This window comes from Mercenaria mercenaria, chromosome 2 (assembly GCF_021730395.1).
Source record: "Mercenaria mercenaria strain notata chromosome 2, MADL_Memer_1, whole genome shotgun sequence".
NCBI lineage: Eukaryota > Metazoa > Mollusca > Bivalvia > Venerida > Veneridae > Mercenaria > Mercenaria mercenaria.
This window is the reverse complement of record NC_069362.1, coordinates 35,639,669-35,711,757: the sequence shown is the minus strand read 5'-3', so window position 1 is coordinate 35,711,757 and position 72,089 is coordinate 35,639,669. Positions and strand designations below refer to the sequence as shown.

The following is a 72,089-nucleotide window of genomic DNA, read 5'->3' as shown; positions in this document are numbered from 1 at the left end:
AAGATCTCCTATGACCTTTTACCCCTAGGTGAGACCTTGACCTTTGAGACAGGGACCCGGGGTTTGCAGGTGACACTCTGTCTCTTTGAGGCATGCCAAATAAAAAAAGATTGTTCAATGCATGGCAAAGTTATAGCACTGACAAGCTTTAACATGACCTTTGACCCCTAAGTGTGACCTTTACCTTTCAGGCAGGGGTCTGGGAGTTGCGTGACACTCCATCTCATTGAAGTAAACATTTATGCCACATGAAACAAAAAGATTGCTTTATGCATGGCAAAGTTACAGCCCGGACAAACTTTAAATTGAACTTTGACCCCTAAGTGTGACATTGACTTTTTTAAGACAGGGGTTTGCGCATGACACTCCCGTCTCATGGAGGTGAAAATTTATGCCAAATAAAAACAAGATTGCTCCATACTTATCAAAGTTATGGCCCTTGCAAGCTCTAAAATGAATTTTGACCCCTAATTGTGACCTTGACCTGAGATAGGAAACTGTGGTTTGTGCACGACACTCTGTCTCATTGAGCTAAACATTCTTGCGAAATATAAACAAGAACTCTCATTGCATATCTAAGCCATCAAATCCGGACGGACAGACCCTCGCACTAACAAACATACACAGAACAGGTATTTGTATGACCACAAGCAGGCTTGACAAAAATGTGACTTCGTTTTCATGTTCAACCAATTTCTTTCATTTTTATTACATTTGGGAAAAGCTGAAAGACTTTCTTTCTTGTCAAAAACATGTTTGCCTTTCGGGGATGCATTAAAATATACTCAGTGTCCCAAAAATATCTACTTGGTATAAATTAGTAAGCAAATAAAAAGTTATCTTAAAGTTTTCACAAAATAATCATTATTACAGCCTAATTTTGCCTTTGACAATAATGCATGATTACAAATAAAGTAATCTGAAAAATGCAGGATTAATGATTAAGTCTGATTAGTGAGAAATATTAATCAATTATTAATCATTAAGATTAATTTTGATGATTGACCCAACATGTAGTGGTGTAAAATTTATGCAACAGATGAAAAAATATGTAAACGTTTTTGGCTTTCATGCACTTTCTTTCTCTTTTGCAGTACACATTTCAATTCTGGGTAATAATTATCTAATTTAAACGCAGAACTACAATGCTATTTTGGTTCATTTACATGGCCTGAGTGAGTGAAAGGAGGTATGGTGAATGTATTAAAGCTGTGAAATAAACTTACTTTTGGCCAGTGTAAGCCTTGTAAAAAGATTTAGTAAGTATCTCCTATAAAACGTGCATATAAACAAAATGTTATCTCCATCACTTAAACAGAATGATGTAACCCCAAAGACACTATTCAAATCCACAATAACTTATCTAATATTTTACATTTTACTGCGGGCACATCATTCTGTCTTTTTTGCTACAGCTTCTAATGTATTCAAATGGTGTTAAAATACGAAGATAGAAAATAAGATTATATTCATATTGTTCAACGTGAATTTGTGTCTAAAAAGACACTTTGTTTTCTGGTCACACATGACACAAGATATATCTAACATCAACAACATTTAATATATGTTATTTATTTTAATCATCTGTTGCCATGACAACTTAACACAATTAACCCTTACCATGCTAAATTTCTATAATGAACTGGTTCAACTTTCAATTTTGATAGTACCGTTAACTTTTAAAAGGATGCTTACCAAAAGATACTGACTGAATGGCGAATAGTTCAGATCGTGCAGGCTGATTATGATCTACACAGGTCACAAAGGCAAAATCAGTCCAGTCCAGCATAATAAAGGTTAAATAATAAAAAGCCTTCTGCCTACCACTGATGCTGTTTACTGCACTGAGCAATGTTCAGTTATTTTGTCTAGTAGTATAATATACTTTCGAATGACTACAAAGATTCATTTTGAATTTCTTATCAATTCTGGAATGTTCAAAGACTTTACCGGTATTATAATTAAACAAAACATCCAAGACTGAGTGGGCAACCATTCCACTGTACATGACACTTACCTTTCACCATTCACTAGTGTTTCTTGTGGTGCAAAGGTCAGTTTGTGGTAATGTTACCAAACGCCTGCTGAAGGAGAAGCACTAGGCGTCAAGCTGATTTCCTGTCAAAGAACAAGAGGACCATGATGGTCCTGAATCGCTCACCTGTTCCCACATGACCCAGTTTTGAGTATGACATCGTTTTTTCTGTTATTTCACATAGTGACCTAGTTTTTGAGCTCATGTGACCCAGTTTTGAACTTGACCTAGATATTATCAAGATAAAAATTCTGACCAATTTTCATGAAGATCTATTGAAAAATTTGGTCTCTAGAGAGGTCACAAGGTTTTTCTATTACTTGACCTATTGACCTAGTTTATACCTACTGGCCTAGTTTTTGACCCTACGTGACCCAGTTTCGAAACTGACCTAGATATCATCAAGGTGAACATTCAGATCAATTTTCATGAAGATCCATTGAAAAATATGGCCTCTAGAGAGGTCAAAATATTTTTCTAATTTTAGACCTACTGACCTAGTTTTTGACTGCAGCTGACCAAGTTTCAAACCTGACCTAGATATGATCAAGATGAACATTCAGACCAATTTTCATACAGATCCCATGAAAATTATGGCCTCTAGAGAGGTCACAAGGTTTTCCTATTTTTAGACCTACTGGCCTAGTTTTTGATGGCACGTGACCCAGTTTCAAACTTGTCCTAGATATCATCAAGGTGAACATTCTGACCAATTTTCATGAAGATCCATTCACAAGTATGGCCTCTAAAGAGGTCACAAGGTTTTTCTATTTTAAGACCTACTGACCTAGTTTTTCATCGCAGTTGACACAGTTTCAAACTTGACCTATATATCATCAAGGTAAACATTCAGACCAACTTTCATACAGATCCCATGAAAAATATGGCCTCTAGAGAGGTAACAACGTTTTTTCATTATTTGACCTACTGACCTACTTTTTGATGGCACGTGACCCACTTTCAAACTTGACCTAGATATCATCAAGATGAACATTCTGACCAATTTTTATGGAGATCCATTCACAAGTATGGCCTCTAGAGAGGTCACAACGTTTTTCTATTTTTAGACCTACTGACCTAGTTTTTGACCGCACATGACCCTGTTTCGAACTTGACCTAGATATCATCAAGATGAACATTCAGACCAACTTTCATACAGATACCATGAAAAATATGGCCTCTAGGGAGGTCACAAGGTTTTTCTATTATTTGACCTACTGACCTAGTTTATCAGGGCAGGTGACCCACTTTCGAACTTGACCTAGATATCATCAAGATGAACATTCTGACCAATTTTCATGAAGATCTCATGAAATATATGGCCTCTAGAGAGGTCACAAGGTTTTTCTATTTTTAAACCTACTTACCTAGTTTTTAACCGCACGTGACCCAGTTTCGAACTTGTCCTAGATATCATCAAGATGAACATTCAGACCAACTTTCATACAGATCTCATGAAAAATATGGCCTCTAGAGAGGTCAAAAGGTTTTTCTATTATTTCACCTACTGACCTAGTTTTTGATGCCACGTGACCCAGTTTCGAACTTGACCTAGATATCATCAAGGTGAACATTCTGACCAATTTTCGTGAAGATCTTGTGAAATATATGGCCTCTAGAGAGGTCACAATGTTTTTCTATATTTAGACCTACTGACCTAGTTTTTGACCGCATGTGACCCAGTTTCAAACTTGGTCTAGATATCATCAAGGGGAACATTCTGAACAATTTTCATAAAGATCCCATGGAAAACGTGACCTCTAGAGTGGTCACAATCAAAAGTTTACGCACGGACGGACTGACGGACGGACGACGGACGCTGCGCGATCACAAAAGCTCACCTTGTCACTTTGTGACAGGTGAGCTAAAAATGGGAGAACCATACTATGATATAACTATCACTGAATCAGAAATAATTACTGTAAAAAAAGGAAATATAATTATGTTTCTCATGTGACAGAGAATAACAGACTTGGTAGTTTGTAGATATTATACCAATTTGATGTAAAAGTTATACACAATGTGCAAGCATACAGAGAAAAAACAAACTGTATTTATTTACAAGTATCATAATGAAGCTGTGTGAACAGTGGAACTAGTAGATCAAAAATAAAAACTGTTAAACACATACCGTTATTAGACATGTTATCCCTCAATTATTTACTATTAGATAGTTTTATTTATAAGTTAAAAAATAATTTTGCAGCTTGGAGATTAATTTTCGGACAGATTAATTTTCATCTTCTCCCCATATTTACTCCTTTATATATAGTTATGTTTTATAAAAAAAATCTTCAGAAGATCTCAAACATAGAAGTATAAAGCATAAAGTTTTAACACACTAAACTTTGTATGTTGAACAACTGAAATTGACAAATCTCTAGCCTTAATCTATCAGCTTATCAAGATAGCTTATTTGTGCCGTGCCATGAGAAAACCAACATAGTGAGTCTGCGACCAGCATGGATCCAGACCAGCCTGCACATGCGCACAGTCTGGTCAGGATCCATGCTGTTTGCTTTCAAGGCCTATTGCAATTATAGAAACTGTTAGCAGCATGGATCCTGACCAGACTGTGTGCATGCGCAGGCTGGTTTGGATCCATGCTGGTTGCAAATGCACTATCTTGGTTTTCTCATGGTGCAGCTCATTTACTAACTGGTTTTATAGTTGCCATACCCCTAACAGGATCCAGTAGTCTGTGGGTACAAACACTTGTATGATAAAGGTCAGACATTAGGCAATATGTACGACAAGGGATTTGGTGCTTGGATAAATGAGAAATACCAATTTACTAAGAACAAAAAAGCTATCATTTTTACCACATGTCACAAAGAGTTATGGGTTTTGGCATGCTTCCTCTTCTAATGATGATAAAGATGAGTACAAAGTTAAGGCTATCCAGACAACTAAAATTGGTCCTAAATAGAAATGTTAACTGAGGCTGACAATACCGCCATTTAAAACAAGAGCTGTTGAAAGACAGCAATGCTGGACTATTCAACAGCCTTGTAAACTGAATGAATATAAAAGTCGAAAAAGGGGCATAATTTTGTAAAATTGCAAAATAGGAGCCTGGACAATGCATATCAGCTCATGACAATGGACAATTGTGTGAAGTTTCATTCATTCCCATTAGTGAGTACTGAGAAACCAGCTTACGTACAAAAACTCAATCAAAAACTGCTAAGTCAAAAAAAGGGCATTATTTTGTAAAAATGTAAAGTAAAGTTATGGAACCTGTGCACTGCATGTCAGATCATGACAATGAACAAGTGTGTGAAATATCAAACCATTCCCATTAGTGGGTACTGAGATACTAGCTCACATATAAAACCTTAACTAAAAAATTTTAAGTCGAAAAAGGGGCTAAATTGTTAAAAAGCAAAATAGAGTTATGGAACCTGTGCAATGTAAGTGAATATGAGTGTGAAGTTTCAATTCCCACAATAATAGGACGATAACTTTGTTTTACTTGTTGCTGCACTATAGTAGTCAAAACTTTGAAGGACCAAAATAATGGAGGATGAATCTCAGTACATGGTCACATAGTTATTGGTTTTATCGCTTGCGCATATTGGTGTGTATGGCGTGTATACACACGGTAAACTTTAACCGTATACAGTACAAACATAGGTTTAAATCACCAGAAAATTCGTAATTTTGGATATTATTTGATAATTTTTACATAAATCAATGAGGAATTGAATCGTCAGCAGCGATGAAAAAAATTTCATCAGTAATTGCTTCAACTGTTTTGGTCTTTCATGCGTTTGACACGAGTGGGGATATTGACTATATGAAAAAATTATCTCAATATTTTCTAGGATCCAATCAAATTAGTTGGACTAGATAAAACATCAGATCATAAAATAATTAAGTCATCCCGATAAGCCAAATGAGTAAGGCCAACCCCTATAGGGCCTCAGTCAAGCTGTTTCGATGTGACTTTATAGGGGATGAAAATCCCCGAGACGGTAACGTCCGTATATAATTATTCGTCTTTGTTGTCTGCATATACTGAGGCAATTTTTTCGATGTTTTCCGGTTCCGGTTTATATACACACCGCAGACTGGTTGTCTGCATGAACATCCAAGCACCCCGATCAGTCATAGAAGTTCGTAAACCGCGCTAACATGATTATTTTACTTCTTTTTCGTAATGAAAACTGTACATGCAAATGAAAAGCACTTTTAAAACAGTAAAGAAGTGTAAAGGCCGTCAAGTTTCTGCGTGGAGTGCAAACAAACAAAAAAAATCCTAAAGCCAGTGCGAGAATGCTGAATGACGTCACCGTCACGGCTTCCCGTAATTTTGCACAGTATGATATTCGCTGTAAGAGGTATGATGCCACTAACTGTAAACTACAGTTTAGAACGAAGTTTCACTTTCTTGATCGTTGAATATTTCTTACTAAGCGGATATATAAAAGATAAATCCCCATGCTAGGCGGTGCCTTAATTCATATTAAATAATATGCCGAAAGTGCAAAGATCCAGATTAATTATTGCGAATACCAAGTGCAAAATTAACTGAATGCCAAGAAAAAGTGAGCAGACATGGCAAAGGAATTATCACAGGACTCAGGAGTCTGAAATTTTATCAATAAGACCACCGAAGTCTATCTTTACAAAAAATAACCCCTGTATATACTAGCATAATCTATTTTTGCAAAGAGTTCTGGCAAGTTCATACCTTGTAGGTGGTAACTGCACGTGTTGTGTAAGAAATTTTATTCACCAGTCAGTTCTCACGTTTGTTTACATTTTCCACTTCCTGAGTATCGTTCAATTTACACACTTGTGATAATCGCGAAAATAGGTTGAAGGTTAAACACCACTAAATCAAGCTACATTCTTATTTCATACAATCCACTTATTTGATAACGCTTTTTGTAACTTTTCTGGAATACTGGACTTTCAGAGACTTATATTCCGATAAAGGACTATATGCCCTATTCTGTTGTTCATTTCACATGAACACCGAACAAAAGATTCATTTCTTATATTTACATTATATTTCCTTTCCATTTGTAAACAATGTTACATTTTGTTGCATTTAATATTAAAATCTGCTTCCCGGTCATTCTGTTCACCAGACAACAGCTGCGACGTCATCTAAGGAATGTTCTCCCCGACTATACGTGGACATCGTCAAAATAGTGGCCTATTATCTCTATGCAGCTATGAATCCCGGACCTATTCGATTTCCATGTGGGATATGAGGTAAACCAGTGGCAAAAAAATCATAGAGCCATGCAGTGTGACAATTGTGATGTGTGGTCACACATTAAATGTCTGAATATTCAACCAAAAGAATACACTAAACTTGGGCAGTCGGATGATCCATGGTATTGTCCAGGCTGTCTTTCTACCAATCAGGAAGAAACCAACAATGCTACACAGACTATCTGTGATGAAACTACTTCTAGTTCTACCAACTCCCCAAATCCATATATTGTAAATGATCTAAACTTACATGAAAACGACCAAGAGGAATTTAACCTGTGTAATAATTATAAATACTTAAATGATAGTTATTTTCCAGAACCAGATCCGGAGGAGGACTGGCTGAATGAGGCGGAAAAATCAAACGCTGAAGACTCACAAGGTAATAATGAGAGTGACAGTTCATTTAACTCAAGTTCTTCAGAACAAAATAAATATGATATTTTTGATGAATTAAGAAAACTCAGAAATGAAAACAAAAAGAGACCAATTTTTAGCCATCTAAACATCAAAAGTATACGATACAAATTCGATGATTTAAAACAGATTTTGGATGATAAACTGACAGACTTACTCATTATAGCAGAAACAAAAAATGATGAAAGCTTCAACAATAATCTATTTTCTGTAGAAGGCTACAAAATGGAACGGAGAGACAGGACTGCCCACGGAGGAGGGCTTATGTCATTTGTAAGGTCAGACCTACCATTTAAACGTAGGAAAGACTTGGAAAGCAAAGATCTAGAATGTATTTGCTATGAATTATCAATGAACAAAAGGAAGTGGGGAATTTTAGGTCTTTATAAACCACCATCAATGCAAAACCCTTTTTTTGAGCAAGCTATGACAGCTTGTCTTGATAAAATGTGTATCTCTTTTGACCGTCTGATATGTACTGGAGATTTTAATTTTGATTTACTGAAAAAAGAAAGATGCAAAACTCTTTTAAACATTTGTGACAATTTTAATCTGGAAAATATTATAAAAGGTCCAACTTGTATGATGAAAAATCAAGACTGTTGTTTTAACTAATGCCAAAAATTTCTTTTGTAAAACTATCAATTTTAACTGTGGTCTCAGTGACTGTCACAATTTCATAGCTACTTCTTTGAAAGAACATTGGCAATCAGTATCAAAGAAAAAAGTAAATTTCAGAAGTTATAAAAATTTCGATGAAAGCAAATTCAATGAAGAATTATCCCATGTACCTTTCCATGTAGCCCAGGTCTTTGATGATATTGATGATATCTACTGGGCCCATGAACTCATGCTAAAACAAGTCATAGATGAACACGCACCAATTAAAGAAAAAATTCCCAAAAGAAACCCACCCCCTTGTATGAATTCCCAGTATCGTAAAATTATCTACAAGACCCGACAAGCAAAGAATAATTATCTAAAACATAAGTCTAATGAAAACTGGTTACAATACACTAGACTTCGCAATCTTAAAACAAGGTCAAAACGTGAATCTATTACAGTCTACTTCAAAGAAAGATGTGGTGGAGGGCCTAAATCAAAAGACTTCTGGCCCACCATTAAACCTTTCCTATCCCAAAAATCTACACAGAAATCAGATAGTCAAATCATCCTGAAAGATACTGAGAGTAACTCAATGATTTCTGATCAAAATACAGTGTCTGGTAAACTAAATTCTTTCTATATTAACATTGCTAAAAATATTGGCATTGAAAACGAAACGCTAGTAGACAATGAACACCCCAGCATTCATGCCATACACAATAACATTGAAGCTAAAACTTTTAATTTTGCTCATGTTACAGAAAAATGTGTTGGCCACTGCATTAAAAAACTAAATCCCAAAAAGGCAACTGGAGTTGATTCCATCCCCCAAAAAATTATCATAGCAGGACAGCATAGTCTTAAAACACCAATTACTAATTTAGCAAATTTTAGATAAAGGTCAATTCCCTACCAAATTAAAACAAGCCCAGGTTACTCCCATCTATAAGAAAGATGATCCCTTCATTGAAAAGAACTACAGACCTGTAAGTATATTGCCAACTATGTCAAAAATCTATGAAAGAATTATAAGTGACCAACTTAACGAACATTTTAATGAAATCTTCCACCCCTATCTATTTGCTTTTCGGTCAACATATGGATGTCAAACAACCCTACTCAAACTAGTAGAAGATCGGAAAAAGGCCCTAGATGAAAATAAATATGTAGGTGCTATCCTAATGGACCTGTCAAAGGCCTTTGATTGCTTACCTCACAATCTGATAATTCTTAAATTTAAAGCATATGGGTTAACAGAAAATGCAAGTCAAGTAATGCTAAACTATCTCTCAAACAGGTCCCAAAGGGTCAAAATCAACAATTGTACAAGTGAATGGCTTCAAATTATCAAAGGAGTGTCTCAAGGCTCAATACTTGGGCCGCTGGTCTTTAACATTTTCATTAATGATATCTTCTATTTTATAAATAAATCAACTCTGTATAACTATGCAGATGACAATACCCTTTCCTTTAGCCATAAAAATCTTAACACTTTTAAGGAAACTATTGAATCAGAAAGTAAATCCCTTATATACTGGTTCAGTATTAATCAAATGCAAGCAAATCCTGAAAAATTCCAGTCAATCTGTGTAGGCAACAAATCCAACAAAGAGGTCAAATCCTTCTCTATAGGTCATAATGAAATTGTCTGTGAAAATGAGGTTAAACTATTAGGCGTGAAACTTGACTTTCAATTAAATTTTGATCTACAAGTCACAAACTTGTGCAAGAAAGCAGCCAAACAACTAATTGTCCTTCAAAGACTTAGTAAATTCTTAAATGAAAGCACCCGACTATTAATATTCAAATCTTTCATTAGGTCAAACTTCAATTATTGCCCACTTATATGGCATTTCTGTAGTAAGTCAAACACAGAAAAGCTAGAAAAGCTGCAGTACCGGGCCTTAAGGATTGTATTTAATGACTATGAGTCAAGCTATGATACCTTGTTAAAAAAGGTTAACATGACCACTTTACATCTCAACAGGTTACGTATGACTGCAACTGAAACTTTTAAATGTCTACAAAACTTATCCCCACAATATCTACAATCTCTGGTAACTGTTAAATCTTCTAATTATAATTTCAGATATTCAAACATCCTGGAAACGCCTCAAGTAAGGACAACAAGGTATGGCAAGAATTCATTCCGCTTTGAGGCTGCCCGGGTGTGGAACAGTCTGCCAAATGACTTACGTACAATCGATCAGTACAAGGATTTTGCCCGACTGATCAGCACCTGGACAGGCCCAAAATGTAAATGTACCATGTGTGAATAGCATAACACCGCTTCATCTGTTGTCCTGCTTTGCATGTGCTTGCTTTTTCTTTCTTTAAAGTTTTAGTTTACTGCGTATAATTTTTGTTGCAATGTTCTTTCGCATTTGTTTTTATCGTTGCTTTTATGTACATGCCTACTTGAAGACTGCTTCCCTGTTGCCAGTCACTGATGCCCTTTGTGCTTTTTTCTATTTGCCATAGAGAAGCCTATCTGTTGCCAGCTGGACGAGTACACTAGCTGGGCAGATTAGACATTCAAATGTCAGTAAGAGCCAAGTGATCTGGCTTGCAGTAGAAACAGTGTGCTGTTGTTTTGTTGATGTTCTAAACCTGGTTTGTTCATGTTTTTAACTTAGTCATCAATGTGCTTTAAACCTAGTCTTTTATGTGCTTTCTTTTATACTATCTAGCGGAAGGTGCTAAGGGCTACATCAACCTTAGTAAATTTGCTACTAGCATTCACCAAATCTTAAAAAGCCTTTAAATTTCTTTTGCCTTTTAATTGTTTTTAGATATAGCTGCTGACAAGATTAGCACCTTCTATGCAATAAACTCACTATGTAGTGTATTATATGTATGTCATTCCCCTTTTATTTATGTACTTTTTTTACAGGTTTGTGCTTATATGTGCTATGTATGTAAGTTTCTTTTAATTATATAACCATGCCATTCTTAACCGCTGTCATTTAATTTATGTTTTAATATGCCTAACTTTCGCTTATCTTTCCTTTTAGCCGCTTTATTTTTTGATACTTTCTGTTTTCTTTGTTTGTCGGGAAATAGCTCATGAGCTAATGTTTTTTGTTATACTTTATCCAACGTAAAATAAATTTTCTTGTATCTTGTATCTTGTATGTAACTTTCGTGCCTTTCCTTTTGCTGTTCATAGGTAGGAAATGAATGAACGTCATTATTTTAAATGGAAAAGAATTGGGCGAATGTAAATATTATAAAATACCATCATATGTTAAATACCAACATATACGTAAAACCCTCTTTTCTGGGAAAAACAAGTTCTGGGCTCTTAATCAGGTCTATGAGAAGATCCTTTGGAAGTATATAAATCATAACAGGCTGAGTTTGGTTTTATTTAAATTATAACAGTCAGTTTGATATATTTACTGCAACCAACAAACTAGAGCTATCACTAAAGGTGATTAATACTCCAAGACACCGCCTTGATACAGTGTAAGTAAAATGTTGTGATCATGACCTTTGGCCTTCAAATATGACCTAGTCCTTGAACCTAATGACCTGGGCTATGCACTCCGCATGTCTTGATAAGGTTAACAATTGATGCTACTTTTATTAAAATCCTTCCAGTGGTAAAGATATGGAGCAGATGCAAATTTGAGCTATTTGATCACTGACCGCTAAGCGTGACCTTGACCTTGAACCTAGTGACCTGGGTTATGTGCTCTGCATGTTGTCTTATGAGATAAATATTTGATGCTAGTTATATGAAAATCTACAAAATAGTTTAGAATATGTGGAGCGGACACAAAATTGAGCAATCTGATCTTTGACTTTAAAGTGACCTTGACCTTGGACCAAGTGACCTGGGATGTGTGCTTTGCACAGATGGTCAAACCAACAGATGGACAAGCATGACTCCAATACAGCCCCCATATCCTTTGTATCAAGGGGTATTATAATAAAAGATTCCGAGGCGTACTTCGCCTGAACATTTTTGGATTTTATATGCTCCCTGATCGGCTTTGGTTGTGTTGTAGCTAGCTTCTAGGGAATTGGACAATGAGTAGGAACTTTCTGAAAGTGCCTACTGGGGGCTTTGCAAATGGTGATAATTGCCAAACCTAATGCCTGCTCCTAGAATGTCAAGTTTTGGGAGGTACCTGAAATCCCAGTTTTGTTGGAGAGACATATATTTAACCATTACCATGGTTGTTATACACAAGCTATTGATATCAGGATATGACAAACTGTAAAATTTGCACAAAAAAATTATCAATCCCTACATTGGGTTTTCGTTATTCCACTTTTGCTTCAGAAAAATTCTCGCCTGTCAATGTTAAACCCTGATTTTGTCCATGAATCTTGAACAGAAATATATTTCTTAAAGATGCCACTGGGTAAGATGTTCCTCTTATAATCTTATAATTTAGACAATTCTTTAGTATAAGCAACCTTATTTTGCAGGGAAAATTGCAAATTTATGTAAATTCTAAATATAATTTCCTCAAGTCATCAACAGATACACACAATCTCCAAGATACAAGAACTAAATTCAAGAATTATTTACTGATTTTATTTCTGTACAAATACTAGTAATATATAGATCATAATGTTTTTAGCTAAAAATCATAAAGCAGTGTTTTATATGCAGATATAATTAGCAATACATGTATATAAATTATAATCGGATTAATATTTGTGCAGATGCATTGTCCATAAATATTTCATACCTGGATTTCTAACGAAAAAATTAAAATGAAATATTTATAAAGCTTTACATCACTTTTTGTTTGAAAAAGAGATCAACTGGCAATAAGGCCTTGGACTGTTATTTCATTAATGTACTTGCCAGAAATTTGAGTTAGGTATCAAAAATCATTTTAAATACTGTCCTATTGAGAAAATCATTAAGAAATAACAACATAAACAGTAAAACATTAGATTAACATCAATATATGAAGTTCTACCAGTTGTAAAAATTAGGTTAAGAAAGGCAAAAAATGAAATGTTTTGATATGAAGTAGTTGTTAAAGCGCTGTGTAAAACTAGTAAAATCATATACAATATCACTTTATATGTAAATCTTAGACTGTAAAGATAATGATTGTATTTTTGAAGTCACTAGCTTCAAAGGTCCAAACGAAAATCTGTAGAAAAAAATGTTCTAACTCCCATATCTCCAGCAATAAAAGGAAATATCAATTTCTAAAATCACAGATGTGCATTTTTTTACCCAGTATTTTTACAATATAAACATAAATATGTGCATTTGCTATTTTCTGTTTAAATATCTTGTTTAATCATAAAGAAAATACATGTAATAAAACAATGTCCTTAAAATGATAAAAAAAGGCTATCCAACAGGCTGTGTAAAATATGTTTAAGGCGTTTGCAAGTTTCAAACATGGATCCAAAATATAGTAACTTGCCTTGTTAGGGACTTTTCTTCCATTGAGCAAAACAACTGTTTAATGAGCACATATCAGAATGAAATGAGGCAAAAAGGGAAGTAGACAAAGTTCAAATCCTTATCTGTTACTATTTGTGATATACCCAATTTTTATTTTACAATATTTTTATTTTGAAACCATATCTTCTGTGCAGTAGTTCAATATGATATCAGATTTGAGTACAGTGGTTCTTGGTATAATAACCATCTAGGTACCGATATTTCTACAACAGAGTATTTTCTCAAATCAAACAGTGTCTCAAAAATTTTCCCCATTCATTTTATTGTATATTCTGCGGAAATATCCTGTAAAATGTATTTCAACAATAATGACCATAATACAGGAACTAGGTCCATGTAATAAAATATTCTAGCATAAAACTGCTGTTCTGGTCATTGTTAGGGGTGCTTTCATGGGAGGGAAAGTAAACATGTGTTAACAGATTGTGCTCTCACACGCTGTTAAAACACCTTTTTACATATAAGCTTGTTCAGTGGCAAAACGTAAACATAGTACAGCCCCAAAACGGATAATTCAAAAGGAAATGAAGTCAACATGATAAAAGAGCACATTTCATAGAAATTTAATGATGTTGTTGGACAATATATTCATTTATTTAATAGTTTTAATGTTATAACATCTTCAGAATCCCTCTAGGTTCTTTGGTACCCTCACCCACCCCTCGGTATTTTGCAGATGTTATCACACACAAAAAAAACATGTGCTATCCCTACATAATATTTCACTGTCAAAGGAACAACATACTTCTGAAAGATAAAAAGAACTTTAAAAGAAAAGAGCCACAATCTTTTAAAATGACCTCTTATTCCTATTTCTAAATCAAGAAAAAGTAACTCTTTCACATTACATCAGCCATTTTCACGTTACATCAACTGTTGTTTAATGTTTTTTGTATGAACATATGACATGCATAACAATGAAGTAAATACAGTTCACTTGATTATTTGTAACATGCACACAATCATTTTGTTTTTTATCACTAAAGTAAAACACACTTGATAAAAATAATACAAGATAATGAGCTCAGATCAATTCTGGGAATTCACCATTTTATTTTTGACCGGTGATGACAGCAGGTGTGGGTATTTGTCCCAATGCTCTGTTCGATGATCTGTCAGGTTCTACTGTAATATTCTATTATGCAATGGAAAAAATATTTTTCACTGGTTAAACAAGTATGAGCGGAAATTGAAATACAGAAAAATAAAATCAAATAGTCATTAGAATATATCTAATTTCCCACAAAAAAGATTAAGATAGCAAAAACATGCATTGATAATGTAGCAAGCACCTTGCATCACCTGCCTTATAAAATGGTATGTCCCAAATATATCACAGTACACAAGTGTCACAAATACCTGAGGTAGATTGCAGTAGTTGCAAACAATATGAAAATAGAACAGTAACTTTCAACTATCTTAGAAATCTAAAATACAATGTATTTCCTATATGTACACCCCCGATAATGATGACGGAAAACACCAGCTGAGCATCTGTACATACCTGCCTCTCTCTAGGGTACTCACTCTGATAGTATTTACTGCCATTACTTTCATTGGTGTATAAATATATCATTCACAAAACACAGACTTCAGAAAAAATGTTTAAGGTACATCATGAATTTGTCCCAGTTGAATTACAGCCTTACTTGGTTTCTAAGGTAAAGATCAATATGTTGTCAAAGTTGACACAGTACAGGTTTTCATATTGTATACTTGTTGGTATTGGTTTTGTTTTCACTATCACCCCTGAATAATACCACTCCTGAATTCAAAATATTTCTGAATAATGAACAGCATTATGTCCTTAAACATAAGAAACTTGTGTTTAGCGAACATTTACACCATCCATATGGTTGCTAACCATGAAATAGAAAAATAAAACCTTTACAAAAACTACCTAATCTGCAGTAGACAGTAATAAAATAATTTTATGTTAACAGTATATAGAAACAGAAAGATGTTTGCGACAGCTGTCATGGAAATAATGAGAAATGAGCAACAGTAGAAGTTTGTTCTCTTGTTTAACAATATCAGATAAAAACATGTTGGATAAAATATCAATAATGGTTAAATAATCATTAAAAAGTACACCATACATACTGTTATTTCCACTAACGTATACATCTATGTTTACAATATAGTTTATGATACATTCTAACATGACTCGGTTTGATGTCCAGTTAAACAAAGAAGGAATTCAAGCTCTGTATATTCTGCGATAAACAACGGTTGACGCGCGGACTGGTAAGTCAGCATTATGACGTCAATTATGACGTCAAATTGCCGCATGACGTCTGATACATCACTCCTTGGGTAAAAGAAGTCCAGCATAATTTTTATTCAAATATGTCAATGAGCATGTCAGAATGAAAACAATCAATGCCTTCTTGTGATTTATCGTCTAATTTACCACGGTTCATCGTTCAGATGCTTCAGTAACGCCCTCGTGGTTCAATTCCTACGCATCTGAACTCTGAACCGTGGTAAATCAGAAGATAAACCACTCGAAGGCCTTGATTATTTGTTAAATATATTTCATGTATATGCATTCGAAATCCACAATACAGACCAAAACTATCATTCAAAACTACCATCTGTACAGACATCCAATGTGCTCTTAATTCTGTAAAATAGTTAAACTTTGATATAACAGACTTACAATATGTCCATGCAAAATTTTTTTCTCCAAGATTTGAAAGGTCTCACTGTATTATTAGTGTCAGGTTTTATTGTACAATTATTTGCTTTTATGAACAAAGAATCCTGCTTACACATAAAAGTTTATATACATATACACACGCACATGTACACAGAGATCCATCCTGTGACTTGTTTAATATCAAGATCTGTAAAGACACAAACTGAAAAACAAATATTACATTACAATTTTTTGGTAGGATATGCTGGTTAAGAGTGTAAAATTTCAACAACCTTCTGCCATTTATAGTTTCTGTGCCTTATATGTAAAACAGTGGAAAAAAATATGGTATTGTTTCTTCGTTGCTACGAGTAGGTTCTTGATGTCAATATTACTATATACTATCATCCTGTAATTGATAAAACTTTGACACATAGTTTGTGCCATTAATAATCACACATCAGTAAAGTTACTTTTTCAAACATTCTCTTTTCTTAATATAAGAAAATGTATGAACAGATTCAGTTCTTTAGAACACAGCAAAATCCTGACAGAGTTTATATCCTATCACTTTACACTAAAACTTAAGTTGTTCATTTCTTTTTCTGAAGGCCATAAAATAGTATAAAACTTGAGACTGCTTCTGGAAAAAGCACATGTCTTCCCATACTGCTTGTTAAAAAATGGCAGAGTAAATGAATATGCAATATCTGGTCAAAGAGCAAAGATATCCAGAGAGGTAAAAGCAGTACTGTTTGCTCTACAAGTTGATTATGCAAAACTAGCCCTAAAACTGAACCTTCCTATAAAGTTTTGTTGAAATCTCACCAGTAGTCTCAGAGGAGTCTAAACAAACTTTTGTGACATAAGGACAGACAGACAGACAAAGTGAATACACCTCAACATAGTATGGGGGGATAATGAAATATAAAACAATAAAAATTAGATAACAACGCAAATAAAAGAAATCATTTAAGAATTGTCAAATCAAGTAAGTCTATGTAGATGTTTAGTTTCAAAGCAAGTGTATTTTGCATTTTGTCATATGATATACACATTACCTAGTATACACGTTGCCAAGGCAACACCTCATCTAATTGTTCCTCGTCTGTCTCTCAAACACAAGGTACTCCTGAAATGAGAGAAAATGTAACTACAATTTAAAACCCTTCTCTCAGAAAATGTTAACATAAATATCATAACAAAGCATCTGAATCTGTAATAACAAACATAATAACCAATGTGCTTGCAATGTTTAATGAACTTGCACTCACCTATCCTATCTTACAGAAGAAACATTTATGAACAGAGGTCAAGTCTGAACCTGTCCACAAAAACTACTCAGCTTTTATTAAAGTGTGTTCACTTGTCTTCTTACGTGGTCTTTTTGAGCCGCGCCATGAGAAAACCAACATAGTGCGTTTGCCACCAGCATGGATCCAGACCAGCGCAGCATCGGCGCAGTCTGGTCAGGATCCATGCTGTTTGCTTTCAAAGCCTATTGCAATTAGAGAAACCATTAGCGAACAGCATGGATCCTGACCGCAAACGCACTGTTGGTTTTCTCATGGTGCGGCTCATTTCATTACATTTACATTTAGTAAAACTGTTGTACCTCTAATTTCAGTTGTAAAATTAAGATTTTTCTATAAAACCAGTGAGTGCTTGATAAAAACTAAATTCTAGCATAAAGGCAAATCTCTAGACTTGTGTAACTTGACACATATGACAACTGTTCAGTGGATAATGATATGGGTGAAGCTTGCTACAGATTCCTGGAGGTTCCAGGTTCAATTCCAGAAATGCAAAGTTAAAAGATGAATTTGTGACTTTATAACTCCAGCTGATATCAGCTCCTACAACAAGTTAACATAGTATTCAACTCCCTGTAAGTCATGCAGAGCTTTAGAATGCTCAGAAAAATATCTTTGTAAATACCCAAAGTAGAGCTAGTTTGGCAAAAAACTTTATTTCAGAAAACAGTTGCCATGATATTTAAGTATTGATGACCCAAGCTGCATCATTTTTCATTGGAAAAGACTTTTTGTTTTAATTTCAAGCTCATTTTCAAATTTTGAAGTTCTGTTTACAACTCTTTTCTGCTGTTTTTTGCGTAATCAACCATACTGGTTGTACTTGTGAGATAATTATCAGGGCATATACAAGCCTGTTCATAGCTAAATTTTGTCATCTAAATTATTAATTCTGACCATTATGAATGCTTATTCAGTCTGTAAACTTAGTTTGTCCATGCCGGATATTTTTATATTGCATTTAACAGTGGGGGAAGGGAGGGGGAGGGCTAGTTTTGGCCAGAGTTACATGTGCTCTTCTGAGCCTTATTAAAATACAGTCGTGGTAAAAGTCACTACAACTATATAATGTCACAGCAAGTTTCTTTGAAATGTAGTTAAAATACTGGTTAAAGGGAAAGCCTATACATACCACAATGAAGACAGAACCCATCAGTAGGGCCTTACAATCTACTGTCATATTTGCTGGGACTGAAAATAAATAATATTCATTTCTTTAGTTCTACATCTGTTCTACAAGGTTTACATTTTTGATTACAACAAAACAGGTTGATTGCAGCAAACATATATGATAAGTATTTTGAAAGAATGATTTTCATTAAATATTTTTTGCAAGTCATACTCAAAGGAATGACAAGGTAAAACATAAAAAGTAACGTTTATAAATATCTAGCAAAAGGACCAAAGAAGGATCAAAAAGAGATAGACAAACAGACAGACAAACAGATGGATAGGTGTAAGAACAGATGGACAGACAGACAAACAGATGGACAGACAGGCAAACAGATAGACAAATGGATAGATGGAAAGACAGATGGACAAAATTATTTCCACATCCAAAACCTGAATACACAAAGCCGGACCTGCAACTGATGCTCTTATGAAAGTAAATTATTTATCAAGGTAATCTTTAAAGAAAATACATAATTATAAGGCAAAAAGAAAGCACAACATAAAAAGCAAAGGAACCCACTGCACACTGTAAACTGGGCCAATAGTCAGTTATCAGAAAATATAAGGTTTTAATTCAGGATTAACTGGGACAAAACCTGACATTTCATAAATTCAACCTTATCTTAGGAACACATTTCTCAATATCCTTAACACTCTATAGCATGGATTTTACTTTTTATCATTGGGCAACGATAGAAACAAAACTGCTGGCAAGAATATAACAACTTATACAAACAGAAGGATTAATTGCTTGTTTTTGTTCAGTTTACAACATTACAAAGGATTTCAATTCATCTAAATATTCCCAGTCTTGGATATTTAATCACTTTTTGTTGCCACGCAATGAAATCAAACTCATAACAGTCTGCCCTGTTGTTCCAAAGCTTGTACAGACTCAAGAACAGGTTCTAACCAAGACCCAAGTATCATTTGTTTGAAATCTGTTTATCACTGTATTTCATGAGTAAATCAATTATGGAACAGTTATCAATTAACCTATCTAGCTTTTGTGGATGATGTACCAATACTAACTTGTTCATTGCAAATAACATAAGTTCCTTACATGAGTCTGGGGCCAATGATATTCTACTGTCATCTAAGAGATCATTCACCTTACCGGGCGGGGATCCAACATGACACCAGCAGTCCTTTAAACTGCCTAATGTGCTCTCTAACTAGACTCTATCATCACACAAAAATAACATATACTGATTAACCATTATTTTGAAATTATAACTACTCACAAGTCAAGCAGTACTGGTCAGCATTTGTGAAGGATTCTGCACAACATCCCCTCCACTGCTTAGCAATGTTCCCCACACGTGTCTGTAATGACGGGTCCATTATCTACAATAATTCACAAAATGATTTACAACTTTTACAGAAAGAAGTTTGTATAGTTTATGCAACTTTTTCTGAAGTCATTTCCTTTTGATGCAATTTGATTTCTTTCAAAACAAAGTTTACGTGTAAACTTGATGAAGTTAAATAAATAACATAGAACAAAGAGAATATTTATGTGTGTCAGTGTAAAAATACAAATTATGTTAGCAATAATTCCCCACACGTGTTTGTAATGACGGGTCCGTTATCTACAACAATATTCACAAAATGATTTACAACTTTTACAGAAAGAAGTTTGTTTAGGTTTTGCTAACAACCAGAAAATAAGTTATTTATAGTAGCAACAAAGGGAAGTAAGTTTTGTTTTTCTAAATCCACAAATAACTCCTTACCAGGAAGAGATACCTTAAAATACACCTAAAATTTGAAAGTAACATCTATGTTGTACCACAGAAAAGTAGTCTTGATTTTTCCCTACAGTCAATTATAAAAAAGTTACAATATATATAGATATATTATTTATAGTAACAACAAAGGGAAGTTAATCTTAAAAAAAAAAATTCTAAGTCCACTCAAAAATAACGATAGGTCAAAAAACACCTAAAAATTGGATGTAACATGCATGTTGTACTACAGAAAAGTGGTCTCAATTTTTCATTATGGCCAGTAATGAAAACGTTACAATATAAGCTATTTATAGTAACAACCAAGGGAAGTAATTCTAAATTAAGGACCAGGTTCTTGCGCATGACCATTATGTCGGTCAATAGCTATACATAGCTAATGTTGTCTGTATATTAACACCGAGTTTAAATAAAATTTGTATCTTGTATCTTGCATCTTCATTTCAGTTCAGTCTGGTATTACACCGAACTCAAATATTCACGTTTTAAATGGTCTTTAAAGTTTAATGGCGGAGGAAGACAAGAGGTGCCCCTCCGTGCATTGTATCTTCAGAAACGGGCACTTGGGCAACACTACCGGCCTCCCGTAAGCCAGCTGGATGTTTAATGTACCCTCATCCGGTCACACATACGCCTCTCACCGCCCCCGCCCCCCACCCCACATCCACTTCCAAATTGCTTACTTTTTTGCCGGATATATTTCTGTACCTTTCCTTACCACAAACGTATTTGGCGGGGGATACTAATTCGTCGAATTTGCAAAGTTTTCATCCAGGTGTCATGTTATAACGTAAAGTATGTATAGTACAATATTCTTTACACATCATTGAAAGATATCAGAGTATACTAGTCTAGTCCGATTTTGCAGATATCAGCTTATTTAAGAAGTTACAAGCATTTTGTTAGTATTTGGTCCAACATACTTTTTTAACATATTTTGGGTATGCTGAATCCAAAAATATATGTTGAACATCTGGCAAATGCCTCTGAAAGGGTTAAAAATGGGGGCAAAAATGACCACTGTTTTTAACAAAAACTTTTCCATCGATACTATTTTAAAATACAAATCTTATCTTTAAATATGTTTCAACAAATTATTTCATGTTATTAGTATAATTGAGTAAATATTTATCAATAAAATATATCACAAGTTAAAATGTGAACTTTAAGGGGTTCAAAAAGGGGAATTTGAAGACAATTTTTAAAACAAATATCCAGCATCATTTATAGAATAGAAAAATGAGACTAAGTATTAGATCGAAAACTTCCGCTGGAATTTTATGTCAAAAAAGAAAATGATATTTTGATGAAATGGTTTTGCAGTTTTAAAATAGTCATTTAAGAAAAAATAAACAATGGGGAAGTTAAAACTTAATTAACATGACATTGTTTGTAATGAACAGAATACCATGTAGAACGTATTTTATCCTGGTAAGATCCTTTTTTTTTTTAATAATCAACTTTCTAATACCTTAGCATCATAATAATTGATGAAAATTAAGTGTGACAGGGATTAAGATTAAGGCTAATGTGAACTTAATTAGTATAAACAATCCAGGGGCCGTATTCATAAAGCATAATAAGTATAAATTTTGACTTAAGTTGAAGATTTTACTTAAGTTTGTGGTGATTTCAGCTTAAGTCTAAGTAAAAAAACTTAAGTCCTATTCATAAAACAGTTTTAACTTAAGATACGCAAGAAATGACTTAAGTCAGAAAACAAAATGGCATCGTGAGTACGATTAAAGTGGTTTTTTTTCAGATAAAACCTTGTGCATGTTGTATCTGTCTGAAACTAATGTGTGTGTTTTTTTAATGTTTTCGTCCACAATAAAAGCCAAGAATTACTTATTAAGTTGTTTTATGAATAACAAATGTACTTAAGTACAATAAATTTCTTACCTAAGTAATACTTAAGTAAATAATCAATAATCAATTATACTTAAGATGCTTTATGAATACGGCCCCAGGTCTCTATCACAATAACAATCTGAGTCAAATCATGTTTTTTAAAGTCCTTATCTAAACTCTTTGGAGTGTTTTACCTGTTATTTAATGTACATTAACTCTGACAAGAACATACTCTTTCATGATCATTAAGGTTTTAGAGATGTCGAGAATACTTCATGGAATCAGGACTTTTCGAAGTTTTTTTTACAGGTAGGCCAAATCTACATGTATATTTTATTTCTAAACATTTTTAGAAATGCTTCGCTTTATATACTTTGTTTTATTTTAAGATTTGGTGAAATTGTATTTATTTTAACTTTCAGTATCTGCGATAAGTTCATTTATAAGAATTTGTAAATGCTAGCTTTTTATATACTATAATTGCTTGTGAATGATAAGTAATGAATATTATTTTGTTTAATAGATGTTAAAATATTCCAAAGTGAGAATGGACAAGACTTTGCATCTCAAGGGACCATTTCAAGATAGCACAGAAAAGTGCATCATTTGTCAGGAGGCAAAATCTGACAAAACTTTAGACTAAACAGCCTCAAGGCATAACATCTCTAAAAGAGTGTGCTGAATCAAGATTTGTTTAGAGATTTTTTCTAAATATGAAGCCGAAACGTTGGTCTTTTAATAAAAATAGTCAAACTTAACCTGCTTTGGTTGTGTGATTACACTACACTTCGGTGTTTTTATATATATATAAATATGAAGTCATTAGTAGAACTGAAAAAAAAAACAGATGAAAATGACAAAATACGTTGCCATAGAAAGTGTTATTCTAATTTTGTCCACAAAGAACTAATATATACTATTCAGACAAAGTTAAGTTTAATATAGAACAAACATCAGATTAAGCTGCATCCTCATCAAACTTATCATATACTCCTACTAAATTAAGAAATGTGTATGTTCTGTCAAGACAAAAAACAAAACAAAAAAAAACAAAACTTTAACATAACTAGTCAGTGATAGTATTTTAAAGGATGCTAAACATGCCAACACAGTGCGATTATGACTCTCTGGTGTCAACGGAGGGCAAATATCATAAAAATGTTTAAATTCTTTTAGATACAGAGTTCGCAAAACCAAGTCGGACAATTCAAATACAGATCTTGCCATGATCTTTCTTTTACATGAACATGGGTATGCTGCAATGAAATCATAAATACTGCAGCTTTCAGACAGTTGAAACATATACCACATACGTACTGAAGAGACTTCTTCAACAATTCTTTGTCATACGTTTAATTCTAGAATATTATCTTTCAAAGAAGCCTTACAACGTAAACTGAGAAACCAGTTTTAGTTTGTAACTCCACTACATATATCTCCTGATGAAATGAATACACTTCTTGTTCCATATGAGCGTGCTGTGTCAATGCTTAGAGATGCCCATTATAATACTGCTGGTAATAGTGATGAACGGCTGACAATACAGAAATATTCCAGTGACGACTTCTTGACAACTGTATACGTAGCACTTAAATTAAGGTCTAATATGTTCTCTCTGGAAGGACATTCTGGACTGAGTGTGACTGAAAATGTTTCAGTAAATTGTGTTCCGGAGTGTCTTTTCATGTTTCTAAATTCAACATATGGTGGCCAAGAGCTTCAAGATGAAGAATTTGACCATAAAGATCCCGAATCTGATAGGCAAACAAAATTATTAAGTGTAGCACAAGATATTGTTTATGGAGGAATGAGTGGTAAAAAATGGACCCCTAAACACATAGGACTTGCAAGTACATAGCACTAGATGACTAGGTTAAAACATTTAGTTAACCTATTTCATAGCGCAGAACACAGATTGAGCTACAGAGACATACTAATAGTAGACGCATCTTTAGCTGAAAAACAAAACCTGGAATCAATGGATCCTGAAACTGGTCATGTTATTCCGCTGAATTTTATTGAGAATGAGAGATATCGAGACATTTAACACTATTGTTCAGAAGTGTATGCATATATCAGAAAGACTGGGACAGTCACATTCAGTTATAACTGTCGATCAGGCTCTTTACTTTAAGCATGTGGATTTGAAACGGGCAGTGCCCCAGAATGGGTGGTTTGCAAATATCAATGAATTATTTGAAATCTGGTGTAAATTTTTGGCACTTCCAGCAAATAAAATTGATGTAAATTTTTATCAGAAGCTGATCATGCAATCGCCTACAGAAAAGACGTTGGTTGTTGGCATCGGCCTTTAGGATGAAGAAACTGTTGAAAACACTGTCATTGAACTTAATTTGGATGAATTAAAGGCTAAATGCGAGGAAGCTGACACAAGAATCATTCTCCATGCTGTTCACAGCAGTAAACGATCAAATTATGTCACTGTTGTTGTTTCTGCCAGAGATACTGACGTATTTTCTCTTACTTTGCCACTTGCAGGAAATAAATGCAGAAGTATTGATGATGGCTGGAACAGTGGAAAAACGAAAATACATCCAAGTCAACATAGTGTTAAATAAAACCTCAATAAGAGTTGCGTAGAAATCTACTTGCCTTTCATGCATTCTGACTGGCTGTGACATAACATCCAATTTCTGGAGAATCCCTAAAGATCTGTATTTAAAGTGTTTACAGAAAGTGCAAAACTGATAGAAGGTCTTTGATATGAACAACTGTCTAATGAAGTAATGAAGAACTGTGAATATCACATTTGCAAAATGTATGGCCAAGATGCTGTAAGTACTGACAGTGCTAAAAATGTTATGTTTGGCAGGTCTACAAGTCCTGAACACATACCCCCAACCTGTGATACTTGCTCATTTCACATTAGAAGATCTCATTATCAAGTCCTGGTATGGAACCAATCAATTGTTCTCAATTCAGACCTGCCTGTACCTTCCGACATGGGATGGAAAGTGACAGATGACACACTAAAGCCAGTTCTTATTACCTGTGATCCAATTCCTCAAGTTTGTATTGAGTTTATTACTTGCAAGTGTACATCTGGATGTAGGACCCTCAGATGTGAATGTAAATAGACTGGGCTCTTATGCACAGATATAGATAATGTATATATAACAGCATTACCAGCTGTATGAACTCGAGGCAGTAAATTAACATGAAATAAAGCAAATATTGCAATCTATATTATTTTGAAACAAATAATTATATGATAAACAGTTTATATATTTAGCTTCTGTCCTGTAAAGTAATTCCAAATATAAAATTAGTGTACTGTATTCAGCAATAGTTTTGCAATTATAACCGACGTGAATTATTTAATAACCATCTTTTTGGCGAAATAGTGAAGTTAGAGTGGGTTTTTAATTGCGTTTTTCTCCTAACGGAGCACACATTTGGATTAAAAGTTATTTATCTTTGAAAAAAGTGTTGTTAATTTAATCTGTTACTATGTTACACATAACTTTGATAAAAAAACCCACTAATTTTTGGATAATCGTAATACTATTATATATTTATATTAGAAATATCTTAATTTGGCGGCCATTTTGTTTTCCGCCATCTTGACCTACAAAAATCATTTGTCAGATGGCCAACATATATTTTTGAATTCAGCATACCCAAATTATACTAAAAAGGTATATGGGACCAAATACTAACAAAATGCCTGTACCTCTCACATTTATTGAAATCTGGACTAGACTATACAGTTCGTTTTTGTAAACATTATGTTTGTAAACAGTAAAGATTGCCTTTTGTTACCTTCACTCAGGGTTCCATATTTTAGTTTGTCTTGTATAAGAAACACGTGAGCTCAAGCTAAAACAAAACATAATCAAAAAATAGAAAGATCATTATGCAAGTAGAAAAATTTTGGGTTGAAAACGTAATCGAACTGTAGTCTATTATATTATACTGATACATTGTATTATAGTGCAGTGTTGAAAATTAAGTGCTTTCCAGTATGTGACTATTTATTGCATGGCAATTCTTCGTTCACTTGTTATCCTGTCTTATTTCATATTTTAGGGGCCAAGAACATACAAGATCAAACATGTCGAGTGTTGGCCCGGTAACAGAACAGCCGAAAGGAAGTAAGATAACTCCTCTCTCTCTCTCTCTCTCTCTCTCTCTCTCTCTCTCTTTCTCTCTCTCTCTCTCTCTGTTGTTGCTTGTTTCATTTACCAAGTAAACGTCAAAGTAATGAATTTTTTACTAGTTACTGTTTATTTTAAAGTATTGTATTTTTCAATAATAACAAAACCCAACACAGATATATTATTGTATATGTTATAGCAACGGAGATGAGTGAGGCACCAAAACAGATACCCGCAAGTTTAGAATATTTGAGCAGTTTGGATACAATCATTGTCAGGCAAAAAATGGAAAAAATGGAAGGTAAATATAACTCTTTTACAATGCTAATATACTCTGTATAGTTTTCATTTTAAAGTCTGTTAGATAAATTTTAACTGACTTTTACAAGCCCATCCGGAAATGAAAATTCGAGGTTCAATTCCTGTATAAGATAAACGTATTCAATAACAATGTCCATGACAGTTCATTATTAATCGCCTTTTATTTGGCCGCTTATACATTTGGGAAAGTTTTCAAATACGTATGATGTAGGTACTGGAATAGTGCACAGGGTAATTACTGGTACAGACTTAAAACTGGGTTAGTACTGATGCAGAGCTAGTTATGATTAAGGGTTAATACTTGTTCAGGGTAAGTTCTGGTTGCAGAGATAATAGTGGTACCGGATAGTATCCATAGAGTAAGCACTGATACAGGGTTAGTACTGGTACAGGGTAAGTACAGGGTGCAGAGATAATAGTGGTACCGGATAGTATTCATAGAGTAAGCACTGATACAGGGTTAGTACTGGTACAGGATAGGTACCGGGTGCAGAAATAGTTTTGGTACCGGGTAAATATTCAAAGTGTAAGTACTGGTACGCAGTTAATACTGGTACATAGTTTGTATGTGTTCAGAGTTGTACAGAGTCAGTCCTGCATGATACAGGTCGTTTCGGCATATTACAGAGTCAGTTCTTCTTGTAGCAGAGTCAGACATTTATGGTACAGAGCCATGTTTGCACAGACTTAAGTCAATCTGTATGGTGCAATGTGCATAGTCAGTACTGCATAGTGCAGAGTCAGTTCTGAATGGTACAAATTCATTTATGCACAGAACACAGTCATTCTGCATGGTATGATGGTGCAAAGTGCAGAGTCAGTTCTCATGGTGCAGAGTGACTCAGTTTTAATTGGTGCAGAGTCATTTCTGCACAGCCCAGAGTCATCTTCATGGTGCAAAGTGAAGATTCATTCTGTATCGTGCAAAGTCAGTTCAGCTTCTACACGGAACAATCATTTCCACACAAAGAAGATTCATTCTGCATGGTGCAAAGTGCAGTCTGTTCTGTATGGTGAAGAGTCAATTCTGTTTGGTGCAAAGTCAGGTCTGCATGGCGCAGAGTCAATGCTGCATGGTGCAGAGTAGGTTCTGCATGGTGCAGATTTTAGTTCTGTATAATAAAGAGTCAGTACTGGATGATACAGAGTTATTTCTGCATGGAACAGAGTAATAATGCATGGAGCAGAATCAGTTCTACATGGTACACAGTCAATTTTGCTGGGAACAGAGTCTTTCTGTAAGGTAGAGAGTTATTTCTGCATGGAACAGAGTAATAATGCATGGAGCAGAATCAGTTCTACATAGTACACAGTCAGTTTTGCTGGGAACAGAGTCTTTCTGTAAGGTAGAGAGTCAATTCTGCGAGAAGGAGAGCCTGTTCTGTATAATGCAGAGTCAGTTCTGTATAATGCAGAGTCGGTTCTATATTTTTCATTGTCATTTTTGCCGTGAGCAGAGTCATTTCTGCACCTTATATAGTCCGTTCTGCATGGTATTGTATAGTGGCTTTATTCTGCATGGAGCTGAGTCATTCTATAAGGCGCAGAGTCAGTTCTGTATGGTACACAGTCAGTTCTGCATGGAGCAGAGTAATTCTACATGGTACAAAATCTTCTTCTTGGAGCATACTCAGTTACAAATGGAACAGAGTCAGTTCTGTATGGTACATAGTCAATTCCACATGGTGCTTAGTCAATTCTTTATGGTGCAGAGCTAGTTCTGTATAAAGCACGGGGCAGAGTCAGTTCCGTACGGTTTAGAGTCAGTTCTGCATGACGTTTAGTCAGTTCTGCATGGTGCAGACCACGTTCTGTTTGGAGCATGGTGCAGAGTTAATTCCGTATAGTTAAGAGTCAGTTCTGCATGGTGTAGAGTCAGTTTCAGGATACAGAGTCAGTTTCAGGATACAGAGTCAGTCCTGCTTAGTACAGAGTCAGTTCTGCATAGTACAGAGTCAGGTGTTTCAGGATACAGAGTCAGCCCTGCATAGTACAGAGTCAGTTTCAGGATACAGAGTCAGTCCTGCATAGCAAAGAGTCAGTTTCAGGATACAGAGTCAGTCCTGCATAGTACAGGGTCAGTTTCAGGATACAGAGTCAGTCCTGCATAGTACAGCGTCAGTTTCAGGATACAGAGTCAGTCCTGCATAGTACAGCGTCAGTTTCATTATACAGAGTCAGTCCTGCATAGTAAAGAGTCAGTTCAGGATACAGAGTCAGTCCTGTTTAGTACAGAGTCAGTTTCAGGATACAGAGTCAGTCCTGCATAGAACAGAGTCAGATTCAGGATACAGAGTCAGTTCTGCATAGTACAGCGTCAGGTTCAGTATACATGTCAGTCCTGCACAGTAAAGAGTCAGTTTCAGGATACAGAGTCAGTCCTGCATAGTACAGCGTCAGTTTCAGTATACATGTCAGTCCTGCATAGTAAAGAGTCAGTGTCAGGATACAGAGTCAGTCCTGCGTAGAACAGCGTCAGTTTCAGGATACAGAGTCAGTTCTGCATAGTACAGCGTCAGTTTCAGGATACAGGTTCAGTTCTGCATAGAACAGAGTCAGTTTCAGGATACAGAGTCAGTCCTGCGTAGAACAGAGTCAGTTTCAGGATACAGAGTCAGTTCTGCATGGTAGAGTCAGTTTCAGTATACAGAGTCTTTCTGCATGGTACAGAGTCAGTTCTGCATTGGACATTGTCATGTCAGCTCTCCATGATACAGTTTCTGCATAAAGTAGTATCAGTTTTAAAAGTACTGAATTAACTCTGCTTGGTACAAAATCATTTGTTCGTGGTGCAAAATCAGTTCTGCATGCCACGGTGTAAATTCTGCATGGTGCAGTGTCTTTGTTTTGTTTTGTTTTGGGTTAAACGCCGTTTTCAGTATTTCAGTCATGTAACGGCGGGCAGTTAACCTAAGCAGTGTTCCTGGATTCTGTACCAGTACAAGCCTGTAATCCGCAAGTAACTGCCATCTTCCCCACATAAAAGAGGTGGAGGACGATTGATTTCAGACACAGTATCTTTTATCAAATCGTCACGGAGAACATACGTCCCGCCCGAGGATCGAACTCACGACCTCGCGATCCGTAGACCGGCGCTCTCCCTATTGAATTAAGCGGGCTGGTTGGTACAGTTTCAGTTTTGAATGGTGCAGTGTCAGTTCTGCATGGTACAGAGTCACGAGAAAATACATATGTGTAATTTATTTTATGAAAATCCAGTTTGACGGCATTCATCATGTAATCGTTAACATGTTATTTCAGCACTGTCAGGAATTGAAATGAAAAACAAGTATCAGGTGATGAACAAAGATTTCCAGGAAATTTTCTTCGCGCGAGAAGGTAGGTCGAGAGATATATTAAATATTGATCATAAAGTTATATATAGTGACTTTCTGTGCTAAAACTTATCAGACCATATTTATGTCTCCCCCAGGAGACATATTGTTTTTGCCCTGTCCGTCCGTCCGTCCGTACGTCACACTTCATTTCAGAGCAATAACTGGAGAACCATTTGACCTAGAACCTTCAAACTTCATAGGGTTGTAGGGCTGCTGGAGTAGACGACCCCTATTGTTTTTGGTGTCACTCCGTCAAAGGTCAAGGTCACAGGGGCCTGAACATTGAAAACCATTTCCGATCAATAACTAGAGAACCACTTGACCCAGAATGTTGAAACTTCAGAGGATGATTGGAAATGCAGAGTAGATGACCACTATTGATTTTGGGGTTACTCCGTCCAAGGTCAAGGTCACAGGGGCCTGAACATTGAAAACTATTTCCGATCAATAACTAGAGAACCACTTGACCCAGAATGTTGAAACTTCATAGGATGATTGGTCATGAAGAGTAGATGACCCCTATTGATTTTGGGGTCACTCCGTCAAATGTCAAGGTCACAGTGGCCTGAACATTGAAAACCATTTCCGATCAATATCTAGAGAGCCACTTGACCCAGAATGTTTAAACTTCATAGGATGATTGGTCATGAAGAGTAGATGATCCCTATTGATTTTGGGGTCACTCCGTCAAAGGTCAAGGTCACAGGGGCCTGAACATTGAAAAACATTTCTGATCAATAACTAGAGAACCACTTGACCCAGAATGTTGAAACTTCATAGGATGATTGGTCATGAAGAGTAGATGATTCCTATTGATTTTGGGGTCACTCCGTCAAATGTCAAGGTCACAGTGGCCTGAACATTGAAAACCATTTCCGATCAATATCTAGAGAGCCACTTGACCCAGAATGTTTAAACTTCACAGGATGATTGGTCATGAAGAGTAGATGAACCCTATTGATTTTGGGGTCACTCCGTCAAAGGTCAAGGTCACAGGGGCCTGAACATTGAAAACCATTTCTGATCAATAACTAGAGAACCACTTGACCCAGAATGTTGAAACTTCATAGAATGATTGGTCATGCAGAGTAGATGACCCCTATCGATTTTGGGGTCACTCCATTAAAGGTCAAGGTCACGGGGGCCTGAACATTGAAAACCATTTCCGGTCAGTAACTTGAGAACCACCTGACCCAGAATGCTGAAACTTAATAGGATGATTGGTCATAAAGGGTAGATGACCCCTAATAATTTTGGGGTCACTCTGTGAAAGGTTAAGGTCACAGGGGCCCGAACATTGAAAACCATTTCCGGTCAGTAACTTGAGAACCACTTGACCCAGAATGATGAAACTTCGTAGGATGATTGGTCATGCAGAGTAGATGAACCCTAACGATTTTTAGGTGACTTTATTAAAGGTCAAGGCCACAGGGGCCTGAACATGGAAAACCATTTCCAATCAATAACTTGAGAACCTCTCGACCCAGAATGTTGAAACTTCATAGGATGATTGTTCATGCAGAGTAAATGACCCTTATTGCTTTTGGGGTCACTCCGTTAAAGGTCAAGGTCACAGGGGCCTGAACATTGATAACCAGTTCCGATCAATAACTTGAGAACCACTTGACCCAGAATGTTGAAACTTCATAGGATGATTGAACATGCAGAGTAGATGACCCCTGTTGATTTTGGAATATAAACATAAATATGTGCATTTGCTATTTTCTGTTTAAATATCTTGTTTAATCATAAAGAAAATACATGTAATAAAACAATGTCCTTAAAATGATAAAAAAAGGCTATCCAACAGGCTGTGTAAAATATGTTTAAGGCGTTTGCAAGTTTCAAACATGGATCCAAAATATAGTAACTTGCCTTGTTAGGGACTTTTCTTCCATTGAGCAAAACAACTGTTTGATGAGCACATATCAGAATGAAATGAGGCAAAAAGGGAAGTAGGCAAAGTCCAAATCCTTATCTGTTACTATTTGTGATATACCCAATTTTTATTTTACAATATTTTTATTTTGAAACCATATCTTCTGTGCAGTAGTTCAATATGATATCAGATTTGAGTACAGTGGTTCTTGGTATAATGACCATCTAGGTACCGATATTTCTACAACAGAGTATTTTCTCAAATCAAATAGTGTCTCAAAAATTTTCCCCATTCATTTTATTGTATATTCTGCGGAAAGATCCTGTAAAATGTATTTCAACAATAATGACCATAATACAGGAACTAGGTCCATGTAATAAAATATTCTAGCATAAAACTGCTCTTCTGGTCATTGTTAGGGGTGCTTTCATGGGAGGGAAAGTAAACATGTGTTAACAGATTGTGCCCTCACACGCTGTTAAAACACCTTTTTACATATAAGCTTGTTCAGTGGCAAAACGTAAACATAGTACAGCCCCAAAATGGATAATTCAAAAGGAAATGAAGTCAACATGATAAAAGAGCACATTTCATAGAAATTTAATGATGTTGTTGGACAATATATTGATTTATTTAATAGTTTTAATGTTATAACATCTTCAGAATCCCTCTAGGTTCTTTGGTACCCTCACCCACCCCTCGGTATTTTGCAGATGTTATCACAAAAAAAAACATGTGCTATCCCTACATAATATTTCACTGTCAAAGGAACAACATACTTCTGAAAGATAAAAAGAACCTTAAAAGAAAAGAGCCACAATCTTTTAAAATGACCTCTTTTGCCTATTTCTAAATCAAGAAAAAGTAACTCTTTCACATTACATCAGCCATTTTCACGTTACATCAACTGTTGTTTAATGCTTTTTGTATGAACATATGACATGCATAACAATGAAGTAAATACAGTTGATTATTTGTACCATGCACACAATCATTTTGTTTTTTTTTTTTCACTAAAGTAAAACACACTTGATAAAAATAATACAAGATAATGAGCTCAGATCAAGTCTGGGAATTCACCATTTTATTTTTGACCGGTGATGACAGCAGGTGTGGGTATTTGTCTCAATGCTCTGTTCGATGCTCTGTCAGGTTCTACTATAATATTTTATTATGCAATGGAAAAAATATTTTTCACTGGTTAAACAAGTATGAGCGGAAACTGAAATACAGAAAAATAAAATCAAATAATCATTATAATATATCTAATTTCCCACAAAAAAAATTAAGATAACAAAAACATGTATTGATAATGTAGCAAGCACCTTGCATCTCCTGCCTTATAAAATGGTATGTCCCAAATATATCACAGTACACAAGTGTCACAAATACCTGAGGTAGATTGCAGTAGTTGCAAACAATATGAAAATAGAACAGTAACTTTCAACTATCTTAGAAATCTAAAATACAATGTATTTCCTATCTGTACACCCCCGATAATGATGACGGAAAACACCAGCTGAGCATCTGTACATACCTGCCTCTCTCTAGGGTACTCACTCTGATAGTATTTACTGCCATTACTTTCAGTGGTGTGTATAAATATATCATTCACAAAACACAGATTTCAGAAAAAATGTTTAAGGTACATCATGAATTTGTCCCAGTTGATTTAAAGCCTTACTTGGTTTCTAAGGTAAAGATCAATATGTTGTCAAAGTTGACACTGTACAGGTTTTCATATTGTATACTTGTTGGTATTGGTTTTGTTTTCACTATCACCCCTGAATAATACCACTCCTGAATTCAAAATATTTTTGAATAATGAACAGCATTATGTCCTTAAACATAAGAAACTTGTGTTTAGCGAACATTTACACCATCAATACGGTTGCTAACCATGAAATAGAAAAATAAACCTTTATAAAAACTACCTAATCTGCAGTAGATAGTAACAAAATAATTTTATGTTAACAGTATATAAAAACAGAAAGGTGTTTGCGACAGCTGTCATGGAAATAATGAGAAATGAGCAACTGTGGTTTGTTCTCTTGTTTAACAATATCAGATAAAAACATGTTGGATAAAATATCAATAATGGTTAAATAATCATTAAAAAGTACACCATACATACTGTTATTTCCACTAACGTACACATCTATGTTTACAATATAGTTTATGATACAATATATTTCATGCATATGCATTCGAAATCCACAATACAGACCAAAACTATCATTCAAAACTACCATCTGTACAGACATCCAATGTGCTCTTAATTCTGTAAAATAGTTAAACTTTGATATAACAGACTTACAATATGTCCATGCAAAACAAATTAATGACATTTTTTTCTCCAAGATTTGAAAGGTCTCACTGTATTATTAGTGTTAGGTTTTATTGTACAATTATTTGCTTTTATGAACAAAGAATCCTGCTTACACATAAAAGTTTATACATATATATACACACATGTACACAGAGATCCTGTGACTTGTTTAATATCAAGATCTGTAAAAACACAAACTGAAAAACAAATGTTACATTACAATTTTTTGGTAGGATATGCTGGTTAAGTGTAAAATTTCAATAACCTTCTGCCATTTATAGTTTGTGTGCCTTATATGTAAAACAGTGGAAAAAAATATGGTATTATTTCTTCGTTGCTACGAGTAGGTTCTTGATGTCAATATTACTATATACTATCGTCCTGTAATTGATAAAACTTTGACACATAGTTTGTGCCATTAATAATCACACATCAGTAAAGTTGCTTTTTCAAATATTCTCTTTTCTTAATATAAGAAAATGTATGAACAGATTTAGTTCTTTAGAACACAGCAAAATCCTGACAGAGTTTATATCCGATCACTTTACACTAAAACTTAAGTTGTTCATTTCTTTTTCTGAAGGCCATAAAATAGTATAAAACTTGCGACTGCTTCTGGAAAAAGCAAACGTCTTCCCATACTGCTTTGTTAAAAAATGGCAGAGTAAATGAATATGCAATATCTGGTCAAAGAGCAAAGATATCCAGAGAGGTAAAAACAGTACTGTTTGCACTACAAGTTGATTATGCGAAACTAGCCCTAAAACTGAACCTTCCTATAAAGTTTTGTTGAAATCTCACCAGTAGTCTCAGGAGTCTAAACAAACTTTTGTGACATAAGGACAGACAGACAGACAGACAAAGTCAATACACCTCACCATAGTATGGGGGGGATAATGAAATATAAAACAATAAAAATTAGATAACAACACAAATAAAAGAAATCATTTAAGAACTGTCAAATCAAGTAAGTCTATGTAGATGTTTAGTTTCAAAGCAAGTGTATTTTGCATTTTGTCATATGATATACACATTGCCTAGTAGACACGTTGCCAAGGCAACACCTCATCTAATTGTTCTTCTTCTGTCTCTCAAACACAAGGTACTCCTGAAATGAGAGAAAATGTAACTACACTTTAAAACCTTTCTCTCAGAAATGTTAACATAAATATCATAACAAAAGCATCTGAATCTGTAATAACAAACATAATAACCAATGTGCTTGCAATGTTTAATGAATTTGCATTTACCTATCCTATCTTACAGAAGAAACATTTATGAACAGAGGTAAGTCTGAACCTGTCCACAAAAACTACTCAGCTTTTATTAAAGTGTGTTCACTTGTCTTCTTCGTGGTCTTTTTGAGCCGCGCCATGAGAAAACCAACATAGCACGTTTGCCACCAGCATGGATCCAGACCAGCGCAGCATCCGAGCAGTCTGGTCAGGATCCATGCTGTTTGCTTTTAAAGCCTATTGCAATTAGAGAAACCATTAGCGAACAGCATGGATCCTGACCAGACTGCATGGATGCACAGGCTGGTCTGGATCCATGCTGGTCGCAAACGCACCATGTTGGTTTTCTCATGGTGCGGCTCATTTCATTACAACATTTACATTTAGTAAAACTGTTGCGCCTCTAATTTCTGTTGTAAAGTTAAGATTTTTCTACAAAACCAGTGAGTGCTTGGTAAAAACTAAATTCTAGCATAAAGGCAAAGCTCTAGACTTGTGTAACTTGACACATATGACAACTGTTCAGTGGATAATGATATGGGTGAAGCTTGCTACAGATTCCTGGAGGTTCCAGGTTCAATTCCAGAAATGCAAAGTTAAAAGATGAATTTGTGACTTTATAACTTCAGCTGGTATCAGCTCCTACAACAAGCTAACAGAGTATTCAACTCCCTGTAAGTCATGCAGAGCTTTAGAATGCTCAGAAAAATATCTTTGTTAATACCCAAAGTAGAGCTAGTTTGGCAAAAAACTTTATTTAAGAAAACAGTTGACATGATATTTAAGTATTGATGACCCCAGCTGCATCATTTTTCATTGGAAAAGACTATTTGTTTTAATTTCAAGCTCATTTTCAAATTTTAAAGTTCTGTTTACAACTCTTTTCTGCTATTTTTTGCATAATACTGGTTGTACTTGTGAGATAATTATCAGGGCATATACAAGCCTGTTCATAGCTAAATTTTGTCATCTAAATTATTAATTCTGACCATTATGAATGCTTATTCAGTCTGTAAACTTAGTTTGTTCATGCTGGATATTTTTATATTGCATTTAACAGTGGGGGAAGGGAGGGAGAGGACTAGTTTTGGCCAGAGTTACCGGTGCTCCTCTGACGTTAGTCTACACGAGCCTTATTAAAATACAGTCGTGGTAAAAGTCACTACAATTATATAATGTCACAGCAAGTTTCTTTGAAATGTAGTTAAAATACTGATTTAAGGGAAAGCCTATACATACCACAATGAAGAGAGAACCCATCAGTAGGGCCTTACAATCTACTGTCATATTTGCTGGGACTGAAAATAAATAATATTCATTTCTTTAGTTCTACATCTGTTCTACAAGGTTTACATTTTTGATTACAACAAAACAGGTTGATTGCAGCAAACATATATGATAAGTATTTTGAAAGAATGATTTTCATTAAATATTTTTTGCAAGTCATACTCAAAGGAATGACAAGGTAAAACATAAAAAGTAACATAAATTTTATAAATATCTAGCAAAAGAACCAAAGAAGAATCACAAAAAGATAGACAAACAGATGGATAGGTGGAAGGACAGATGGACAGATAGACAAACAGATGGACAGACAGATGGATAGGTGGAAGGACAGATGGACAAACAGATGGATAGGTGGAAGGACAGATGGACAGACAGACAAACAGATGGACAGACAGGCAAACAGATAGACAAATGGATAGATGGAAGGACAGATGGACAAAATTATTTCCACATCCAAAACCCAAATACACAAAGCCAGACCTGCAACTGATGCTCTTATGAAAGTAAATTATTTATCAAGGTAATCTTTAAAGAAAATACATAATTATAAGGCAAAAAGAAAACACAACACAAATAGCATAGGAACCTATGTCGCTTTTGTGGATGATGTACCAATACTAACTTGTTCATTGCAAATAACATAGATTCCTTACAGGAGCCTCACAGTGGCCAATGATATTCTACTGTCATCTAAGAGATCATTCACCTTACCGGGCGGGGATCCAACATGACACCAGCAGTCCTTTAAACTGCCTAATGTGCTCTCTAACTAGACTCTATCATCACACAAAAATAACATAATACTGATTAACCATTATTTTGAAATTATAACTACTCACAAGTCAAGCAGTACTGGTCAGCATCTGTGAAGGATTCTGCACAACATCCTCTCCACTGCTTAGCAATGTTCCCCACACGTGTTTGTAATGACGGGTCCGTTATCTACAACAATAATTCTCAAAATGATTTACAACTTTTACAGAAAGAAGTTTGTATAGTTTATGCTACTTTTTCTGAAGTCATTTCCTTTTGATGCAATTTGATTTCTTTCAAATCAAAGTTTACATGTAAACTTGATGAAGTTACATAAATAACACAGAACAAAGAGAATATTTATGTGTGTCAGTGTAAGATCGTAATATATTTCCCCGAGTGAACATTATTAAGCAATATTTTCGAGAGTGGCACAGCCATAAGTAAAAATACAAATTATGTTGTTCATGAGTGAAATATAGTTTGATTTTATATGTAAAACAAACAAATTTTCTTTTTATTTAATGATTTTCAACAATTTTAACAAAACTATACCCATTTTACCCGCAAAATGTGATTCAGTGTTTTTGTGTCGAAAAATTGTTAAACAGTTTTCTGAAGTTTTCAGATTTCTTTACATTTTATTACGGTTGAGCGTATATCTTTTATGTTCGTGCAGGTATTTATATACATCTATTCTTTCAAGTATATTTTGCAAAAAATTTCCTATTTATAATTCATAATTCATATTCTTTCGCATTCAAAAGAAGTTCTGTACATGTACTAGTGAAAAATAAAAATGATATTTTCACTGCTTTGAAACAGTGAAAAATAACAATGTTACTTCACTGATATAATTCAATATTTCACTGAAAAGCATTAAATAAAACACCATATTATCTATCACACAACATATCTGATGGCTGTTGTGAACACCTCAGACCATAATTCACCTATAAAGAGTCTTTAGAATAGGAAAGTAATATACCCTGGGTCACAGTCTAAACTTCAAAAGCAAACAAGTGAAAATGCAAATGTCATGTAATAAAACAATTATTGAACTCATGGCATTCCATAAGTTTATACTGTAATTAGATATAGTAGTTATACACCATGTACAGTGTCATCTTGGTGTGCTTCACCTTACTGGCTACTGATCAAATATATTTACTTTATTCCTACAATTAATTTCAGTACTGAGTAGCCAGTTTTGAACACACTACACCCAAACTGCTTTACCCTTAGCCTGCTAGCGGCGAGTGGTTTTGCCTTTGCGACCAGTGCAGATCAAGATCAGCCTGCACATCCGTGCAGGCTGATCATGGTCTGCACTGTTCGCTATTCAGTTAGTAAATTTTTAGTGAACACCCCTTCGAATAATAAATGGTATTGCCCAAACTGAATGATGGAACAGTCCATTTTAGAAATTAAGCAGGCTTAGGGTTAATCATAGAATAAGTTTCATATCAAAAACTGGCTATTGTTTAATATATATATATATATTATTTCATGAATTAATTTTATTTTTGTATAAAATGATTTCGAGGTAAAATACTTCAGTAAGTTCATCAGTGGCGAAAATATCAAGTTTAAGATTTTCAGTTTTTAAGATATATATGTATTTTATCTTTTTGCTTACAAAAAACACAATGTTTTATTTACTTTGATTGCATAATAATATCTATCTTTCCCTTGAAAGTAAACTGAATTCCGTCATCAGTTTAATCTACATAATGTTGACACAGTTACATGGGCGTAGGAGCGAGTTTAATTTGGGGGGGGGGGGGGGGGGGCCCAAACCTTTTTGACTGGCGGTGGTGGGGGGGGGGGGGGAGGTTAGGCGGCAAGGGATCCCCGGTGCATTATTCATGACAAAGCCTCAAACCCTTGTACAGCTGCGTCAAATGGGCCATAGGCCCCCTCAAGCCTCTATGTTTTAGCAATCATTGAGTTAGTCGTATGATACACATACGACTACGCACTGAACTGTCTTAATATGAATTGTTCTAGTTAAGTGTGCCATCTTTTTACATTCTTCTGTTGAAGCCCTGGACATACAATCAATTAGCGTTGAATTTGTCTAATTGTGATATAAAGTTGTGGAAATATCATTCTCTTAAATGGACAATGAAAAAAAACCATCATAACGTTTACATGTGTAAACAGGCTTAATAATTACATGGATTTTGCAGACGCTCAATCTGTAGTGGTTGCGCTCAATGATATATTATTTTTATAAAATGTAATCAAACAATCCTCGGCGTGGCGCATACAGATTTTAGTATCTACTCACACTACGGAAAGAGACAAGTCAGAATACAAGGAAAGGCCAAATGGAAATCAGAAATCAGGTTGAAAAGAATTATATATGATGCTAAGTAAATGTTATATAAGACTGCATGTTATATCTCTTTTCCAAAATATTGGGGGGGCCAAACTATAGTTTGGCCCCCCTCTCCTAGCTTTTGGGGGGGCCTGGCCCCCGCTGGCCCCCCCCCCCCCCCCTGCTCCTACGCCTATGAGTTAGAAGACGTTTATAATGTCGGCTTAATTATATGTATATACATTGAAATGACAATATGCAATAAATATAAATAAACTAAATTGTATAATTCTATATTACAAGGTGATTTTCTATATAAGGTCAATACTTCATTAGGTAAACACTCAGGTTTAAGTCATGTGAATTTAATCAGTCTTTATCTATACATGTTATTGATTAAGTTCACAGAACAGGTACCAGATCAATACAAGAATATTTTGCAAGTCTTCCCCATGCAGAAATAAGTCTTGGAGGCCAGGATATCCCAGGTAAATCCTGAGATATCCTGGGATATCCTATGTGGTATTTTAAGAGCTCAGCTTAAGACAGGAAAAGCCAGGACCAGAATAAAAGAAGACAGGATAAGGCAAGACAATCCAGGACTTATATTAATTGATTGAGGAACAGGCAGGACAAGCCAGGACTTCTTCAAATAAGATTCAATAAGCTGTAACAAATGTAAATCATAATTTTCTTTGTGCAGGAAATCCCAGGATATCCTGAGAAATCCTGCATCAAGAAAGGAACCAATGAAAATGAAGGCTTCTGACGCTGTTATACATGTGCCAAAAAAATATTCCCCCTTTTTCTGTTTATTTTTCTGTGATTATTGCAAATTCTGTTGGCTAAAGAATGGTCAAATTCACTCTTGTACTGTATATATTTATATCAATAACATTCTAGATATTCCCTTCAGTAACTATATTGTACTCAAGAAAATTGCTCATGAATACCAAAAATTTGAATGTAAACAGGAAGTGCTTTGTTCATGTTGTTGCTGGCACATGGAATGGAGCAAAATATTTTAACTGGAATCTCTAAAAATGCTTAAGTTTAAGAAGGATATCAGGTAAGAACATTAAACTTTTTAATTTTAAATGTAATTCAAACCTGTAATGTCACAGGACCAGAAAAAAATTATAGACTAAAATACCATCTTTATTCCCCTCAGTGTCTTAATTAAACTAAAAATTTACCTGGTCACAGGTATTTTTTGTTCAGGTATATGTGAAGGATAGATAATTATGCTTCTGTAACAAGAGTTAATCTAATACTTGTATATATTTTAGGTGATTGTTATATAAATAAATTTGAACCACTGACCTAATTACATGGGTGCCTAAATATAATGAGGGACAGGCTGAAGCTGGTCAGGCAAAGGCTAATTACATTGAGCAGTTGATGAAATGAAATGGAGAATGAAAAGAGGTGTTGAATTATGCTAATTTGAAAAAAAAAAACAAAAAAAAAAAAACAAAACAATACAACCTGTCAAATATGATCATATTTAAGTATAAAAATAACATTAAACATCTGACATTTTTTATTACATTAATTTTTGTTTATACAGTTGTCAGTGTTTGTGAGATACCTATTATATGAATTCCCCCAAAAAGGAAGAAAAGCTTACAACTTGTTTGTCTTTAGGGTCTCATTTCAGTCTAATAATAATCTTAAAGCTATAAAAAGTTAATTCTTTCCAAATGAGACACAATGATTGATTATTTCTAACAATTATTTTAAGGTAAGTCCTGCACCCAGGATAACCTTGGATGTCCTGGTCCCAGGATTCATTCTACTTGCCAAGAAATCCCAGGATATCCTGGCCCCAGGACACTACCATCCTGGCTTCCTGGGATTTCCTGGTCCTGGTACTCAATCTACATCCCAGGAAATTCCAGGATATCCTGGCCCCAGGACACTTTTTTCAATCTTGGCTTCCCAGGATATCCTGGGATTTTCTGGACCTCAAAATGTTATTTTCTACACCCTGGCATTTCCTGCTTATACAGGATTGTCCAGGAATGTGCAGGAATAAATCCTGTTCCAATTACCGGCGTGAAAAATCTTGAGATATCCCAGGATATCCCAGGAAAATGGCAGGAATTTCTCCTGAGATAACCTGAGATATCCCAGGATTTCCTGGCCTGTTTTTGCATGGGTCTTTAACCAATAAATTACAATACAACCTAACACCATCTACCTGAAGGTGTCAATCCCTTGATGATATATAGATCTCTTGTGTTATACTTGATGGAAAGAAAACAAATATGGATACCTCCATTACAAATGTGGGGTACAAATGTATTTTGTTATTTTACCTCCAGGCTGCCTAGAGTGCTTTAAAAAATTAAGTGAGAGCAGATATAAATAAACATGAATAGGTCAACCAATATAAGTCTTTATAAATATTTGATTGAACAATGATACCATGTTAATCTTATAAAGAAATTCTCAGATAACTTCGAAAGTATATAATAGTACTTTCTTGTATATGTCAAACAGTATAAAATTTAGTGACAGGCTAACTCCAGACATAAAAGATTTGAAATCACTGTTAGACCGTTATAATGTCAGAAGCTTTAACTAATTCTAGATATTACTTGAAGGGGATAAAAGTCAATTATAGGTCAAAATACACCTAACAAGAGCTGTTTCCATAGGATGACACATGCCCCCGATGGCACTTTGAATGAATAGTTATGGCCGATGTTAGAGTTTAGGACCTTTGACCTACGGACCTGGGTCTTGCGCGCGACACGTCGTCTTACTGTGGTACACATTCATGCCCAATAATTTAAAATCCATGCATGAATGACAAAGATATGGACTGGACACACCCATCAATGCACTATCATGAAATATGACCTTTAACGTATAAGTGTGACCTTGACCTTTGAGCTACGAACCTGGGTCTTGCGCGCGACACGTCGTCTTACTGTAGTACACATTCATGCCAAGTTATTTGAAAATCCATCCATGGATGACAAAGATATGGACCGGACACCAATGCACTATCATGAAAAATGACCTTTAACGTCTAAGTGTGACCTTAACCTTTGAGCTACGAACCTGGGTCTTGCGCGCGACACGTCGTCTTACTATAGTACACATTCATGCCAAGTTATTTGAAAATCCATCCATGGATGACAAAGATATGGACCGGACACGAATGCACTATCATGAAAAATGACCTTTAACGTCTAAGTGTGACCTTGACCTTTGAACTACGGACCTGGGTCTTGCGTGTGACATGTCATCTTACTGTGGTACACATTCATGCCAAGTTATTTGAAAATCCATCCATCAATGACAAAGATATGGAATGGACACAAAAATTGCGGACAGACTGACAGTTCAGAAACTATATGTCTCCCTTCTGGGGCATAAAAATTGGATGTAACATGCATGTTGTACTACAGAAAAGTGGTCTCAATTTTTCCCTATGGCCAGTAATGAAAAAGTTACAGTATAAGCTATTTATAGTAACAACAAAGGGAAGTAATTCTAAATTAAGGACCTGGTTCTTGCGCATGACACTCCGTCTCATGATGGTGAACAATTGTGCCATGTTACATCAAAATCCCTCCATGCATGAAGAAGAAATGCTCCGGACAAAGTCATTCTTTTATATGACCTTTGGCCTTTAAGTGTGACCTTGACCTTAGAGCTAGGGGTCTGGGTCTTGCACATGACACGTCGTCTCATTATGGTGAACATTTATGCCAAGTTATTTCAAAATTCCTTCATGGATGGCAGAGTTATGGACCGGACACGAAACAGACCCTGTTAACCTTTGACCTCTAAGTGTGACCTTGACCTTGGAGCTAGGGGTCTGGGTCTTGCGCATGTTAATAATAGTGAACTTTTATGCCAAGTTATTTCAAAATCCCTTCATGGATGGCAGAGTTATGGACCAGACACAAAACAAGACCCTGTTAACCTTTGACCTCTAAGAGTGACCTTGACCTTGGAGCTAGAGGTCTGGGTCTTGCGCATGACACATCATCTCATTATGGTGAACATTTATGCCAAGTAATTTCAAAATCCCTTCATGGATGGCAGAGTTATGGACCTGACACGAAGTGTGACGAACGGAAGGTTAGAACGGACTCCATTGGACAAAGGCGCCAGCTGAATGTACGGTAGCTTTAAGCTGACATGCGTTTTGTTTGGAACTCTTACGTTCCTTGTCCTGTTCTTGTCCATTTCACATCTACTGATGTCCGGTGAACCTGATTCGCTGCCTAACTACTACCTTATATACAATGAGTCAACGAGAGGTATTCCAGACACTGACAGCATGTTCAGCCGAAGATTACTGACAAGGAACGCATGGAAACTGACAAATAATGGATGTGAAACGGTGGTCAACAGGACCAAACCGCTGAGCACATACATCTGGGGAATAATTGGAAGTGCCTAGCTGTCCAGTAACTGGACGCCTAGCCTGCTTTCTTGCCTTCCGGTACCCGGACGTCTACCCTGTCCGCTAGAGGTAATGTCCAGAAACCAATTTATTTAAGAATGTTAAATACTGTATCATACTTAAGATAATAAGTTGCTTACCTACATCTGATAATATTTGTGTTAAAATGGTGCTGCTTACAAAGTTACTGTCGTTATTTAAAAGCATTCCAATGTCATTGTTGTTGTGCCGACACAAATTTTGATGAGAAAGTTTCAAAGATAATTATGAATACACAGAAAAATTGAGAAATATTAAATTTAAATATCCTCTTTTATCATGCCTTAAACATGATGACAAAATTAAGAATTTGTTTTTTAATCGGAATATCATTATACATCTTCCGCAAAATATCATTGTTTCATAGATCTACAACATTATTAGAAAACCGTGTAGTCCGTCATCAAATATTTGTTAAAGGTATACTAGACCCAAATTTCATATTTGAAAACATGAAAATAAATACTACCAGTAATATATGTAAACATAGAATAAACAGATTTATGTGTATTAACACTGATGAATTTGGTTGATAATAGTACACACTGTATACATGTACAGCTGAAAGCAGTATAAATGTGTACTATCATAAAAAACTGGAAGTTTTTTACATGATCAGCTGTTACTACATGACATTTGATTATGAATGTAGCTCAATATAGACAATTTATTTTTATATTTAGTGAAGTTGAATATATTTGATGAGGATTATCTGCATTTGAAGTAAATATCTTAATATAAAATATTTCAATGAAAGATGAGCAGAATACATCTTTAAGCTAATTGCTTGCATCAATATAGTATCAATATGTTTAAACCTTAACTTTACATAACATGTTCGATAATTTATCTTAACAGCTTAATACTTTTCATCATTATTAAATTTGTCACAATTCTGTTTTAACCTATTAATAAACAGTAATTAAAAACAGACTAACGAGTTTTAGGTTTACATTCAGCCTACAGTAGTACAAGTAAATAATGCTTTATTACGCAAACAATTTATAATAAATTACATTAATTTATTACATTATTCATCAACCAACTGCATGATTACCAAAGTCCTATAGAACCCTAAGCTGAGAGGATAAGCTAGGCGTCCGGTCACTGGATGGTTAGACACTTCTTTTATTATTAAAACACGGCTCTCCTGCTTCTCTCTCTCTCATTATCTTCCTGTGTGTCATAGGGGAGGACATTCTGGAATTTTGAGGACCTTAATCAACACATCATGGAGTGTCATGTTAAAGTGTGCCTGAGGTCCTGAGGTATCAATCAGCCCTGATCCAGGCATAGAACGACCAGCTAAATGCCAATCTGAACATCTTTGCATGTGCAATAAACAGAAGGAGAAGGTGACAGCGGAGATTGTGGTGACTTGCAGTGTACCAGTTTTGCCAGTCAAGTGACCAGTACAAAATCATTCTATTCGTGTGACGTTCGTTTACGTTATCCGGCAAGGTGTGACGGCTCCTTATAGGGTATGTTTTATGCATATGTATTAATGTCACACTAATTGTGTTAAACTAGCACAAAGAACAGGAGCTGTCCATAAGACAGCCAATGCTCGACTTTTCGAATTGTTGTCCCGGAAACAGGGATATTACCAGAAATGTTAAAATATCTATGGAGTTTCAATCCAATATCTGCATTTAATAGTTTTGGAGATAGTAACTTGCATGCAAAACTTTAACCAGAAGTTTTAAGTTCAAAAGGGGACATAATTTGGCCAAAATGCATATCAGAGTTATGGGACTTGATGCTATCACCTACTTTTATAACCCCTAAGACACATGTGAAGTTTCAATTCAATATCCTTTAAGTAATAGCTATATGTACTCGCACACAAAACTTTAACCAGGATTTTCTAGGTCCAAAAGGGGGCATAATTTGGCCAAAATGCATGTCAGAGTTATGGGACTTGATGCTATCACCTAATTTTATAACCCCGAAGACACATGTGAAGTTTCAATTCAATATCTGCATTTGTTTTGGAGATAGTAACTTGCATGTAAAACTTTAAACAGGATTTACTAATCCAAAAGGGGGCATAATTTGGCCAAAATACATGTCAGAGTTATTGGATTTGACCCAGTGAGGTTGGTAATTGACCTAAAAAAGAAAAAACAAGTGAATGAAGTATTGCCATGCAATACAAAGTCCCCTACTGGAAGGCACCTAATTTTCTCTACTGCAGTATAACATAATGAACTGATATCTGTCAATGATGTATAAACAATATTGTACTATATATACAATATGTTATAACAAAACACTTGGATTAAAATTTATATATATAAAAACCTACAGTTGTTTTCATATTGAATTTTTTTGGCTGATTATAAAAATGTTATCATGTAAATTATTTATAGTAACAACAAAGGGAAATTAATCTTTTTAAAAAAAAAAAAAAAAAAAAAAAAAAAAAAAATCTATATAATACAAGTCCACAAGAAACTCTTTACCAGGTAGAGATAGGTCAAAATACACCTAAAAATTGGATGTAACATGCATGCTGTACCACAGAAAAGTGGTCTCGATTTTTCTCTACCGCCAGTAATAAAAAAGTTACAATAAAATCTATTTATAGTAATAACAAAGGGACGTAATTCTAAAAACAAGGGTGCCTCATGGTGGTGAACATTTGGTCCAAGTTACATCAAAATCCCTCCATGCATGAAGAAGAAATGTCCCGTACAAAGTCATTCTTGAATTTGACCTTTGACCTCTAAATATGACCTTGACCTTAGACCTAGGGACCTGGTTCTTGCGCATGACATGTTGTCTCATCCAGGGGAATATTTGTGCCAACTGATATCTAAATCCTGCTTTGCATGACAAAATTATAGACCGGACAGGAAAAAATCCTCTTGACCTTTGATCTCAAAGTGTGACCTTGACATTTAAGCTAGGGTATTGGGTGTTGCGCATGACACGTCGTCTCATCATGGGAAACATTTATGCCAAGTAATATTGTAATCCCTTGATGGATGACAGAGTTCTGGATCGGACAGGGCAAAAACCTTATTGACCTTTGACCTCCAATTGTGACCTTGACCTTTGAGCTAAGGGTCTGGGCTTTGCGCATGACATGTTGTCTCATCATGGGGAACGTTTGTGCCAAGTAATATTAAAATCCCTTCATGGATGGCAGAGTTATGGACGGGACAGGAAAAAAAACTCTGTTGACCTTTGACCCCCAATTGTGACCTTGACCTTTGAGCTAGGGGTCTGGGATTTGCGCATGACACGTCGTCTCATCATGGGGAACACTTGTGCTAAGTGATATTAAAATTCCTTAATGAATGTCAGAGTTATGGACCGGACACGAAACAGACCCTTTTCATGCTATGTTAACATTTGACTGCTAAGTGTGACCTTGACCTTTGAGCTAGGGGTCTGAAAGTTGTGCATGACACATCGTCTTATTATGAGGTACATTTGTGCCAAGTAATATTAAAATCCCTTCATAGATGGGAAAGTTATGGACCGGACAGGAAAAAAGCCTTGTTGACCTTTGACCTCCAATTGTGACCTTGACCTTTAAGCTAGGGGTCCAGGTTTTGCGCATGACACGTCGTCTCCTCATGGGGAACATTTGTGCAAAGTAATATTAAAATCTCTTCATGGATGGGAGAGTTATGGACCGGACAGGAAAAAAGCCTTGTTGACCTTTGACCTCCAATTGTGACCTTGACCTTTGAGCTAGGGGTCCGGGATTTGCGCATGACACATCATCTCATCATGGGGAACATTTGTGCCAAGTATTACTAAAATCCCTTCAAGGATGGGAGAGTTGTGGACCGGACAGGAAAAAAGCCCTGTTGACCTTTGACCTCCAATTGTGACCTTGACCTTTGAGCTAGAGGTCCGGGTTTTGCGCATGACACGTCGTCTCATCATGGGGAACATTTGTGCCAAGTAATATTAAAATCCCTTCATGGATGGCAGAGTTATGGACCGGACACGAAATTGCGGACGGACGGACGGACGGACAGACGGAATGACGGAAAAGTGCATTCCTATAGTCCCCGAAACTGGTTTTCAACCAGTAGGGGACTAATAAGTTTCAAAGCTCTATGCCTTTAAATGATAGCCAAATGTACTTGCAAGATTCCAGACTATAAACATTTAGTTGAAGGAATACTGACATCATCAGGGCACCACTATGCCTGGAACAGACAGCTAGGTCCCTGACTATAGATACTTAGTTACGGAGAAATTGACATCGTCAGGGCAGCACTATGCCTGGCACAGACAGCTAGGTCCCTGACTATAGATACTCAGTTACGGAGAAATTGACATCGTCAGGGCAGCACTATGCCTGGCACAGACAGCTAGGTCCCTGACTATAGATACTCAGTTACGGAGAAATTGACATCGTCAGGGCAGCACTATGCCTGGCACAGACAGCTAGGTCCCTGACTATAGATACTCAGTTACAGAGAAATTGACATCGTCAGGGCAGCACTATGCCTGGCACAGACAGCTAGGTCCCTGACTATAGATACTCAGTTACAGAGAAATTGACATCGTCAGGGCAGCACTATGCCTGGCACAGACAGCTAGGTCCCTGACTATAGATACTCAGTTACAGAGAACTGACTATAGATACTCAGTTACAGAGAAATTGACATCGTCAGGGCAGCACTATGCCTGGCACAGACAGCTAGGTCCCTGACTATAGATACTCAGTTACGGAGAAAATGACATCGTCAGGGAAGCACTATGCCTGGCACAGACAGATAGGTCCCTGAGTATAGATACTCAGTTACAGAGAAATTGACATCTTCAGGGCAGCACTATGCCTGGCACAGACAGCTAGGTCCCTGACTATAGATACTCAGTTACAGAGAAATTGACATCGTCAGGGCTAAACAATGCTTGGAATAAGCAGCATGGTCCCTGACTATAAATATTTACTTACAGGGAAGTCGATATCATCTGGACAGCACACTGCCTGACATGGACAGCAAGGTCCCCATATTGTAAACAGGTGATTGTCAGCAGCATCAAATATTTGAAAGTGATGTTTCCATTTTGAATTTCTGAAACAAAGACACCTGATATCTGAAATAACCTTTAAAACAAGAGCTGTCACTATTAGTGACAAATGCCCCCAAACCGTGCCCAAGAATGCTACAGTTGTCTGCGCATGATAAATTAACTCATTTTTGGGAACATTTGTGCCAAGTAATTTTAAAATCCCTTGATAAATGGCAGAGTTATGGACGAGAGAAGAAATAGACCATGTTAACTTTTGACCTCTAAAGTGTGACCTTGACCTTGGAGCTAGGGGTCTTGGTCTTGCGCATGACACGTCATCTCATTAGAGGGAACATTTACGCCAAGTAATTTCAAAACCCTTGATGAATGGCAGTGTTATGGACCGGACAAGAATATAAGATTCTTTCACTGGTTGTAGGTGCAGATGGGAATTTCCGGTCTCGAGGGTAACTGTTTACGCGGTAAAAAGGCTCCTGCCGAGTTACCGCATAAAACAGTTACCCGAGAGCCGGATATTCCCATCTGCACCTACAGCCAGTGATAGAATCTTTTTCTTGCATACCATATTCAACAAATGATAGTAAAAAATAATTAACAAAACAAATGCAACAACTGTGTTACAGACAGCAACTACAACAACTCTGCTTCACACAGCAAATGCAACAACTTATGTTACAGACAGCCAATACAACAACTCTGCTACACACAGCAAATGCAACAACTTATGTTACAGACAACCAATGCAACAACTATGCTTCACACAGAAAATGCAACTTATGTGACAGACAGCCAATACAGCAACTCTTCTTCACACAACAAATGCAACAACTGTGTTACAGACAGTCAATACAGCAATTCTGCTTCACACAACAAATGCAATGACTGTATTACAGACAACCAATACAGCCACTCTGCTTCACAAAGCAAATGCAACAACTGTGTTACAGACAGTCAATACAGCAACTCCGCTACATACAACTAATGCAACAACTGCATTACAGACAGCTCATACAGCAACTCTCCTACACACAACAAAGCAAATTAAACAAGAGCTGTCACAGGGAACAGCGCGCTCGACTATACCGATGCTGGATAGTGAAATTGGGCACATCTGAGGAAGCTGAAGCTGTCACTGGAGTGTGTAATGACTCAAATGTGGATGAAGATATTGGACAATAGCTTAAGTCTCAAAACATTAAATCAGTATAAAAGGAACAAAATTCATGGAAAACTTCTGCAAAGGTAACGCACAATGTGTCATATCATGCGGCTATTTCAGAACAACTATTTTAAGTTTGAATCAAATCTATTTAGTAATACTGAAGATACAGCAAAAGTGCATCACAACTTGAACTGGAAATTCTATTAGTAAAAAAAGAGGGCATAACTCAGAACAGACTGGTGCCAGCATTATAAAACTTGTGTTATATGATGTGAGTGATGATGTGGAACAACCATTTTAAGTTTGATTAAATCCATTTAGTAACAACAGAGATATAGAAAGCATAAAAATTAAACTGAAAGTCTAAGTAAAAAGGGGATATAACTCATAAAATATTTGCACCAGAGTTACTGACCTTGTGTCATATGATGAGGATGAGGATCTGGAAAAACTAATTTTAGTTTTAATCAAATTTATTAAGTAATGCCAAAGATATAGTGAAAGTGCACCACATTTAACCTGAAATTCTAAGTAAAAGGGGGACATAATTCATGAAATATTGATGCAAGAGTTATGGCCCTTGTATCATATGATGTGGGTGATGATGTGGTACAACTATTTTAAGTTTGAATCAAATCCATTTGGTAATAACAGAGATAAAGTGAAAGTGCATCAAAACGTTAACCTGAAATTTTAAGCAAAAAAGGGGGATAATTAAAAAGATATTGTGCAAGAGTTATTGTCCTTATGTCATATGATGTGGATGATGATGTGGTACAACTGTTTAAAGTTTGAATCAAATCTGTTTGGTAATAAAATACAGGTGTCACAGTTATGGTCCTTCTGTCAAATGATGTAGGCGATGATGATGAACAATTATTTTAAGTTTGAATCAAATCCTTTCTGAAATAACAGAGATATAGTGAAAATGCATCAAAATTAACATAAAATTCTAAGTAAAAAGTGGGCATAATTCATGAAAAAGTGGTGCCAGAGTTATGGACCTTGTGTCATATGATGTGGGTGATGATGTGGAACAACTATTTTAAGTTTGAATCAAATCCATTCAGTAATAACCGAGATAAAGTGAAAGTGCACCAAAACGAGATAAAGTGAAAGTGCATTAAAACTTTAACCTGAAATTCTAAGTAAAAAGGGGGGATAATTCATGAAATATTGGTGCCAGAGTTATGACCTTTGTGCCATATGATGTGGGTGATGATGAGGAATAACTATTTTAAGTTTGAAGCAAATCCATCAAGTAATAACAAAGATAAAGAGAAAGTGCATCAAAACTTTAATCAAGGAGGGGACGTGGAGAGACGCCGACACCGGGTCGAGTAGGATAGCTCTCCATACTTTGTATAGTCAAGCTAAAAACTCTGTAACTCTGCTTCAGGTAAGCATTACTCTGCTACAGGTATGTAATACTCTGCTACAGAAAGGTAATACAAACTAAACATCTGTTGCTGGAAACATACCCAGTCTTTACTCTACCAATCATTTTTCCAACAGGTGACTCAATGTTGATAGTTATGCTACAGCATCCCTCACCACACCAGCAACATCCATTACTGCACTTGAATTCTCGAGAGAATTGCATCACTTCCTGTAGTATACACAAAAAAATTCATTTTAATCAAACAAAACAAGACTGGCTGCCTGCTCACAATAGCATAATACAATCACATTCTCACACTGGTTTGCACATTCATGTTTCATAATCATGGACCCATTGTTTGCTATTGCACTCATTTACCAAGTTTCTTTTTGACACTGTATTACCATGAAAGCAAGGAAAGGTTATAATTACTTATTAAGCACTCTCATGGCTTCCTACTACTATCTTTCTGCATAAATAGAGATGAAGCATACTGCCAAAACTCCCCTAACCAAGCTATCTAGAAGGTCCACATATATTCAGAGAATTAAAAAGATCCCAACATATATTTAGATAACTATCGAAGTGGGTAGCACTATCTAGGTCACAAATATTCAGACAGCTATCAAGGTCCACTTACATTCGGAGCACACTTGAAGGGATCCATTTAAATTAAGACTACTATTAAGAAGGTCCACACATATTCAAAAAAAATTGATAAGCTCGGTTAGTAATGCGTCAACATTAAATTGCCCCTATTGGATGTACACACGTATTGAGTGTACTAGATACTGACTAAAAGTTAGGGTTAGGTTTAGTAGTGTACGTTCAATGTGTGCCTAAACTCAATGCGGGAGATTTAATGCCGACCTTTGTAATGCATCAGTTACCTACCACTGAATTATTGTCTGTAACATGAAGCTGAAACCCTCGGATCTTTGGGAAACAGATGCGCTCAAATAAACTGGACTCTGTAGGAAAAATTACAGTATTAAAATTTAAATACCTGAAACAACAATTGTTGACATCATTTAAACTGGCCTCAGTTGTCTGACTTCTTGTATCTTTATTCATTATAATGATAAAAGTTCAGATAATGTACAGAAACATTCTAAATTAATGACAACCTCATACCAGACATGAGCCAAAGCCTCTTACTGACAAATGTGATGTCAAAAGTAAAATAGTTCCTTTATTAAAATGAAATAGTCATCAAATTTCAATATCAAAATATGTCATAACAGATCAGTTCCCTACATATAACCTACCTTCCTGTACAAAGAAGATTTGTTGGCCTTTGTTGTCTAAGACAGCATACCTATTTCTGGTTTCAAACCCTGTCAACACTGAAATACATAATCAATGTATCCTTTAACCATTTTGATCTCTTAAATTAAACACTAAAGTCTTCATGACTTAAAGCAAGTACGCAACAAACAAGAGCTGTCCGTAAGACAGCCAAAGCTGGACTATTCGAAATATTGTCCCAGAAGCATACATAGAAAATCAAAAACTGTTTAGAACGCTTTACTCCAAGTTATCTGCCTTAATCATAAATATTTATATTTTTTACACACTAAACGCATACCCAGTAGTCCTACGTGGATATAAGTAAAAACGTCAGAAAAGTTTTTATTGCCGCAGCAGCCCTGGTTAGATTCCCAACGCGGATTAATTTTTTCTTCTTCTTGATTTGGTATTTTAAGGTAGTTTAGAAAAAAACCTCATGTTCTTATGTTCATAATATGACAAAACTTTAATTTTTAAGAAAGATCACTTTTAGCCAAAATGTGGAGGTCTGAATGCCTTTAATAAACAGTAGGACACTGCTTTGTTCAGGGGTGGATATATATCACATGCCTACAAAATCTTAAGCAGCATGAATATATCAAATTTGTTATAAAGCACTTAAAGATAAAAAGCAATCACTTTGAAAAAGAACTGCATAAATAATGTATGTCACCTTTATCTTTTTGATATAGTACCCTTGTTGAAGTGCTAGTGTAGCAACCCGTCCCTAGATTTGCCACTATAATGCCACCCTTTTCAATGGTGGAGTATTTAGACAATTTTCCACCAAAATGCCACGTAAAATGCCACCAAAATGGTGAAAAAATGAAAAGGACAGTGGCAAACCTGTTTTCCACTAAATTCCACCTCTTTCCACTTGTGTACACCTTTAGGTGGCAATAAGTGGAGTATTTAGACAGTTTAAACACCATATGCCACCATTATGGTGGAAAATTTGTTTGCCACTTAATTCCACCAATAGCCACCTTCATGGTGGCAGTAAGTGGAGTATTTAGACAAATTACCACTAAAATGCCACCATTATGGTGTAAAAATATTTTCCACTAAACGCCACTTACTTCCACCAATTGCCACCTAACAGGTGGCAGTAAGCAGACAAAATTTCACCAAAACGCCACTATGGTGGCTGTCCTATTTTCCACTAAATGCCACCAAATAGCTGGCTATAGTAGGAAAATACGATCGGCTGCACCTGCTGAATCTGAAAAACTCAGTAGTAAGCAAAAGTCAAATTATATTAATATATTTTTTATTTTTATGAAAAATCAAAGACTCTTCACAAGAAATCACAAAAGATCTGAACACAGAATCAGGATGTTGTCAATGCAGTCTTATTTTTTCATATTCCATGATGGCTTAAGTAGATGGCGAATGACTCTCCAAATTTCACTCCTTTGGATGTAAGGCCATTTTTCCAGCACACAATCTGTAACAGCAAACCATACAATGTCATCTATTAATAGATATATTTTTCTAACATTCTGAATAATTTTGCAGAAAATTGTAAATTTCTTCTAGAAAATATATGAAATCCAAAGACTAAACTGTAACTCACTGACATAACAAAGAACTCTACAAACTTAATCTATGTCAAATACTGTGAAATCATTTAAATTCGCTGGCATGAAATTTCAAGCAAACGTAAAAAGGACGGTTTCGCGCGGGCTTTAATTCGCACATTTTCAATTTATAAATGAAAAATAAATTAAAAAATAATAACAGCGCGGTCTTAAATTCACGCATCGGTTCTAGCGCGAAATACGCGAAAATTCATCCTACACAAATAAAAATGATTTCACAGTAATATGCAACATCTTTATTATAACTGTGAGAAGTTTCATCAAAATCTACATTGTAGAAAAAATTCTATTCACTCAAACGGTTACATTGTTTTGTGGAAATATATGCATCTTGAATCAATAACAAAATTTGAGAATTGATGAAAGATGTGGAAGCACCATTGCTCTAAGTGTATTTACACTTGTGTCAGATTTCATGAATATTTATCAATGGATTAATTGTTATGTAGGAATTTATGGATTGAAAAACAATTAAAGGGCAATAACTTTGGTTACTGAAGTGATCCTGATGGAAATTGAACAAGCAGTGCTGTCCTGTAGTGATCTACATTTTTGTAAAGTCCATCAATAGATGCAGGAAAAATCCCTATTTTTACCGAATCAAGGGGAAATACTTCTTTTACTAGGTCAATAATTGAGCAGTGTTAAGCAGTGTTAATGAGCTTATAATAATTACATGAGGTTTAGTGATTATATAGACAAAGCTATAAAAATATTTTTCCAATTACAAGCATTTTCAGTTAATCCGATGGACAGATAAAAAAGAAAGGACAACGCCAAAAATAATATCCCTCCGCCTTTGACACTTGGGTTTTTCATCACATTTATAATTAATATTTATCACATAATATGCCAGGAATTTCTATTAATTGGTGTATTTCTTTAAAAATTAAGGGTTATTTAATATTAGCTTTTATAAAAACATATAATATTTACCTGATTCAAAATTATCTTGATATGTTTCTTTTATGCAGTAATAAGCTGTATGCTGCTCAGGGATATACCGTCAGGCAGGCATATCATGTCACAAAGTTGCACTTTTTTCACAGAAGGTACCTGGTATGAACAGTTTAAAGTACATATTGTATCCCAAGTGCTAATCAATAATGTAAATAATTACAAAATGATACAATTTTACAAACAGTGTTATAAACATGTCATCAGATTGAGCTATATTCCAGAAAATATATCTGGGATTTATCCATCTGCCAAACTTCCTAAGACATAAAAGGAGATGTGTTGACTTTAATTCAAAGCAGTTTGGTAAATGTTGTTTCAAATTCAAGTATTTGTTAAGTGTAAGTAGTTAAGACAATGTTAAAGACAGTAATAATTAAAAAAAAATAAACAGTATAAACTTGTTACCTCTCACAATGTGTTTCCAGTTTCTCCCAGGCTGACTCACCAAATGCCAGATTTCAAAATTTGGTATTACTACACAGATAAATTGATTCCACACATACACTTTCTTGGTCAGCTAAAGAAGGTGTCAAATCCTCAAGTTGAAAAGCTATTGTAAAAACATCCTTTTTATAAACACTTCTTTTTTGTTCAATTAATGAAGAGAATAGGCAAGAACTATTTCTTTGCATCTGACCTGATGTTTGCCTGCATATATAAATCTTAACTGACCCAAATTCCACCTGGGTTGTTTCTATACATTTGTGTGGGAGCCTGTAACTTGATCTATCATTAATCTTATCTTTAACCAATTTTCACTCATGCAGAAATAATACACTGCAGACACATTTCAAAATGATCTTTTCAGATTCAGCTAGTACAGCCAATTTCCACTAGTTGCCACCTATTTTCGTACTTTTCTGTCTTTCATTGAATAGAATGCAAAGCTATAATAAGCAATAAATATTCTGTCTCACAAAAGAACAAAAATTCAATTTTTCTGTATACCATTCTGAATATTATTTTTGTCCAGCTAGAGTCAGCATAGACTTATTCTCATTTTAATGAAACCCTTTGAAGAAGGAGCCTGGGTATAGGCTGTTTTGCAGATGTTGGTCAGTCTGTCGGTCATTTGGTATGTTGACCAATTGGTTTCCGGATGATAACTCAAGAATGCTTGGGCCTAAGATCATGAAACTTTATATGTAGGTTGGTCATGACCAGCAGTGACCCATATTGACTTGGAGGCCAGTAGGTCAAAGGTCAAAATCACAGCGACCTGGAACAGTTAAACAGTTTCCAGATGATAACTCAATGGTCAAAGGTCTAGGTCACATTGACCCAGAACACTAGAACGTTTTTTGCCCAATAACTAGAGAACGCTTTGGTCTAAGATCACATTTGATACAGAAGTCACTTATGACTGGTAAATGGCCCATAATTATTGATTTAATGGTAGTAAAGTCAGGTTCCGTGTCAATTAGGCCTGAAGTTTGAAGTATAGTGTCCATTATACCTTGATTCCAACCCGAGTCCATGTGAAGATTTTTGTACAGGGTAATCCAATGTCTTACAGTTCTCTTTTAAATCAAACATCACAAAAATTTCTAAGTTTTTTTCCACCTATTCGCCACCAAGAAAATTTGCTAAGTCCCTATTTTCCACTAAACGCCACTCGATTTCCACCATGAAAAAAAACTATGTTCTACTTTCCACCAATTTACACCTTTCTACCACCATAAAGAAAAACTATGTTCAAATTTACACCTAATGCCACCTAAATGCCACCAAAATAAAGTGGCTTTTGGGGGAAAATTTACCATTTGGGTGAAAAAAGACTGAATTACCCCAAAACGCCAAAAATTTGCACCTATTCCACCAATGCCACCCTTTTTTCAGGGAAAAATAAGGGAAAAGGGTGCATTGGTGGCAAATCTGGGGGACGGGTAATTTAAAGATTCGCAGTACTTCATAGTTTTTAAAAAACCAAAATTTTACAAAATTAGTGTTTTTCTGCATGTAAAGTTTTCAGTTTTTGGGTTTTAAAACATGGATTATCCCTTCGAGAGCCTCAAATTTCGTTTGATAAATTTTGATCCAACCCCCCCAATCTGGAGACTTTGGCAACCCCCACCCCCGGTGCCGGGCTATCCCATGAAATACAAAAAACATACACTTCTTTTTAACTTTCACTTTTCATTCAAACAAATCTATACAGATTAATTTTTTATATTGCTGCAGGAAAACTTTTTAAAAATTTAAATAATTATAAACCCTTTTGAATTTACCTTGCTTGCACTCAATGGAACGAAAAAACTTTAAGCTATCGTATTTTGATGTTTCACACAAAAACATTATGGGGATTTTCCCCTTTAAGGTCAAACTGAGGTCGGGTATTCGAAGATGGGGAATGGTCACAGTTACATCTGCATTAGTATCAAGTCATTCTAGAAAGGGGATTTTTATGCTAGCCCAAAACGGCCCCCTTTTGGGTTAACCCAAAGGAAGGGCCCATAAAAAGAACAAAGTCCAAAATGGGGCAAGGTCAAGGAAAAACGAGGTCAGGTGATTTTGAAGATGAGGAAGGGTCACGGTTACTTTGCATTGTATCAAGTCATTTAGAAAGGGAATTGTGTAACAAAACGGCCCCCATTGGTTCCCTTTGTACGGATGGAAAGCAGGAAAATCACTAAGTCCGCATCAGTAGATGCCGGGGGCAAAAAAACCCATTTTAAGTTAAAGTCAACATTTTTGAAGTAACAGAGATATCTGACTTTTCAAATTTTAAACCCCAACGGACAGCGACGGCGATCATGGACACAGGGCGGTGCAATGTCTACTTTTCTTAAATTTTCTCCGAATTTAGTATCTTCCGTGCAAAATCTCTATTGATTTTTCCCTGTGCGTATACTTTTCTTTAAACACAAATTTAATCTTTTCCCCATAAGTTAATTTTTAAAAAAAATACTATTTGGTTTTTTCTGCATGCAGTTAGTTTTTTTCATACACTTTTAAATTTTTAGAAAACAAAGTAACATCTGAAACCATAAAAAACTGCGGCCCTTATACATTTTTTTTTTTTTTAAAAGCTTTCCCCTCTCACGAAAAAGTAGATTAGCACAAAAAACGAAGAAAACGTTGAATTCTTCGGTGGGGAAACCCATCCAGCGCTTACCGAAGGCGGGGTTTTTACCCGGGTGCTCGTCATATGAAATAATGCTGGAGGGCCCCTGGGGCTTCCCTCTCCCTTTAAAAAAGCTAAAAGTTCATATACCTATCAGTGTTGGTGCGCTTTAAATCCAACAAACAAGAGGGCCATAAGGCCCAAATCGCTAAAAGTCATCATTGTTTTAAAGGGCAAGATGGTAAACAAAGCTGTTGAGACAGCCGCTCGACTATTCAAAAATTTTATTGAGGGAATGGGTCGAAAAATTTCCATAGATTTTCAGACAAAAAAAAAAAAATGGGTTAAAAAAAAATTTTTTCCCTTTTTTGTGGATTTCGATTATCTTGCACTAAGTGGCAATTGTGCATGAAGGGAAATTGTTATTAATTATTGTTAGGCAAACACAACTTTTATGAAAAAATTAACTAATTTCAATCCAAAAAGGGTCATAATTCAGTCAAAAAAGTTACAGAGTTATGAACTGCCCACGATGGGAAAACATGTTTTATATACTATGTTAAGTTTCAAAGCCACAGTTCAAAATTTTGACAAAAATTTTAAAGTCCAAAAAGGGGGATAATCAGCCAAAACAGTTTAAGAGTCTCTTGCCCGCAGATGGAAAAAAATGATAAAAATATTTAAAGTTTAAAACCCTATGTCAAATATCTTTACAAAAAAATGGGCATATAAAAAAACAGAACCAATTTCCAAATTCAAAAAGGGGGCCCTAATTCAGCCAAAAAAATGACAGAGTTAGTACTCTTGCCTATGATAGAGACTATTATACTGAACCAAAATATAAAAGTTTCAAAAAATATGTCAAAAACTTTACACAAATAAAATGGTACGAAAAACTTAACCAAGAATTCTAATCAGAAGGGCCATAATTCAGCCAAAAACTTTAGGAGTTATGTCTCTTGCCTACAACTGGATTGGTGATGGTAAACAAGTGTTGAAAGTTTCAAAACTTTTTTCAAAAAACTTTTTTCAAAATTTGACTGGTACGAAAAAAATTAACCAAGATTTCTAAGTAAAGAAGGCAATAATTTAACCAAAATGCTTGAGGAGTTTTTTGTACTCTTGCCTAAACTGGGAAACGTGATGGCAAACCAAATTTTAAAATTCAAGCTTTATTCCAAAGATTTTCCAAAATAGAAAGGTCAAAAAATTTAAACCCAAAATTTCTAGCAAAAGGGGCCATAATTATCAAAATGCTTGACAGAGTTTATCCTTTTCCTATAAAGGACATGGTGATGGAAACAAGTGTTGAAAGTTCAAAGCTTTATCTCAAAGACTTTTCAAAATGGGATGGTACGAAAAACTTAACCAGGTGTGAGCCGACGCCGAGCCGTGGGGAGTAGGGTAGCTCTACTTATTCTTCGAATAGTCGAGCTAAAAATCATAATCAAGATCAATCAAAAGAATCATGAGGAAATATAGTTGAAATTTTCTTAAAGGTACATATATGTCATAATACACTTATAAATTGGTGGTACCATCCATGTTGTACCACATGAAAGTGGTCTCGGTTTTTACCTACGGCCAATAATAAACAAGAGGACCATGATGGTCCTGAATCGCTCACCTGTCCCCACATGACCCAGTTTTGAACTGAGTATGACGTCGTTTTTTTCTATTATTTGACATAGTGACCTAGTATTTGAGCTCATGTGACCCAGTTTTGAACTTGACCTAGATATCGAGATAAAAATTCTGACCAAGTTTCATGAAGATCCATTGAAAAATATGGCCTCTAGAGAGGTCACAAGGTTTTTCTATTATCAGACCTAATGACCTAGTTTTTGAAGGCACTTGACCCAGTTTCGAACTTAACCTAGATACCATGAAGGTGAACATTCTCACCAATTTTCATGAAGATCTCATGAAAAGTACGGCCTCTAGAGAGGTCACAAGGTTTTTCTATTAATTGACCTAAGGACCTAGTTTTTAAAGGGACGTGACCGAGTTTCGAACTTGACCTGAATATCATCAAGGTGAACATTCTGACCAATTTTCATGAAGATCTCACGAAAAGTATGGCCTCTAGAGAGGTCACAAGGTTTTTCTATTTTTAGACCTAATGACCTAGTTTTTGACCACACGTCATCCACTTTCGAACTTGACCAAGATATCATCAAGGTGAACATTCTGACTAATTTTCATGAAGATCCATTGAAAAATAAGGCCTCTAGAGAGGTCACAAGGTTTTTCTATTTTTAGACCTAATGACCTAGTTTTTGACCGCGTGTGACCCACTTTCGAACTTGACCTAGATATCATCAAAGTTAACATTCAGACCAACTTTCATGAAGATCCATGGAAAAATATGGCCTCTAGAGAGGTCACAAGGTTTTTCTATTTTTAGACCTAATGACCTAGTTTTGGACCACACGTGACCCAGTTCCGAACCTGACCTAGATATCATCAAGGTGAACATTCTGACCAATTTTCATGAAGATCTCACGAAAAGTATGGCCTCTAGAGAGGTCACAAGGTTTTTCTATTTTTAGACCTAATGACCTAGTTTTGGACCACACGTGACCCAGTTCCGAACCTGACCTAGATATCATCAAGGTGAACATTCTGACCAATTTTCATGAAGATCTCACGAAAAGTATGGCCTCTAGAGAGGTCACAAGGTTTTTCTATTTTTAGACCTAATGACCTAGTTTTTGACCACACGTCATCCACTTTCGAACTTGAATAAGATATCATCAAGGTGAACATTCTGACTAATTTTCATGAAGATCCATTGAAAAATAAGGCCTCTAGAGAGGTCACAAGGTTTTTCTATTTTTAGACCTACTGACCTAGTTTTGGACAGCACGTGACCCAGTTTCGAACTTGACCTAGATATCATCAAGATGAACATTCTGACCAACTTTCATACAGATCCCATGAAAAATATGGCCTCTAGAGAGGTCACAAGGTTTTTCTATTATTTGACCTACTGACCTAGTTTTTGACGGCACGTGAACCAGTTTCGAACTTGATATCTATCAAGATGAATATTCTGACCAACTTTCATGAAGATCCATTGAAAAATATGGCCTCTAGAGAGGTCACAAGGTTTTTCTATTTTTAGATCTACTGACCCAGTTTTGGACCGCAGTTGACCCAGTTTCGAACTTGACCTAGATATAATCAAGATGAACATTCTGACCAACTTTCATAAAGATTCCATGAAAAATGTGACCTCTAGAGTGGTCACAAGCAAAAGTTTACGCACGGACGGACGCACGCACGGACGACGGACGCTGCGCGATCACAAAAGCTCACACTGTCACTTTGTGACATGTGAGCTAAAAAGTTACTAAATAAGCTATTTATAGTAACATAAAAGGGAAGAAATTTAAAAAAAATTAATGTAAGTGAACGAAAGGATCTGCCAAATAAAAACAAGAGCACTGCAATGCAATTCAAATGCAGAGCAATATACACACAAAACAAAGTCATATGACCTTTGACCCCTAAGTGTTACCTTGACCTTGAAGTGAGCCATCCAAAACATGCGCTCTGCACATCATTTTGATGAGGTGAACATTTGTGTCAGGTTTCTTTGAAATCCTTCAAGGGGTTCAAGAGTTACAGAGCAGAAGGGAAATTGCTAACCAACAGACAGACAGACAGACAGACAGACGGACAACAAGGCGATAACATAATACGTCTCTTAGGGTGTATAAAAAAGAATCGAGATCTTATGGTGATACAAATTATGTGCAAGTTTGGTTAAAATCAAATCATAAATGAAGCTGCTATTGTGCAGACAAAGTCAAAATAGCTAATTTTGGCCCTTTCAGGGGCCATAACTCTGGAACCCTTTAAGGGATCTGGCCAGTTCAAAAAAGGAACCAAGATCTTATGGTGACACAAGTTTTGTGCAAGTTTGATTTTAATTCAAATCATAAATGAAGCTGCTATTGTGCAGACAAGGTCAAAATAGCTAATTCTAGACCTATCAGGGGCCATAACTCTGGAACCCATAACAGAATCTGGCCAGTTCAAGAAAGGAATCAAGATCTTGTGGTGATACAAGTTGTGTGCAAGTTTGGTTAGAATCAAATCATAAATGAAGCTGCTATTGTGCAGACAAGGTCAAATTAGCTAATATTGGCCCTTTCTGGGGCCATAACTCTCAAACCCATTATGGGATCTGGCTGGTTCAAGAAAGGAAACGAGATCTTATGGTAACACAAGTTTTGTGCAAGTTTGATTAAATTCAAATCATAAATGAAGCTGCTATTGTGCAGACAAGGTCAAAATAGCTAATTTTGGCCCTTTCAGGGGCCATAACTCTGGAACCCATAAAGGAATCTGGCCAGTTCAAGAAAGGAACCAAGATCTTATGGTGATACAGGTTGTGTGCAAGTTTGGTAAAAATCAAATCATAAATAAAGTTGCTATTGTGCAGACAAGGTCAAAATAGCTAATTTTGGCCCTTTCAGGGGCCATAACTCTGGAACCCATGATGGGATCTGGCCAGTTCAAGAAAGGAACCAAGATCTTATGGTGATACAAGTTGTGTGCAAGTTTGGTTAAAATAAAATCATAAATGAAACCACTATCGTGCAGACAAGAAATTGTGGACTGACGACGGACGAAGGGCGATCACAAAAGCTCACCCTGTCACTATGTGACAGGTGAGCTAAAAATAAGAGCACCGCCTTGCGGGTGCTGACGCTCATCTGATTTTTTCGTATAATAGAAATATTGTCCTACCCATGATTTTCTAAGTCTAAAAAGGGCCATCATTCTTGCAAAAAGCAGGACAGAGTTATGTTTCTTGATGTATAGCGTCCGCTTATGATGGTGATAAACTGTTGCAAGTTTTAAAGCAATAGCTTTGATACTTTATGAGAAAAGTTGACTTAAACATAATACTCAACCAAGAAAATGATTTTCTAAGTCCAAAAGGGGCAATAAGTATTGCAAAATGCAGGATGGAGTTATGTTGCTTGCTATACAGGGTCAGCTTATGATGGTGAACAAGTGTTGCAAGTTTCAAAGCAATAGCTTTGATAGTTTAAGAGAAAAAGTTGACCTAAACATAAAACTTAACCAAGAAATCTGATATTTTCTAAGTCCAAAAGGGGCCATAAATCTTGCAAAAAAGAGGGTGGAGTTATGTTTCATGCTGTACAGGGTCAGCTTATGATGGTGAACAAGTGTTGCAAGTTTTAAGGCAATAGCTTTGATAGTTTATGAGAAAAGCTGACCTAAACATAAAACTTAACCAAGAAAACTGATTTTCTAAGTCCAAAAGGGGCAATAATTCTTGCAAAAAGCAGGATGGAGTTATGTTTCTTGATGTACAGGGTCAGCTTATGATGGTGAACAAGTGTTGCAAGTTTCAAAGCAATAGCTTTGGTAGTTTAGTGGAAAAGCTGACCTAAACATAAAACTTAACCAAGAAATCTGATATTTTCTAAGTACAAAAGGGGCCATAAATCTTGCAAAAAGCAGGATGGAGTTATGTTTCTTGCTATACAGGGTCAGCTTATGATGGTGAACAAGTGTTCCAAGTTTCAAAGCAATAGCTTTGGTAGTTTAGGAGAAAAGCTGACATAAACATAAAACTTAACCAGGCAACGCCGACGCAGACAACCGCTCAAGTGATGACAATAACTCATTTTTTTTCAAAAAATCAGATGAGCTACAAAAAAAAAGAAAAACGAGTATTGTACGCGGATATGAATGAAGCCAATATTAGTAAGCCTGCAATATATTCACATTCTATTGTTATTAATTCTATCATTTCTCAATTATTTCAATAAATTATTAAATTATTAAAATATGTTCATTTTTTTCAAGAAATGTTCTAACCCACAGTTTTACGGTAAAATAAAAAAAATTGAGATCCTGTGAGGGTGATATGAAAAAATTTCACACCTTCAATATGAAAACTTACATGATGTAGATTGTATTTTACTTACTTTTCTGCGGCTGAGTTGCTACAGGAAATGACATGATTCTGCTGAAATGGATCTCGCTCACAGAAACTCAACACAAATTATACCTGAAAAATATACAAACTATGATTGTGACCTATGCTTTCATTATAAAACTGTTCATAGACTATTGTGTTTATTATAGGGATGGCAATTAATATTTGTTCATTACATGAATATTTGAATACTGTTCCACAATTTGAAAATTCAAAAACATAAAATTAATGACAAACAAATTAAAGCTTGATTTATTTATTTTGACAAACCAGCTTTTATTAGAAATATGTACAACAAGAGGACCAAATGGTCCTAGGTCACTCACCTGAAAACAGCTTGATCAAATTTAATGAATATCCTGCTTAAAATCCTGCAACTCCTTTTGCATAGGCAAGGTATTTCTTTGATTTGACCAACTGACCTAGTTTTTGAACCAACATGACCCATAATATTTGAATTTGACCTAGATTTCTTCAAAGCAAACATTTTTTTCAAATTTCATGAACATCCTCCCAAAAATTTTCCTTGATTTTACTGGATGACCTAGAATTTGACCCAAGATAACCCCTATTTGTACTCCACCTATGCATTTCACCAAGACAAACATTTTTATCAAATTTCATGAATATCCAGTGTAAAATGCAGCTGCTATTATCGTCCGTAAGTATTGACCTGGCACTCATTAATCTTCGCCAATATTTGCGGGCTTTTTCGTTATTTTACGCGATATTTGTGTCCTGAAAATATCTATATTTATCAAAATAATCGACTTAGATAACCAACGGCACAATGGTGTAATGGTAAGCTCTTCAACTTAGAACCGCATTACCAGGGCATGTGCAGGGGTTCGAATTCATTTCTAACCATTTTTTTTTTTATATAATTCCGTGTGTTTGTATCTATTTTACATTATTTTATGAAACATTTCATTTTGTGTCGTTAACAACAGTTCTTTGAATTGTCTGTTGAATGAATGAATAATTGTCTGGTCCTGAAGGTTTTAAACGACATTTTGTAGAACAGTTTTATGTACGTAGAATAATGTTAATCAATAGTAGAGTATTTCATTGATAAATCATGATAAGTGTGACAATTTTTTCGTCTGTTAAGTTTTACAGATAAAATAAAAAACAAAAACAAATTGGTCAGATAGAGGACTCGAACACACAACCCTGAGGTTAGTGGCAAAACGCTTTGTCCGCACGACTATATCTGCACATGAAACAAGATTGTATATAATTGGCTTTTCAATTATAGTTATATCGTTATTTAGGTTCGGACACCGAAGATTAATTTACGGAAACATACGGAATATTCATGAGTGCCGGGTCAATACTTACGGACAATACATACACAAAGTTTTTCTTTGATTTGACCTAACGACCTAGTTTTTGACCCCAGATGACCCATATTGGAACTTGACCTGGATTTTGTCAAGGCAACCATTCTGACTAAATTTTATGAATATCCAGTGTAAATATTTTCTTTGACTTGACCATGTGACCTAGTTTTTGATCCTAGATGACCTAGATGAACTTTACCTAGATTTAATCCAGACATACATTTTGATAAAATTTCCTGAAGATCCAAAACTAGACTAGTATTGGCCCTATCCTAGGAATGCCTGGATATCACCTTCAAACATGGTAACCTCTAAGCACTGATAATGCACCGAGACAAACTACATAAGGCCAAACATTATTGACCAGAATATTGCACATTTCTGATCACAATGAACCTGACCAACTCTATTTTTCTGTGTCTTAAACTGATATCTTTCTGCTTTCAGCTATTTTTACTGAGTCACAGAGACATCGCTTGTGTAAAAGCCTCAGTCACAATCAAATGCATTTTTTTGTTTCACTCGGGGTCAAAAATAAAAGTTTGTAAAACTCTTTTATTTTGAAATGTTAATTTACCATATACCTTGGTTCTACAAAAACAATGGTAGTTGTCACTGTCTGATAGTTCGACAATATTTTTTTTCGATATAAAGATGAATCTTCAGGGAAAAAATAAAACAGACATGACCATTTGTAAAGGACTGTTTTATTCAAATAACTCTTTATGACCCAACAAAATTGTTACCACATGATAAGGTACATAAAAGTAATGTAGAAAACCCCAAAAACTAATAAATTACACAAAGATTTGTAGTCATTATCTTCTTTTGAAGTTCAAAATTCTAGAAATTTTTGTTTACTACTTGCTTTCAGTTTTTGCATACCTTTTGAAATGCATTTATTCAACTCAAATATGTTATTTTCTAAAAATTCAGTCATTTCTCTTTAAATAATGGTCTCATTTTTGTGATTACGACTATGTTTGGCAGAGATATCGCAATTTTAAAATGAAAGCCGAAATTTACCCAAAAGGTCTACGGACAAGACATCATCGCCAAGTGCTTTCTACATAGGTTTTAGAAGACAGTCTTTTAGTTCTGTTGAACTTTTTATGTTTAAAATGATCAAGAACAAGTAAATAACAAACAAATTTATGAAAAGAAGTATAATTGACGGTCTTCGGAATGTGTCTTCGAATAATTGAAGGATTTGAACAACTGTGACTAAATCAAAATGTCATTATGTGACAAGTTCTGTGCTATTGCTTACATAAATTAGGACTAATTGTTTTCATATTTCACTATATACTAAAAATAATGATACTTGGAAGGATCCTCACTGAAATAGGCTGTTAAAAGTCTCCTTCAGCTTGGTGTCTACGGACAAGACATTTGACCATAATTTCTGTCTAAAAGACAGATAGAGTAATGATGTTTCTGATCAATGCTCATGCATTTAATGGGCTTAAGAACTGACCTTGCAGCCTGTTATGTACACCATTTAGACTATGTTTATTTATCTGTAATAAATTTTAACCTCAACTAAACAAAATAAACCACAATCTTCCTGAAATTGGATGGTGGAAGAAACCACCTGACTAGACTTTGTTGAGGCAAATATATTTACATGCTGTTATCAACCATATCAATCAAGAAATGGTAAAAAAGTATAAACACAAAGTTTAACATAATGAACTCTATGAGTTCATCTAAACATGTTCATTAAAGTAGAAACATTAAAAAAGTAGGAAGAACTTGTTAAACTTATAGCTCAGAACAACATCTTAAAAAGATTACAACTGTGTCTTAAATGGAAAACTAATGAAACAAATTCCCTTGCTGACTGCTTAAATAGCTGTATGTTGTAAAATACTCATATGACATTTACTCTGTGAGATCCCTAACTCATACTAATATTTTAAGTAGTCCTGCAAAATAAAATTCCTGTGAATTTTAACCTGTTTACAGAATAATTAAATGTTCACTGTGATAAGTTTTTATCACTTAGTTTTGAGTCAGCTAATGACTTAGCACATATTATGCTTTTTTCTTAAAATTCCCAAGATACATTCTCTTTTTCTAGCCAGTAATATTTTTGATTAATATTGACCTTTTTCCATTATATAAGATAGTACGACCGGAGACAAAGTTTTTTTTAACTATCTTTTTATCACATTTACTTCTTTTTTTCATGTTATCACCTATATTAATATTATTTTCTTGGAAAAATACTGGAACAAATGTTAGTAACTCAAATCGTAAATCAAACTATGATTTCAAAATTCTAGACCTCTGCCTCTGATGCATGTGGGGAAGTTGGCAGTTACTTGCAGAGAACATGTTTGTACAGTACAGAATCAACTAACAATTGTTAAGTTACATAACTGAAATTCTGTTGAAAAAGGGCATTAAACCCCCCAAAAACAAACAAATCTAAATAGCTCTCATTTTTGAAAGGGAGAAAGCTGCAAGGAGACTACGGTAATCACGTAGTAAATTGCTTGTAATTTCTTTTTTAAGATGATTTAAACTGCTTCAGTTTTATGTGATTTTAGTCAGTTACAGAATAAAAGTTGATAGGCAGATGAACAGAATGAAATCTTGAAAACCAATCACCATTATATCTTGGCCCTGAAGAGCACAGAAATATGCCATCTTGAGTGGATTATAACAAAATGTTTAAGCTGAAAGTGGACAGCCCACACCATGTCTAACAATAGATCCATACTCCACTAGAATATGACCAAATGTCAAATTATTTTGCTTCTATCTTCTCATTCTTTCTGTTTTACTACTAACTTGTAAAAGTTTGGGGTTTTTTGCATTTCAGAGTCTCTTGATTTATTTCAAAGAACTCTTGATATATTTCTAAGGTCCAGTGCTGGTTTTTATTGAAAATAGAAAATATATTGAATAGTATTTGTGCAATGTCTTGTCCGTAGACACTTCCATTGCATGCCTTGTTTTTGCCATAACAAAGGGAGGGTTAGAAAGAAATGTATTATTCCTTTTTTGATAGCTTTTAACATTTATATAAGTCATGTATAAGATTAAAACATATTCTATATCCATTGTACTTCTCAGATTCAGATTGTACACACAAGAATAAATGGGTAACATTTTGCATTTGGAAGAAGTAAGTTTCATTAGAAATATATTTATTCTATATTTTGTATAAACATTAAGTGTGGTGTATCATTGAAACTTGATAAATAGCTCCAGTATGATTTTATAAATGATATTTGTCAAAAAAAACTTCGTTTCTTTAGTGTCTACGGACAAGACATGTGTCTACGGACAAGACATTTTGCAATTCAACAACTATTTATATCTATATAACCCAGCTTAATTCCGTCTAATGTTTATCAACTTAGACGCTATCCTAGCAGCTTTCATACCAACAGTGATTAAACTCTAATATTGTATCCTTCATAAAGAAAATAGGTGTCTACGGACAGGACAAACAAATTGGCGCATTTATCATTGTCTGTTCAGAGTCAAATTTGAGGAGATAAGAAACTTCCACCTGAAGGAATGCTATTATTTTCAGAAGAAGGTAGACTGAAGTTCACACAGAGACAAATAAGACAGTAAAAAAAGAATCATTTTATAATGAAATCACATTATCTGATATGAGGAAGAGCAAAAAGGCAAAATATATAACAAAACGGTCATGTCAGTCTTCAGTACATAACTTCTGTTGTGGGTAACATAGACAGTTGAAATAACTTGCAGCTGAAAGAAGACGAATTTTCCTGTAAACCAAACAGCACAAAAAGGTCTTGCTGGTTCAGGTTTTAATTAAAATGAAAAGACAAAAAGCACATTTTTTAAGGTGAAACAATATAACGCTGAATTTTGGCCTTTTTTCTGTTATTGGACAGCATGGCGTTCGTTTTATATGTACATCAGCTACCTGATAGTAGTTTTACCTGCAACTGGGTAGTGATATGTAACTCCTGAAGTGCTGAAGACAGAATATATAAACATGCACTTTTAAATTTGGGTGTATAACATAAAGCACCTAAAAAGTATGCATTTGATTGTGACTGAGGCGAAAGGACTAATGGGTGTGTTTTTTATGGAAATATCAAATGGTATCAAGTATGCAAAAAGAAAGTATTTTAAATAATATATACTACATTTAGCAAAGCGTTTTCTTATTTGCCCCTCCCTCACCCCATCCCGCTTTCAACCCCCATATTAAAAGAAATCAAGAGAAGAGATTTATTTGTCAACCTACAGTACTATGTAATCCTTTATTTCTTTATTAAATATCAGGCAAACTAATAGATTTCTAAATAAACGCACCCTAGTGGAAATTATTTTAACTGATTGATTTGCTACCTTAGTTTATTGTACCAGTAGCGATTCAGCTGATTCAGTAAATTCTGTTGCTAATGGCCTTCCATACAAACATATATATACATGTAATTGGGTTTTGAGGTCAGTAATGTTTTTTGCACTTTTAGTAGATCTAATGGAACAGTCCATTATTTAGGTTATGTTTAGAGAAGGTACAGTCTTAATAGCCATGGAGCCCGCCCGCTTAGCTCAGTAAGTAAGAGCGTTGGTCTACGGATCGCGGGGTCGCGAGTTCGATCCTCGGGCGGGGCGTATGTTCTCCGTGACTATTTGATAAACGACATTGTGTCTGAAATCATTAGTCCTCCACCTCTGATTCATGTGGGGAAGTTGGCAGTTACTTGCGGAGAACAGGTTTGTACTGGTACAGAATCCAGGAACACTGGTTAGGTTAACTGCCCGCTGTTACATGACTGAAATACTGTTGAAAAACGGCGTTAAACCCAAAACAAACAAACAAACTTAATAGCCATGATAAATACATAAGCTTAAGTTCTGGACTGATATTTTGTAGTTGTGGGCACATTCTTTTTTGGATACTTTATTCCACAAGTTTTTATCTTTATTGGGTCCATATTATATTCTGTTGAGATATATTGATAAAGTAAAATAATGTTGAAATAATGTTATCTTGCTTGTAGTAATATTCCGTTGTTTATGGAAGCGTCCTGGTGCCAGCAGAGAGATTTAAATTTGTCTTACGTACGACTTACTATCTCCTACGTAGGAGTTAGTATCTCCTACGTAGGAGTTAGCATCTCCTACGTAGGACTTAGTATCTCCTACGTAGGACATAGTATCTCCTACGTAGTACTTAATATCTCCTACGTAGGACATAGTATCTCCTACGTAGGAGATAATAAGTACTACGTAGGAGTTAGTATCTCCTACGTAGGACTTAGTATCTCCTACGTAGGAGTTAGTATCTCCTACGTAGGACATAGGATCTCCTACGTAGTACTTAATATCTCCTAAGTAGGACATAGTATCTCCTACGTAGGACTTAGTATCTCCTATGTAGGATGTATTATCTCCTACATAGGAGATATTAAGTACTACGTAGGAGTTAGTATCTCCTACGTAGGACTTAGTATCTCCTACGTAGGACATAGTATCTCCTACGTAGGACTTAGTATCTCCTACGTAGTACTTAATATCTCCTACGTAGGAGTTAGTATCTCCTACGTAGGACTTAGTATCTCCTACGTAGTACTTAATATCTCCTACGTAGGACATAGTATCTCCTACGTAGGATTTAGTATCTCCTACGTAGGATATATTATCTCCTACGTAGGACTTAGTATCTCCTACGTAGGACTTAGTAACTCATACGTAATGGCATTTATTGCAATATTTTATTAATTATTTTCTAAACTATTTATATTCTTGTATTTTATGTGTTGTCTCGAGAAGGGGCTTA

The 72,089-nt window shown here is 35.3% G+C and overlaps 2 protein-coding genes and 1 long non-coding RNA gene across 3 annotated transcripts; 2 read left to right on the top strand and 1 right to left on the bottom strand.

Moving 5' to 3' along the window:
- Positions 1–6,746: 6,746 nt before the first annotated feature.
- On the top strand, positions 6,747–10,691 carry LOC123563707 (uncharacterized). The gene is made up of 2 exons (XM_045356668.2): positions 6,747–7,646; positions 10,377–10,691. The coding sequence occupies exons 1-2, from the start codon at positions 7,292–7,294 to the stop codon at positions 10,406–10,408; spliced, it is 387 nt and encodes a 128-aa protein (XP_045212603.2). The 5' UTR covers positions 6,747–7,291; the 3' UTR covers positions 10,409–10,691.
- Positions 10,692–26,434: 15,743 nt separating this feature from the next.
- Positions 26,435–30,237, top strand: LOC123562663 (uncharacterized). Its single transcript, XR_008369445.1, has 3 exons — positions 26,435–26,574; positions 26,777–26,878; positions 30,160–30,237. It is a non-coding gene; the product is annotated as an uncharacterized LOC123562663 (long non-coding RNA).
- A 1,869-nt stretch (positions 30,238–32,106) lies between these two features.
- LOC123563708 (phospholipid scramblase 1-like) lies at positions 32,107–54,292 on the bottom strand. The gene is made up of 8 exons (XM_053525229.1): positions 54,280–54,292; positions 53,329–53,406; positions 52,955–53,031; positions 52,161–52,288; positions 49,438–49,558; positions 37,806–37,908; positions 36,919–36,977; positions 32,107–35,552 (listed from the first exon to the last, which is right to left on the bottom strand). The coding sequence occupies exons 1-8, from the start codon at positions 54,290–54,292 to the stop codon at positions 35,514–35,516; spliced, it is 618 nt and encodes a 205-aa protein (XP_053381204.1). The 3' UTR covers positions 32,107–35,513.
- Positions 54,293–72,089: the final 17,797 nt, after the last annotated feature.

Bases quoted from the DNA above. Each gene is read 5' to 3' on its own strand.
- LOC123563707 (XM_045356668.2), top strand. From the start codon at position 7,292: ATGCAGTGTGACAATTGTGATGTGTGGTCACACATTAAATGTCTGAAT. The intron at 7,647-10,376 runs GTAATAATGAGA...TTATAATTTCAG, and splicing joins AAACGCTGAAGACTCACAAG to ATATTCAAACATCCTGGAAA.
- LOC123563708 (XM_053525229.1), bottom strand. The intron at 49,559-52,160 runs GTATGTTTCCAG...TCTTTGTTTCAG, and splicing joins ATTGGTAGAGTAAAGACTGG to AAATTCAAAATGGAAACATC. The intron at 36,978-37,805 runs GTGAGTAGTTAT...ATTTATTTTCAG, and splicing joins TGACCAGTACTGCTTGACTT to TCCCAGCAAATATGACAGTA.